Genomic DNA, 72,089 nt, shown 5'->3' with positions numbered 1-72,089 from the left:
GTTTTAACATAATTTTTTTTTCCAGTATACTTTAGACACTCCATTCTTATCTAAAACATGCATGAATACATCATCTATAAGATAACTTATGTTTTCAAAGTCAAGAATCCGTTTTTGGTAACAAATCTCTTCTTAGTCAAACCTTAATATTCTTCAAATCTTCTAATAGAAAACATTCTTGTAAATTTTTGTGGACGAATAAGTTAGATAACAAATACTTTGCAGCATAATAGGCTAAGATAGAAATTAAAACTATATTAGAGTAAAATACTATCAGAATTAAGTCAGTTTAAAATAGTTTTACCAAAGATGGGAAATAAAAAATCAAAAACTTTACAAAAAGACAACTAACAAAAAAATTGTCTCTGAAACCTTGCGAGATCAAATCCCCAATTAGGCATAATTAAAATATCCAGATACGAAGAATGAAACAGGAACCAATCCAAATTGGAAACCACTGAACCGAAACCGATATACATACTCGAATTTATCCTAGACTCCTCCATCATCCAAAGAACCATAACTGAATTACTACAGACTGAGAAACTGAAGGGAGCTCTGAAATATACAAAATACAATTATATAGTACCAATAAATATTTGTTACTAGGTATAGTTCCATGCGTTGCACTGTTTGTTGTTTATTGTTTTTAACATTTTTCTTTCTATAAATTGAATTCTAATTACTTTTTGTTCATCTTATTAGAGAATAGACATTCTCTTTTATATATTTTATTTATTTATTTTATATGTGTTTTTGTATTTTTAGAATTTGTATTTTTTTTCATTGCCTTTTGTTTTAAATATATATAACAATATTTGCTCACCTTTTTTAAATGATTAAAGAAGTAAAAACAAGTTACGTAGTTTGAAAATAATTTTATTATTTATGGTTGTTTTGTTGGATTAAAAAATGTATTAAAACTTATACTATATCTATTCTACAATTATGATTTGTTGTTTTGTGAAGTAACCAGCCTGCAATACATTCATGATAAAATTTGTGGTGTAAAATCTTTCAAATTTGATTAATATTATATTTGAAAAATATTTTTTCGAAGTAGTTCTTATTGGTAATGCTTGCCAATATTCACATCATATCACTACTATATCTACAAATCTTCGTACTATACCATTATAAATTACACATATTTACTTTTGCAATACAAAAACTAAGTCCATCTTCCCTTTAGTTAAATACCTGATAATAATTCTCTTTTAATAATAATAAAATATAATTTGCCTATATAAATAATTTTGGGAGTTGACCAAGTTTTTTTGTTTTTTTTGACAGTAAAAGATTAGCTCATATGAGCCAATTGGGTGGGAACTGTTTACATACAAAACATTATGCGAAGATATACGCACTTGGCATGGTAAAAAATCCGCACTTACATTTGCATTTCTAAAAATAAGAGATAAAGAGAAAGAAGTAAACTCCTCCCTGTCAATCTTGATATTGTTGAGGTACGTTGAGAATGATGACCAGTCTAAAGGAGAAGACACTAGCTTCACCAAGTCTGAGCAGTTTGTATAGAAAGCCATATCCTGATAGTCATGTCCGATCAAGCACCACAAAGCCCAAATGAAAGCTTCTATTTCAGCATGTAAGGGGGAGAGACTACGACGAAAATTGATGGCTCCCATAGTCGGCGATGAATCCTGAAACAACGTACAAAACCATCCTACACCTGCAAATTTATCACACTCTTCCATGATCCATCTACAAAGCATCGATAACCCGAATAAATAGTAGGAAGAGAATCTACGGTCCTTCACCAAGTCTGAGCAGTCTGTATAGAAAGCAACATACCGATAGTCATGTCCGACCATGCACCACAATGCCCAAATGAAAGCTTCTACTTCAGCATGTAAGGGGGAGAGACTACAACAAAAATTGGTGGCTCCCGTAGTCGGCGATGAATCCTGAAACAACGTACAAAACTATCCTGCACCTGCAAATTTATCACTCTCTTTCCATGATCCATCTACAAATCACCCATAACCCGAATAAATAGTGGGAAGGGAATCTGCAGCCACCTCGGCTGAGGGTTAGAAACGATCAGGGTTTAGGGAAGATCCTCAACTTCACACTCCACCTGAGCTTGATGACATATCTTCGCCTCACCTTCTGCTATCCGAACAACCTCTTCGGACCGCTCGTCCTTATTCTCAAAACTCGTGTGTTCCTCGCTTTCCAGATTTACCAAATAAGCGAAGAAAAAGCCGATATTTGAAAACCTGGTTTTTTAGGACCCAAAAAATGATCTATATTTGCATACACAAACTCCGTCGGAAAATAGTATGGAAAAAATATACTTTTATGTATTTGGAAAAAAACTACTTTTATGTATTTCGATGTCATCCATTCCTCGTATGTGTTATGAAAAGAAATTAACAAAATGATCATATTTACTACAAAAATCAATCGTTATAAAAATATGCACTATATATACGAAGAATTTAAAGGATGGTAAAGCATAACGACACATCTATATCTTTGTTCTATCCTAATCAGCAAATGAATTAATATTAATAGGTAATAAGAACATTTTGAGAGAAAGTAATATATTGTGTAAGTATGATATTAGAACACATAATTATATAGGCGATGACCTTATTTTTGTTTGGATGATTTTGTTGATAGTTTGGGATATAATTAAATATCAAATTTAGTTTAAAATAAACCATAAGCCCAAATATATGCTTTCAAAAATTTGAATATAAATGTATTTTAGAAAAGGAGAATAATATAATTATTGTAATTTGTATTTGGATTGTAATATTTATTTGCAATAGTTTTGGAAGTTAAAATTAAAAGTAGTAATAAACCTTTGGGCTGGAGGTTTGCGTTATGAATTGATTTAAATAGAGTGACAATTTAATATTTGAGCTTGATAGGACAGGTGGTATGCTTAGTTTGTGTGGTATGAGCGTGCATAAAACTCATATATCTTCTTGAAGCTCATATATAAGAATTAATAAAATAAAAAGATATGAGGAATTTTTAATTACTTTCTGAGATATACAAAAATATTTTTGTTAATTATTGGCGTATATATTAAAATCCAGGAAAAAAAAGCAGAATGTAGCTGATGAGGAAAGAAGGTTAACATTGAATCCCTTTTTGTATCTTCATTGAGAGAGTGGTACATCATCTTCCAGGGCATGATCATACTGTGGCCTACTCACCAAACTCTCATCAGATTCTTTGATAATAGGTTTGTTTTTCTGGTGGTGCTTTAAAATTAAAAATAGGGATTAGCTGATGGAAGCAGCTAAATTTAATATAATATAATCTACATATAAAATATATCTACTTTAAATATGTGACTAATCACCTAATAGAGCGGCGGTTCTTGAACTATCGGGATTCAGAAGTGGATGTGTGTCTCATATGGTAAGAGAATTTAGACATTACTACTTTTTATGGAACTCTTTGGTAATTTAGTTTGGAGACAGGAAGGTAGGTGATGTAACCCCGGATAACGGCCGTGACTCACGAACGTAGGGACTGGACTGGAACTGATGAAATCGGGTCCGTGCGGCTCCAACGATCGATAGGAACGGATGGAAGAGGTTCACGAGGAGATGCTCGACACGTTAGTCTCTTGGTACAATGAAGATAGAGGCGGAAGAGGTTCACGAGGAGATGCTCGACTCGTTAGTCTCTCGGTTTGTTGGAGATAGAAGGTGGATCGATGTAGCGACACGCAAGGGATGGATCTCCTTGTGATACGGCCAAGCTAGAAGGTTACTAATCCGGTTCGTGAAGCTTCTAGGGTTTCGTTTCAATCGCTGAAAACAAGAGATAAAGGAAACACCTTTGATTTTTATTACTAGTCTGCCTTTACATTATGGGGTCTAGGTCCTTTAAATAGGCTAGCCATTACAAGGGAACTCCCAAACCCTAAACATGTGGGTTAAAACAAAACGCAGCGTCCAGGAACAAATTTAAAAGATAGGATGGCCACGTGGCCGGGAGTGGTCCACCCTTGAGTAATGGTGAAGACCGAGAAAGAGTACTATTTGCCCTAATGACTTGGAGGTCTTCACCCTTGAGTAATGGTGAAGACCGAGAAAGGAACCTCGGTCGGCCGTTCGGCGGCTTGAATGGCTCCATGCTCGAACTCCTCTTGATCTCGCATGAATGCTTGGACAAATATGAGGCACTTCTTTTTGGCCGCCCTAGGTGCTGTCCGGCTCCTTCTGGTTGCTCCGGGCATCAANGAAGGTTACGAATCCGGTTCGTGAAGCTTCTAGGGTTTCGTTTCAATCGCTGAAAACAAGAGATAAAGGAAACACCTTTGATTTTTATTACTAGTCTGCCTTTACATTATGGGGTCTAGGTCCTTTAAATAGGCTAGCCATTACAAGGGAACTCCCAAACCCTAAACATGTGGGTTAAAACAAAACGCAGCGTCCAGGAACAAATTTAAAAGATAGGATGGCCACGTGGCCGGGAGTGGTCCACCCTTGAGTAATGGTGAAGACCGAGAAAGAGTACTATTTGCCCTAATGACTTGGAGGTCTTCACCCTTGAGTAATGGTGAAGACCGAGAAAGGAACCTCGGTCGGCCGTTCGGCGGCTTGAATGGCTCCATGCTCGAACTCCTCTTGATCTCGCATGAATGCTTGGACAAATATGAGGCACTTCTTTTTGGCCGCCCTAGGTGCTGTCCGGCTCCTTCTGGTTGCTCCGGGCATCAAATTTTGTGCATGGGTCGATGGCCATCTTGATGCGGTTGCGGCCGCGTCCGCGTCTTCTCGTCCGGTTCTGTCCTGGTACGCATCCTGGTCCTGGCCGTCGTCCCATGTTCCATCATTCCCTCCCTCTTGAAAAGGTTTTGCCCTCAAAATATCTTCCTCGGTACCTGCATCAAATGGGGCCAAGTCAGAAACATTGAACGATGTCGATGTCAAGTACTCACAATGGGCCATCTCCGCGCGAGCTCAGCTTGTCTTTCCTCTTCAATGGAAACCGTTCTGGACGTAAATGTAACCAAACCAAGTCGCCCTCCTTGTACACCATGGTCTTGCGGCCTTTGTTGGCCGTCCGCGCATAGTGTTCGATTGCCTCTCGATGTTGGCCCTTACGTCCGCATGAATCTTCTTTACGAGATCGGCCTTGCTTTCTCCGTCTTGGTTCACTACTTCACCGGGTGGTAAAGGCAGCACATCAATGGGGGTAAGAGGTTTGAAACCATATGCAACTTCGAACGGCAACTTCTTAGTAGTGCGGTGAACAACCAGATTGTACGCGAACTCCACCAAGGGCAGGCACTCAACCCAGTTTTTCTTGTTACCGCTTACAGTGGTCCGTAGTAACGCTCCAAGGGTGCGGTTGACGACGTCTGTTTGGCCGTCCGTCTGCGGGTGACACACGGTAGAGTACCAAAGCCGCGTGCCTAGCTTTCTCTACAAGGTTCGCCAGAAATGACCGAGGAACTTGGGCTCTTGGCCGGACACGATCGTGAAGGGCAGGCCATGTAGCCTTACCACTTCGCAGAAGAACAGATCGGCGATATTGGTGGCGTCGTTGGTCTTATTGCAAGGAACAAAGTGGGCCATCTTGGAGAATCGGTCCACTATGACGAAGATAGCGTCCTTTTTGTCGCATGGGGGAAGACCAAGGACAAAGTCCATTGATAGGTCAACCCATGGGCTTGAAATGATCGGCAGTGGCGTGTAGAGACCATAGGGACGCGTAGTTGACTTGGCCGCCCTGCACGGAATGCACCAACCACAAAACTTTTCCACCATGCGCTTCATCTTAGGCCAATAGAAATGCTCCTTCAGAACAGCCATTGTCTTGGCCACGCCAAAGTGACCCGTAAGCCCACCTTCGTGTGCCTCCTTCATCGATCCGCTTGGAATACATAGCCGCCTCCCTTTGAACAGAAACCCATCATGCACAAAGAACTTGGTATAGTTGCCTTTGCCGTGCTCTCGATAACACTCCGCATACTCAGGATCGGTGGCGTAAGTGTCCTTGATACTTTCAAACCCGAGGATTCGCGCGTCCATGGTGGTGATCAGCGTGTGGTGTCGTGAAAGGGCGTCAGCCACCATGTTTTCTTTTCCCTTCTTATACTTGATCACGTAAGGAAAAGTTTCTATAAAACTCCAGCCACTTGGCGTGCCTCTTCTTGAGGTTAATGTGCCCGCGCAAGTGCTTCAACGTCTCGTGATCGGTGTGAATGACGCACTCTTTGGCCAAAAGATAGTGTTGCAAAGTCTTCATGGCGCGAACTAATGCGTACAGCTCCTTGTTGTAGGTCGGGTAGTTGAGCGTCGATCTGCTGAGCTTCTCACTGAAATACACAATAGGTTTGCCTCATTGTGTCAGGACGGCACCGATGCCCGCTCTGGACGCATTGCACTCCACTTCAAAAGTCTTGCTGAAGTCCGGAAGGGCCAATAGTGGCGCTTGCGTCAGCCGCCTCTTAAGTTCGCGGAACGTTGCCTCTTGAGTTGGTCCCCACTTGAACTCGACATTCTTTTGATGGTGGCTGTGAGCGGCGCTGCTATCAAACTAAAGTCTTGCACGAACCGCCTATAGAAACTGGCTAGGCCATGGAAGCTTCGGACTTGACTGATGTTGGTCGGGGTTGGCCACTCTTCAATGGCCTTGATCTTATAATTATCCACTTTAAGCCCCTGCGCACTCACAACAAAGCCTAGAAAAACAAGTTTAGTAGCTCCGAGCACACATTTCTTCAAATTAGCATATAACTTGTTTTCCCTAAGAGTGTTCAAGACTAAGGACAAATGATCTAAATGCTCATCAAGACTCTTGCTATAAACAAGAATATCATCAAAGTATACCACCACAAATTTATTAATGTAAGCTCTAAGAACATGATTCATCAATCTCATAAAGGTGGAGGGAGCATTCGACAAACCGAATGGCATTACCAACCTTTCGTACAAACCTTGCTTGGTTTTGAACGCGGTTTTCCACTCATCTCCCTCTTTCATCCTCACTTGATGATAGCCACTTTTAAGGAATATCTTGGAGAAGATGGTGGAACCGCTAAGTTCATCAAGCATGTCGTCCAGGCGTGGGATATGATGGCGGTACTTAATGGTGATGTTGTTCACTGCTCGGCAATCTACGCACATGCGCCACGTCCCATCCTTCTTTGGAACCAACAGGACCGGCACCGCACACGGACTTAGGCTCTCTCGCAAGTATCCTTGCTTCATGAGATCGGCTACTTGACGTTCTAACTCTTTGGCCTCTTCAGGGTTCACGCGGTACGCGGGTCTATTAGGTAGTTGTGCGCTGGGTAGGAGATCGATCTGGTGATCAATGCCTCGCAATGGTGGTAGGCCGTGCGGTAACTCTTCTGGAAAGATGTCTTGATAACGCCGTAGGAGTGACTTGATCACGGCCGGAACATCATCCTGTTCATGATCTGCACTCACATCATCTTTAAACACCATCAATAACACTTGACAAGCGGAGTCACTAAGTGATCTCCTAACAACACTAGCAGTGATCAAAAAGTTCATTTTAGCGTCTGGATCCTTAGACAATTTCGATTGCATCTCACAAACTTGTGTAGGACTCAAAGGTTTCAAACAAATAACGCTTGTTATCATGCACAAAAGAATATTGGTTGGTGTGGCGCAATGAGAGGTCCTTTTGTCAAACTGCCATGGACTCCCCAAAAGGAGGTGGCTAGCTTGCATTGGCACCAGATCACACAAGACTTGGTCTTTATAAGGGCTTACACTAAACAGAACCGTGACTTGTTCATTAACTTGAATCATGGTTTTGTCATTCAACCATTTGAGCTTATAAGGTTTTGGGTGGCTTTTGGTGTTAAGAGATAGTTTCTTGACCATGTAAGAACTTGCAACATTAGTGCAAGATCCAACATCGATGATCAATCCACAAACCTTCCCACTTACAATGCAACGCATAGGGAAAATGTTGTCTCGCTGATGCGTATCGTCCGGTGATTGGCTGGTGTTGAGGACTCGTCGGATCATGAGTAGTTCTCCCTTGTCCGGCTTGGCCACAGCTTCTTCGATCTCCAAGGCGTCGTCCTGTTCATCTTGGTCAACACCATTCACAGACTCAATTTCTCCGGACGCGGTAATGGTCATGGTGCATGGGTTAGGACATTCTTGGGCATAGTGCCCTCTGCCTTGACACTTGTAACACACGATATCTCTGCTTCTTCCTTTGGTCTGCTGCGGCTTTGGTTCATTACGTGCGTCTCTGGCCAGCTCCCTTGACTTGAACCGCGAGTCAATGGCAATGGCCTTGGACTTGTCGTGGCCGTGATGACCTCCGGCCGTCGGGACGAATTAGGAGACCAACTGGGCGTCCCTTGAACGCGAGCACGGTTGGTGCTGTTGATCTTCTTCTTGATCTGTTGCTCGACTTGCATCGCGATATGTAAGAGTTCATTGAAGGAGTTGTATGGACGGCGGTTGAACGGACGGCGGCGGTTGAACGGACGGCGTCTAGGTACTGGTCGGACGGCGGTCTCCAGTATGGGCTGGTTGGAGAAGTGGTACCAGCAGCGGTCGCAGAGAGGTGCGACGGTTGTCAAGAGATCCTCCGGTGTATGGCAACGTTGGTCGGCAGCGGGTGCTCTCGTCGGCCGATCCGTGACGCGTGACTGTTTGGACGAATTCTACAAGACAATATTCAACGTGTGGGTTCTCTGTTCAACAAGATCAACACAGCACAAACTCTTTGGACAGCTAATGATTGGGACAAAAAGAAAAAGCAAAAGCAAAAAGCAAAGCACTACGAGACAATAACCTAAGACCAAACAAACGACTGACTACACGTGCTAGGACTAACGACACCACACGTAATTTTTAGGCCACCACAAACAAAGACCAAACGCAAAGGAGTTAACTTTAAAGATCTAGACTAGCAAAACTAAGAACACTCAAGAACACCAACGAACCTAGCAAGAACAAACCTTTAACACTAAGACTCAAAACTCAAAATAGAAAACAAGAAACGTAAAGAGTTGAAAGATACGACCTTGCAAGGAACTTTCAGCTCTGGTACCAGCTGATGTAACCCCGGACGACGGCCGTGATTCACGAACGTACGGACGGGACTGGAACTGATGGAATCAGGTCTGTGCGGCTCCAACGATCGATAGGAACGGATGGAAGAGGTTCACGAGGAGATGCTCGACTCGTTAGTCTCTTGGTACAATGAAGATAGAGGCGGAAGAGGTTCATGAGGAGATGCTCAACTCGTTAGTCTCTCGGTTTGTTGGAGATAGAAGGTGGATCGATGTAGCAACATGCAAGGGATGGATCTCCTTGTGATACGGCCAAGCTAGAAGGTTACTAACCCGGTTCGTGAAGCTTCTAGGGTTTCAGTTCAATCGCTGAAAACGAGAGATAAAGGAAACAACTTTGATTCTTATTACTAATCTGCCTTTGGATTATGGGGTCTAGGTCCTTTAAATAGGCTAGCCATTACAAGGGAACTCCCAAACCCTAAACACATGGGTTAAAACAAAATGCAGCGTCCAAGAACAAATTTAAAAGACAACGGTCACAAAGGTAAAACAAAGGATAAAAGCAAAAGATAGGATGGCCACGTGGCCGGGAGTGGTCCACGGCCGTGACAATGCACTAGGGTTCGTAGCCTCGTTAAAACCTCCTTGGTAAACCAATTGGGACAAACCTAAGGTAAGAAAAGAGTACTATTTCCCCTAATGACTTGGAGGTCTTCACCTTTGAGTAATGATGAAGACCAAGAGAGGAACCCCGGTCGGCCGTCCTGCGGCTTGAATGGCTCCATGCTTGAACTCCTCTTGATCTCGCACGAATGCTTGGACAAAGATGAGGCACTTCTTTTTGGCCGCCCTAGCTGCTGTCCCGCTCCTTGTGGTTGCTCCGGGCATCAAATTTGGTGCATGGGTCGATGACCGTCTTGATGTGGTCGCGGCCACGTCCGCTTCTACCTGTCCGGTTCCGTCCTGGTACGCCTCCTGGCCGTTGTCCCAGGTTCCATCAGTAGGGCTTCAGTTAAGCAATATATGCTATTTGAGAAAAAATTTAATTTTAAAATCTAGGCTAGCTGTATGTTCACGAGTTATTTATAATATGAGCTCATTAAGTGGTAAGTTGTAATATATAGATTGATTTTGAGAATGTTTGTTCTAGGGACAATAGAGATGAATCTTGAAAAAAACATAAAAAAATGTAAGATACATATCATATAGTCTCTAAAATTAAAATATATAATTAACCTTTTAAAATGTTATTTAATTTGTTTTTTCTTTAACACATACAACAACAACAACCAGCAACCAACACAAAAACACAAAAATGTATAATACTAGAATTTAACCCGCGGTACACCGCGGGATAATATTTTTATATAAAAAACTAAAAATTTATAAAATTATAATTGATTCTTAATTTTGTTTCTTTTGTTTAGTGGTTAAGATTGTATAATTGTATTTTGATTGTTAATTCTCAAATTTGACCTACCGTATCGAATTTCTTATGGTTATTAAAATTTAAGGTTTTATGCTTTTTAGACTTAACCCATGAAAGAATTAATCTTACATTATTATATTTTCAAATTTTTAGTATTTTTAAATTTAACCCGTAAGTTTATTTTTTTAGTTTTAACCGGTGAAAGAATTATATCCGTAAAAGTTATTATGCTGCGAGTTAAATTATATTATAAATACTCCAATTTATTAGATTTAACCCGTGAAATATTTTTTTTTTACAAATTTTTTCCAGCATATTAATGACCATTATATTGCTTAATAACATTTAAAACATACCTGTACGAAAAGAATGACGACGACGGCGACGATTGGATATAAGTTTTGAATGTTGGGTTCCGGTGTGTTTGGGAGATGGAGAGAGGATCTCTCACGTTCTCCATTAGGTAAGAGTGATCGGGATCAGATCGGAAGTCTGATTCTGATTTTCAATAGGTTTCCCGTTGGTATCAGATCACGGTTTTAAATGGAGAATTCCGTTGATTTCGGATCATAATGATTTGATCTGGCTGGATTTGAAGTTTCATATCTGGGGGGGATGAAAGGTTCGGGATTGCGGGTTTGTTTTTGGATCCGGATTGGGATTTGTTGATATTTATGTTGGAGCTTTTGGTCGTGTGTTTTATGGCAACGATTCAATGGTACCATTGTTTTGGAAGGTGTGGCTTCTATATTGCGTGGATCCTGTGATACAGAATTGATGGTGCCATGATCTGGGGGTGCTGTTTTCGAATCTCGTTGATTGGATTATCCCATCAATTGCGTCGAGGTATTAGGATGGACATTCGAGTATTTATTTGGGGACTGGGTTTCATTCGATCCATCTATTGTTTTCTTCGTTTTGTCTGGTGCGATTGGAGGTGTCTTGTTGTGATAAGTTTTTGGGTATTGACGTCTGCGAGTTTCTTCATGGCTCAATCAACGTTTCTCAAGGGTAAGGCCCCTTTGGTGCGCATGAAGACTGTCAAAATCTCCAACTCGGTGCTGGCTCAGAGGATTCAGCAGTTCTCTCTCACTCTTATAGGGAGATTGATGAATCCTTCGGTTCAGAGGATGGAGCCCTTGGTATCCACTTTGCCTAAGATTTGGAAGCTTGAAGACAAAGTGGTGGGTGCTGATTTGGGACAAGGTACCTTTCAATTCAATTTCGCTGAAGAGTCTGATTTGCAAGGGGTCTTACAGTATGGTCCTTACCATTTTGATAGTTGGATGATCTCCTTGGTGAAGTGGGAGCCTATCATTTCTTCCACCTATCCTTCCGCCATCAATTTCTGGGTGAGAGTTGCTGGTATTCCGATGCATCTTTGGGAGATTGCTACTTTGGAGGCTATTGGTAAGAAGATTGGTATCATTGGAGACATTGATGAAGAGACTGGTAGTGTTTGTGTTACCGTCAATGGTTTCAACCCTCTCCTTTTCAAGATGGTTTTGCCTTTTAAATCGGGTGATGAAGTGACTGTGACTCTCGAGTATGAGAAGTTAACGGGTTATTGTGATACTTGTTATTGACTCACTCATGACGAGAGAAGTTGTCTAGAGCTTCACAAGGCAGTTAGGGGTCACGTTTTTGAGAACCAAGCGGATAAACGAGGTGCTGCTCCTCGGCATCATGGGGTAGCAAAACAAGGTGGGTATCACAATGATGGTGACTGGGAGAAGCCTAGGAAGTCTGCTAAGAGAGCCTTGGATTTTCATCCTCATGAGTTCATAGCTGGGGTGGGTAGCTCTGGGTCTTACCAGTAGGATCGAGATCATGGTGTAGTCTGGGAACAAAAACATTTGTATAGTGTGGTTGCTATGAATATGGGAGGTAAGCGGGGGGCTAAGATGGGCCCAGGAGTGTACATGGGCAGGCTAATCCCCTTCCCCTTAACCGCAAGGGGACAGGGACTGCATGGCCGAAACCGTTATACAGGGCTAAATCTGGTCACAAGGATAAGTAGTTGCAAGAGGTCCTTGGAGATGATTCGGCTGTTACTGATTAGGGTGTTTCTCAACGGGATACAGACATGGAGAATTCTCCTACAAACGGAATTGGTAAGGATGTGGTAGGATTGGATTTTGATGAAGCCAATGATGATCTCCTAGAGGAGGGAGAAACTCTAGACGGTAACTTTCATGAGGAGGGTGAGGTTGAGGCTGGGCAGGGAAATGTGTCTTTCGGAGGTATGGGATTGGGCAGTAATGCGGTCACTGAGGACAAACTGCAAGGTATTCCTTCCTCCTCTTCGATTGACTTGGTTGTGAATGTTGTTAGTTCTGCCTTGCAAGAGGTTTCTCTAGGTCGCAAGACAAATGACGTCTTACAGAGGTCTACTTTTCAGACAAAGAAAGTAGTCAAAAAACCGGTTGTGTATTTAGCATCTCCCGGCAAACGTTTGCTAGCTAAAGCTTTATCTAAACCTGCAGGTGAAGGTCACAAACAGAAAGGGTCAGGGAAACAAGGGAACAAGGACATGGAAGGCAAACCTGCTGGTGGTGGTCGACCAATTAAGAAGGGGATGGTGGCTCTCCCGAAACCGCCGGCTCAAACGTGAAAATCATGAGTTGGAACTGTCAGGGCATTGGGGCTGACCTGACATCGAGCTATTTGGGAGATTTGTGGCGAAAGCATCGTCCAGATATTTTATTTTTATCAGAAACAAAAAAGTGTTTTCCTTATTTATAGAAGTTTCTGAATAAATTTGGTTATGAAAAATTGTATTCGGTTGATCCTTGCGGATCCCGGGGTGGTTTGGCTGTTTTTTATATGGATGAAATAAAACTTTCTATTTTATATGAGAGCAATCGTTTAATTGATGCTCAAGCCTATTTTGGACAATAAGTGTTTTTTTTTTATCTTTTGTTTATGGGGATCCCGTTCCTCAACATAGACATAAGGTTTGGGATAAGTTTATTGATATTGGTTCATTCCGGATTGATCCATGGTTTATGATCGACGATTTTAATGAACTCATAGGCAATCATGAGAAATCAGGAGGGGCTTTGAGACCAGCCTCTTCCTTTGTACCCTTTTCTTCTATGATCCGACATTGTGGCATGTTAGAATTTCCATGTTACAGGGAGCAACTCTCATGGCGGGGTAATAGACGGAATAATCAGGTTGTCCGGTGTAGACTAGATCGGGCATTGGGGAATGAGGATTGGCATTGTTTTTTTCCACATTCAAAGGTTGATTATTTAGAGATGATTGGTTCTGACCATTGTCCTATTTTGGCAACTTGTTTTAAAACAAATTTGAGAAGGCATCGATAGTTTCGTTTTGATAAGCGCTGGCTAGGGAAAGACGGGTTGTCTGGAGCGGTAGAGTCTGGATGGAATCATACTAAGAACTTTAGAGTCCCGGTCTTTGTGGATAAATTAAAAAACTGTCGAAATTCGATTTCTTGGTGGAGGAAGAATAATTTTGTTACTAGGCCTACGGTTATTTCCTCTCTGAAGACGGCCTTGCAGGAGGCAAAGATGGATGATTCGATTTCACAGGAGGAAATTTGTAGTATTGAAAGGAAAGTATAGGAGGCTTATAGGGATGAAGAAGTATATTGGCAGCAGAAAAGTAGGAAGTTTCGGTTACGGGTGGGTGAAAAAAATACGAAATTCTTTCATGCATCCACAAAACAACGGAGGGTAAGGAATAGGATTACGGGTCTGTTTGGGCCTGACGATACCTGGACTGAGTCGGATTCAGGTATGGAGGCTATTGCATCAAATTATTTTGCAGATCTTTTTAAACGGTCGGATGGGAGGGGTGTCTCACAGTTGCTTCAGGAAGTTCTTCCTTTAGTCTCCGATAGTATGAATAGAACTTTAACCAAGGAGATCACGGAATCAGAGATTCGCAAAGCTTTGTTTGCGATGCATCCTGAGAAGACCCCATGACCAGATGGGATGATAGCATTATTTTTCAAACGCTTTTGGTCCTCTCTTAAAGGAGATTTGGTGGCTCTGGTGAAATTTTTTTTCGTACAGATCGTTTTGATCCTCGGTTGAATGAAACAAATATTTGCCTCATCCCTAAAACGGAAAGGCTCGAACGGATGACAGAATTTAGGCCCATTAGCCTTTGTAATGTGTGTTATAAGATCATCTCTAAAATATTGTGTGCCGGCTTAAGCGGTTTCTCCCATCTCTTGTTTCCAAAACACAATCGGCGTTTGTTTCTGGTCGTTTAATTACAAACAATATTCTAGTAGCCCAGGAAATGTTTCATGGCTTAAACACCAATCCACGGTGTAAATCGGAGTTTTTGGCTTTCAAGACGGATATTAGTAAGGCTTATGATCGTGTTGAGTGGGATCTTTTGGAAGTGGTAATGGTCAAACTGGGTTTCGATAGAAAATGGATTTCTTGGTTTGTGTGGTGTGTATCCTCCGTTTCGTATCAGGTTCTTATAAATGGTCAGGCTAGAGGATATATTAAGCCACAGCGAGGGTTACGTCAGGGGGATCCTTTATCTCCTTATCTGTTTATTTTATGCATGGAGGTTTTGATTGCTAATTTCAAAAAGGCGGAACGCAAACAGAGGATCACGGGTATCAAGCTCGCTCGGGATAGCCCCACCATCTCACATTTGTTGTTTGCTGATGATAGTTTGTTCTTCTGTAAGGCAGAGGCAGCTGAATGTACTGCGGTTATGGGAATCATAAGTGATTACGAGAAAGCATTGGGACAGGAGGTTAATTTGGAGAAGTCATCCATCATGTTTGGTAAAAAGGTGCCCGCGGAATTAAGGGTTCAATTACAATCTGTAATGGGAATTTCCAAGGAAGGTAGTATGGGTTCGTATTTGGGTATTCCTAAAAATCTTCAGGGTTCGAGATCTAGGGTTTTTAGTTACGTTAATGAGCGTTTGGATGATCGTGTAAATGGTTGGTCTGCAAAGTATTTATCAAAAGGTGGAAAGGAAGTTATGATTAAATCGGTCACTGGGTCGCTTGGGATAAGTTATGTATGGATAAATGTGAAGGCGGATTGGGTTTCCGTGCTCTGGAACAATTCAATGATGCAATGTTGGCTAAACAGTATTGGAGGTTAATTCATTATCCATCGTCTCTGATGGCTTGGGTCTTGCGAGGTAGATATTTTTGGAATAAACACCCTCTACACGCTAAGAAGCCTTATTCCCCTTCGTTTGCTTGGCGGAGTATTTTTGCAACTAAAGGATTGGTGGAATATGGATCGCGATGGGCGATAGGTTCTGGATGTGACGTCTCGGTCTGGCGAGATCCGTGGATTCCGGACAGTCAGCCGAGACCTGTAAATGGCCGAGGAAGGTATTTACATCCAAATCTAATGGTCAATCATTTGATTAATCCAATTACGAAGGAGTGGCATTTGCCGATCCTGGAAGAGTTCATGGATCCGGCGGATATCCAAATCATACTATCGATGGAAATCAGTAAATCTTTTAAACCATATAAATTGATTTGACATTATTCAAGATCAGGAAGGTATTCGGTTAACTCGGGATATCGGTTGGCACATGATTTAATTAAAGAGGTTGAGTACGGACCGACATGCACGATTCTTAAGGCTCAGGCTTGGAAACTTGAGGTTCCCCCTAAGATTCAGCATATTTTCTGGCAAATCGCCTCTGGTTCCCTCCCCGTGATGGATCGTCTGGCTCATCGGGGGGTCTGATGTGATACTCTTTGTCAAAGATGTGGTATGGAAGCGGAGACTATCAATCATGCACTTTTTGAGTATGCCCGTTCGCGTCGGATCTGGGTTTTATCCCTGGTGGATTCCTGTAGTGATGGATTTCCCCATAGTTCTATATTTACGAATTTAGATTTCCTGTTTTGGAGGGCGCCGATTGCTTCGGATTTAAGGTTGAGCTTACCGTGGCTTGTTTGGTCAATTTCGAAAGACATGAATAAAAAAGTTTTTCAGGGTTGTGAGGCAGCGCCAGTAGAGGTTATTAATCAGGCGGCTTCTGAAAAGTTGTTATGGGAGGAGGCCAAATCTTTCAATGCGGTTCCTCTGGATCCTTTATCTTTGGAGTCTTGGGATCCTGTCCCCCGGTGTTAGGTTGATGGATCTTGGAAGGCATCAGATCCTTTGGAAGGTTTAGGTTGGTGGTTATGCAGCAGTGAGGATTCAACGTTACTGCTAAGAGCACTGAGTCAGCGATGCAGTCCTTCACCCTTACACTCGGAGCTGCAAGCGTTGATTTGGGCAATGAAATCTATATTGGAGTCTGGTGTTGACTGTCAGATCTTCGAGTCAGATTGTGCTGATTTAGTGGCGATGGTGCAATGTCCTGATGAATGGCCAGCTTTCTCCAATTTACCGGATGAATTCTGTTTGCTTCGTTCATCCTTTCCTTCCTTCAATCTCTCGAGGATTCCACGTACGACCAATGTACAGGCAGATTGTCTTGCCCGCTCTTCAAGATCTTTAATTTATGCAATTTCTTTTGTAAACTCTTTTCCTCCGATTTGGGCTACCAACCTTTAATGTTTGGTTGACAAAAAAAAAAAAAACAAAAAAAATAACCATTAAAGATTTTAATTGTTCATCTCAATTAGTATATTTATTATTGAATATTAGAGTTTTTAAAGGAAAAAGTATTTTTGGCATCTGTTATTAAGTGTAATAAATTTAGATATATTAGGAAACTATAAACCAAATTTGTAGAGATATTAGGAATCTAATTGATTTTTTTTTTTTTGCAATTTGTATGAGATTAACTTTGTAAATAAGAGGTGGACGCGACTTTTTTCTCTCAGGCCCGGCTCCCTATGCAAGCCCAAAGAAGAATAAAGCTTTTGAAAAACCGCATCTCACCAACCTTTTAGTACCAAAAGGAGTAAGAACCAATGGTCCTTCACCAAAAATGTTTCAAACCAACGGACTGTCAATGCTTCCGAGACTTCTTCCGACGACTCCTGCCGGCCTGAGACTCAAAACCCCATAGCGACTGTGTTCTAAAGCTTGCTCCGACCTCCATCCTTAACCAGGTAACGCCTCTCTTCACCACCTTACCCCTTCGCTTGCTCCTTACTTGAACCCTTTTTGTTAGTTTAAGCGGAACAAGAGTGAAGAATTGTGAGTTTAGTATGGTAAGAGTAAATCGTTGAGAGAGAATAGGGAAGATATAAGGTTGGACAAAGAGAATGAAGAAAAGAGATTCTATTAGAATAGTTGTTTTACAATGTCGGGTAGAAGCCTTAAATAGTAAATGATAGTAGGGCTACACCCTTTACAAGCTTGATAACGACACAAAGAGAGAGAGGGGACGATTCCCTATGGTGATAGTGACATCTCGGGGTTTCCCTTAAGGAAACATGTGACTCATACGGCTACAAGATGTCTTCTTGATCCTTCTCTTCTCATGGGCCTTTGTAGAGGAGACACTTGGCCTCTTATTCAAGTCTTGGTGATCGGGCTCATGTACTTGTACGGACGGTCCAACTCATAACCGTTCGGACGGTTGTACGGACAAGACCGATCATACTCCCCCTCAAGCTTAGCCAAGTGAAACGGTTAAGCTTGGAATCCGTAAAGGATCACCTCATTAAAAACCTCAACATAGAAAACCACGTGGGACAAAACCATGTTAAGGAAAAGAATATGATCCCTACGGATAAGAGGAGTTTCTCATGGGTGTGTAGGATCTACTAGTCCAAGCTTGCTGGAGATGTATTCGCAAATTTGACGACTAGTGGCCTTTGTGAAGATGTCCGCCAATTGGTCTTTGCTGGGCGTGTAACAAGGTAAGACTACACCTTCCTCGATCTTTTCTCGCACTTTATGACAATCTACCTCGATATGTTTAGTTCTTTCATGGAAGACCGAGTTGGTTGCTATGTGTATCGCCGCCTTATTGTCACAATGCATAGTGATTGGTTGATCAGACTCCACTCCAAGATCCATGAGGAGGCCTTTGAGCCATGTGAGCTCGTTGGTTAGCTTCTTCATCACCCTATATTCCGACTCGGCATTTGATTGAGATACAACTTTCTGTTTCTTCGACTTCCAGGTTACTAGGTTCCCTCCAACGAACGTACAATATCCTGTCGTGGACCTCCTATCGATTGTATCACCAGCATAGTCCGCGTCACAGTAGCCGACAAGTTCCGTGTTGTTGTTCTTTCCCATCCAAATGCCTTGCCCTGGACTACCCTTGAGATAACATAGGATCCACTCGAGTGTTTGCAAGTCAAAGTTTGTTGGAGCCTTCATGTGTTGACTGACTTGGTTCAACGCATAGCATATGTCCGGCCTCGTGATCGTGAGATAGATAAGCTGGCCCACCAGCCTCCGATAGCGTCCCACATCTTCATATGGCTCGTGCGACTTGTTAACTGGAGCACCGGGTGTTGGCTTCTCCCCCTTTCGCTTGACCTGGTAACCTTCCTCAACTGGCGTCGACAGCAGTTTGGCTCCCATCTTTCCTGTCTCATGTAAAAGGTCAAGTGTATACCTCCTTCGGGAAAGAAACAATCCCTCCGGAGAGCGAGAGATTTCTATACCAAGGAAGTATTTAAGTTCACCCAAATCTTTAATATCAAAGGTAGAGTTAAGAAGAGCCTTAGTGGCACAAATAACCTCCTTATCATCACCGGTGATAATAATGTCATCGACATAGACGAGAACGACGACTCGGCCACCGTTGGTGTGGAGAGTGAACAGCGTATGATCAGCCTCAGAGCGCTTGAAACCATTCGTGCGTAGGGTAGAGCTGAGCTTGTGGTACCACGCCCTTGGAGATTGCTTGAGACCGTAGATCGCCTTGTGGAGCCGGAGAACTTTACCCGGAGCAAGAATGTGCTCTAAACCCGGTGGAGGATGCATGTAGACTTCCTCGGTCAGCTCCCCCTGAAGAAAGGCATTCTTGACGTCCATTTGACAGAGCACCCAAGAGAGGTTAGTGGCCAAGGACAAGACGACCCGGACTGTGTGGAGTTTGGCCACCAGAGCAAAGGTGTCCGTGTAGTCAAGCCCATAGGTTTGAGTGAAGCCGCGTGTGACCAAGCGGGCTTTGTAACGCTCGATGTCTCCAGTGCTAAGGTATTTAATAGTGAACACCCACTTGGAGCTGACAGCCTTTTTACCTTTAGGGAGATCAGCCTCGTCCCACGTTCGATTCCGGATCATAGCCGCCGCTTCATCGTCCACCGCATCAAGCCACTCCTTATATTGCTTAGCTTCCTCGTAGGTTTGAGGAACAAAGTGCTCATCAAGCTTACCGAGGAAGGCAGCGTGATCCGAGGAGATAAGCTCAAGCGAACATACGGCTTGAATAGGGTGGGAGATAGCCTGATTGTTGTAGTAAACTCGTTGATTCTTTAACCTTTCACTACGCCGCGGTTGTTTTAAACGTTCACTGCCCCGAAGTGGTGGTGGAGATGGTGTGGGCTAGCCTGTCTCAGCTGTACTATCGTCAGGTGATAGATCAGGTGATGTAGTCAAGGCTCCTTCGGATTGTGTCTCTCTTGGCTCTTGAATAGTTTCCTCCGAACGGGAAGGAGAAGCATCAGGAGTTTCTGGAGGTTCCGGTAATATTGTAGGTCCATCGAATGGTGGTTTTGGTAGAGACGCCTCGGGATATGGTGGTTTGGTGACACCAAGATGATCGAGGAGGAACCGAAGGTTTGTTGCACGATCAGTAGTTTAATGTGAGAGGTCTTTGAGGCTTTTCCAATCCTTCGTCTCATAGTAGCCTTGATCCTCCATGAATTTGACGTCTCGAGACACATACATACGGCTGTTGCCCGGATCATAGCACTTGTAGCCCTTTTGTGTAGTGGAATAGCCAATAAACACACTCTTGGTACTCTTTGCATCGAGTTTGCTCCTCTGTTCTCCTGGAATTAAGACAAAACACACACAGCCAAATACTCGTAAATGGTCTAATGAAGGTTTAGTCTTAGTAAGAACTTCAAATGGAGTTTAGTCGCTTAGGATTTTTGTTGGCGTCTTATTGATAAGGTAGCAGGCTGTCATGACCGCGTCTCCCCAAAACCTCTTTGGTACATTCATATGGAACATCATCAACCTAGCCACTTCCATAAGATGCCTATTCTTCCTTTCCGCCACACCGTTTTGTTAAGGAGTGTATGGATAGCTCGTTTGTTGAAGAATGCCGTGCCTAGATAAATGTTCTTTGAGCTTCTGACTTGTGTATTCTCCTCCATTATAGAACCTAAGTACTTTGATCTTGGCATTAAAATGATTAGTAACATAAGTTTGGAAATTTATGAATGCATCATACACGCGATCTTTAGAGGGCAACAACGTTAACCAAGTATATTTTGACTTCTCATCAATAAATGTCACAAAATATTTGTTGTTATCTCTAGACAAGCATGGTGATGTCCAAACATCCGAATGAACTAAGTCAAAACAGTTTTCATAAATAGTAGAGGATTTAGGAAACACAGTTCTACAATGTTTTCCAAGAATACACGACTCACAACTAGAACTATTAAAAGAAACATTAGGCAAGAACAACTCAAGGGCACGAGAGTGGGGATGGCCTAGTCTAGCATGCCACAGTGCATTATTATTATTAGACGAGAGACAAGAGGTAAAAGAGATTGAATTAGAGGGACTTTGTGAAGTATTCTCTAAGACATAAAGATCTCCGGTTCCATTCCCTTCCCCAAGTATCTTTCCGGTCTTAATATCCTGAAAATGAACGCTATTAGGACCAAAAACAGTATAGCAATTCAAATCATTGTTGCTTTCTTTACCGATAGGAGATTAGAGGTAAAGGTTGGCATGTAAAACGCTTTAGAGTTTTGTTCAAACAATTTCAAGTTACCAACCCCTTTCACAGGAATTCTATCTCCATTAGCAATAACAACATTACCTAGAGCCGGTTGAATATTGTCTAATAGACTCAGTTGCTAATCATATGGTGAGAAGCCCCCGAGTCAATGACAAGCATTTTACTAGGTTTAGAAGCAAAGAAGGTGGTACCGGAATCTTTGAGTGCAACAATGGACTTAATGAGAGCCTCCAAGTCCGACATCCTCATAAAGTCTCCGTAGGATGCGTGATAGCCATCGTCTCTCCCTGGTTCACCGTTCCGGGTGCTTGACCACTTGTACCTTCATGCAATATGTTCGCCTTAAACTTAGCCGGCTTGAGATGTGGGTGAAGGATCCAACACTTGTCCTTCACGTGACCTTTCTTCTTACAGTGGTCACATACCACAGTCTTCCTCTCATCTGGTCTGTATACTCCCTTGTTAGCGGTAATCAGCTCACCCTTTCCACTAAAGAGACCGAGGAACCCTTGTTCTTTTTGAACTTGAGCACATACGTCATCGAGAGTGGGAAGCTTGTCACCGCGGAGTATGTGCTTAATGAGATCGTTAAAAGCAGGGTTGAGGGTGAGAAGCAAGCCAAGGAATTTGTCTTGCTCCTTCCTTTCGTTCAGAATTGCCGGATCGATGGTACTCGGCCTGAGCATCTCGAGTTCGGCCCATAAGGACCGAAACTTCCCAAAGTGCTTGGTAAACTCCAAGTCTTCTTGATGAAGACTGTTAATAGCCATTTTAACTTCAAACACACGGGTTAGGTTTGTAACATTCCTGTACACATTAGCTAGCGTGTCCCATAGTTCCTTCGCCGTCTCACAATACAAGTAGGCTTCTAAGATGGGCGCGTCTAGCGAGTTTTGGAGGATAGCAAGCACGGTCTGATCTTCTTGGAACCATTTGATTTCCTTTTCGAGCTCAGCCTCCTTGTCTTCTTCCTTTTCTTCTTTGCCGTATTCTTTGTTGGCTTTCTTAGGGAGTTGGTTTGTTTCAACATGAATCCAGAGTCCCCGGCCACTAATAGCGGTCTTCGTTGTTCTTTTCCACGAGAGATAGTTAGCGCCTTTGAGGACCACCCGAGTAACTATCGGCTTTGCGGCTTCCCTGGCGAGACAGAGAATATAGTTTTCTAGAGAGTAAAGGAACAGAGTAAGGAGAGAGTGATTTTAGAGAGTGGTGAATCGAAAAACTTGCTCTGATACCATGTTAGTTTAAGCGGTACAAGAGTGAAGAATTGTGAGTTTAGTATGGTAAGAGTAAATCGTTGAGAGAGAATAGGGAAGATATAAGGTTGGACAAAGTGAATGAAGAAAAGAGATTCTATTAGAATAGTTATTTTACAATGTCGGCTAGAAGCCTTAAATAGAAAATGATACTAGGGCTACACCCTTTACAAGCTTGATAATGACACAAAGAGAGAGAGGGGACGATTCCCTATGGTGATAGTGACATCTCGGGGTTTCCCTTAAGGAAACATGTGACTCATACGGCTACAAGATGTCTTCTTGATCCTTCTCTTCTCATGGGCCTTTGTAGAGGAGACACTTGGCCTCTTATTCAAGTCTTGGTGATCGGGCTCATGGACTTGTACGGACGGTCCAACTCATAATCGTACAGACAGTTGTACGGACTAGACCGATCACCCTCGACGTTCTCTTTCTCAATACTTTTAAGCTTGTAAACCCTTGCAAAACCTACCCTCACTGCTTCCACCCTCAAAGACTGTTCTGCTACTACATAGTTTCCCCAGTAAACCTAACCATGGAAAAGTGCCTTTCTTACCTGCAAAAAGGAAAGGTTTAGAAAGAGGTTATTCTCCCCCTCCCAAGAAAAGAATCTAAGCGCCAGAGATGGATAACTCAGATCCAATTGAGGAAGACTTGCCCACCCTCATGGGACGCCTAACAAACCCTTCGATCCAAAGAATCTACGCCTTGTTTCCTTTCCTTGCAAACCGATGGACCCTTAAACGTAAAGCCACGGGGGCGGACCTGGGCAGAGGATGTTTCCAGTTTAAGTTTGAATATGAGGAGGACCTCCATAAAGTCTTGGATAACAGACCGTACCCTTTCGACAATGGATGATCATCCTGCATAAATGGGAACCAGTCATCTTAGAAACCTTCCCCTCTATGATACCTTTTTGGGTAGAAGTTCAAGGTTTACCAAAACATTTCTGGAAGACCGAGATGCTCCAAACCATTGGAGATGAGCTAGGTGAATTCCTGGATTTCGATATTACCTATTCCTATGCCAAAGTAAAGATCTTTCTGGATGGCCTCCAACACCGGACAAAAGACAAAGTAATCGAATTCTCAAATGGAAGTGAAGTAGTAGTTCATCAGGAGTATAAAAATTTGAAGAATCACTGTAACTATTGTTACAGACTTAGGGGGTGGTATTGGTTTGAGATTTAAAGAGAATTTTAATGACTTTAAAATGAAGGATTTTAAGAGATTGTTTGGAAGTTCTTTAAAATCTGACAGATTTGTTTTTCCTAATCTTGTAAAATCTTTTATAAAATCTTGCAAACTTTCTCAAAATATATTGCACAATATTCTCTTGATTAATCAACTCTTTTGTCAAAAAATGAAAGTAAAAAATAAATAAAGACAAAGAGAGAAAGAGATTGGGAGGAGGAGATGGTGGGAGGTTTTGCTCTGTTTCCCACTTGTTCTTACGTAAGTGATGATACAAAAAAGGGAGATATCATGATCGGCGTGACGTAAACAAACTTGCACACACACATAGAAGAAAGAGATATAGAGAGAGATGAATATTATATACATTGACCTCTCTGTCTCATGAGGATGCACATGTTCCACTCTCTATTTCAGAAGTTTTTGTTTTGTGTATTTTGTTCATTGCTCTCTTCTCGTCTCTGCTCTCTATTACACATGATCCTCTCTCTATTTCACATGCACATGGTAGGAGATTTTTCTGGTGACCGGAGTTGTGAAACGTAACTCTGTCTATTTTTTTTGCTGGGTATATGAGTTTGATTGAGATGGGTGGAGATATGATAGAAGATGATTGGGAATTTGCAAACGTGGATCTTCTTATCTGCTTCCCAAAAAGTCATGGACTATGATTCTCACAATCTCTCTATTTGATGCCAGTGTTTACATGATTTTTTTATGAAGAAAATAATATAGAATCCTAAACCAATAACATAATAGTTGAATTCATCAACAATCCACGATTCTTTTGTTTTGTTTGAATAACATAAAACTTTTAATGACTTGATCAAACTCTTAATCCAATAACACTAGATTTATGAAGATTTTGGATAACTTTTTACAAATCCACAACTAATAACACAAAATTTTAAAAGAGTCTTGAAAAATCTTGATTGAATAACAACATATTTTACATAACTTTTAAAGTCATTAAAATTCTCCTTAAATCCCAAACCAATAACCCCCCCTTACTCATGAGGAGAAGCCGTGCCCAGGCCTACAACATCAGAATCCTGATAGGATTACATCTCAACCACCAAGATCCGTACAGCAAAAACCTATCTCAAGAGACTACTATACACCGAAGGATAACTTCAGAGTCCCGTCCATGGATAGACTGGGCCTTAATCTAAGAGATCTTCCCAAAGAAGGAAGAACCACAAGTCTTACCAGTAGGACAAGTAGATAACATCACTACTCCCCAAAACCTATCTATTCCAGACCAAGTAATCAGGAGGGGCATACTCTAGGAAAAAGACCGAGAGAGGATAGAGATGGTAGAGAAAAAAGACAGTACTCAGCAAAGACGTATAACCGCAAAGGAGCAATACCTACCAGATCCCCTCCAAGGTCCTATGGACCCTACCGACGAGATTCATCAAGTCACCGGAATAGACATTACGACGGTCCTCAAACCTTAAAACTCCAGTGGAGGGAAAAAACTACACCAAGAGAACTACTCTGGTCAGAATCTTCTGAAACCTCAAGAGAAAGAAGACCACCTCTGGAAAGAACCTCAAACCAAGAAAGAATGCTACCCCTACCACTATCCATTCCCACCAATGAGGAAGTTATGAGGGAACTGCGGGAAGTTACTATTCAATACACCTCTTGCGCGGACCCAACTGAAAGTCTTGCTCAGAAACAGAGAGTCCTACAAGGAGAAGCAAAAGGCTTAATGGCTGAAACAGTGGCTAATATAATTCAGACAGCTGAACAAATAGCAGAACAAGTAGAAAGAACTTCACCTACTGTTCCCCCCAAGGACCTAGGCCCGACTGAAGAGCTACAACCATCAGAAGCTATGCAAACAACCTCACTTTTAACGGCAAATGATCCAAGAAAGAAGCGAGGTCGCCCCCCACTCAAAAAGGCTGATAACATAAGCCCCCTTAGACTTGCAGGAACAAAAAGTTGTAAGCGTAATCTAACGTTGGTCCAGAACTCGCCTAAGAGAAGAACTGGCTCAAACAAAGCCGATCAGATTAAAGAAGTTTCTCTTCCCACACTAAATCAGAACAAAGGAGTCCAAGGAGGAACCTACATAGCGGATGCAGGCCCTTCTGTCCCAACAAACCCACCCATAAACACCATAATTCCGAGAATTGTAAAGAAGAAAGGAGATTTTCACAATCCCCCTCCCCCTCTTCCTTAAGATTTCTCAACTGGAACTGTTGTGGGATGGGGAACCCCATGACAGTCCGGCGTTTAAATGAGATCAACAGGGCTATATCTCCATCTATCATGTTCCTCAAAGAGACAAAGAACCAGGATTCTATTGTCCTCCAGACTGTACAAGACCTTGGTTTCACGGATCTTAAACTAATACCTCCACTAAGCCCTGGAAGTGAAGGTCTCGAACTCCTATGGAAACCGGATATAAAAATACAAGTCCTATATGTGCCACAACTTCATTGATATCCAGATCGAGGCTGAAAGAAGATCCTTCTTTGCTACCTTTGTACATGTCGACCCTGAGAAAACAAAACGCAAAGAGATTTGGGATCAGCTAGCCAATGTGGGAAAAGAGTGGAAGGAACCATGGATCCTAACAGGGAAGTTTAACGAAATAATTGTCTCATATGAGAAATCTGGTGGCCCAACAAGACCAGAAGGCTCGTTTATAGACCTGCGTACATTCATGTCTGAATGTGATTTGTATGATCTTAGACACTCGGGTAACTTCCTGTCGTGGAGGGGAGAACGACATGAACACCTAGTTTTATGCAGACTAGACAGAGCTATGTCAAACTCTGAATGGGCTCTTGCTCACCCCACTGGACGAAGTGAATATCTCAAATTCGAAGCATCGGACCACAAACCTGTCATCACCTATTTTGACCTGAAGAAGAAAAAGAGGAAATGCCTCTTTAGATATGATCGTCGATTGAGGAAGAACCCGGAGATCAAACAACTGGTGTTCCAGACCTGGAAACCTACAATAAAGGAAAAATTCGATCTTAAGCTTGGAAGATGCAAAGATGCCAATTATCAAATGGAGCAGACAAAAACACATGAATAGCCAAGCAAAAATAAACATGTGTAAGGAGAACCTAGAGAAGGTCATGAGCGACCCAGATAGCACAACTGTCCTCACTGCCTCTATCACTGGTGATTTTCAAAAGGCCTACAATGAGGAGGAAGAGTTCTGGAAACAGAGCAGGTAGACAATTGTGGCTCAACCTGGGCGATAAGAATAGTGGCTTCTTCCATGCGGTTACCAAAGGAAGGACAACTATTAATAAATTTTCGGTTTTAGAGAACAAAAATGGTGAAGTCTTTTATGAGGAAAAAAAAGATAGTGAAAGCAATCACATATTACTAGCAAACCCTGTTCACTATCAAACCAGGAGATAGAAGCCATGTTATTGATGAGGCAATCCAACCTTGTGTTACTGAAGCTATGAACTCCCAACTGATTGCAAAACAACCTAAGAAGGAAATTCAGAACGCTTGTTTCTCCATCCATGCTAACAAAGCCCCGGGACCAGATGGATTCTTGGCTAGCTTTTTCCAATCCAATTGGAAAACAGTGGAATCACAAATTGTATCTGAGATACAAGAATTCTTCTCCTCAGGAAGCCTACCTGAAAAAATCAATACCACCCATGTCAGACTGATCCCAAAAATTAAGAGCCCCCAAACCATGAAGGATTATAGACCGATTGCCCTTTGTCCAGTGTATTATAAAATCATCTCCAAAATGCTTACCAAGATATTAATACCACATCTTCACTCACTTGTGTTAGAGAACCAATCCGCTTTCGTTCCCCAAAGATTCATTGCTGATAACGTCTTGATTACACATGAAGCACTGCATTACCTACATACTTCAAAAGCAAAGAAAAGGTGTTACATGGCAGTTAAGACAGATATGAGCAAAGCCTATGACAGAGTGGAATGGGATTTCATTAAAATGGTGATGGAGAGAATGGGGTTCCATCAGATCTGGATTAATTGGATTATGCAATGTCTAACAACAGTATCTTACTCTTACCTGGTGAATGGAACAGCTCAAGGACAAGTCCTACCATAGCGTGGAATTAGGCAAGGAGACCATTTATCACCCTTTATCTTTATCCTATGTAGCAAAGTCCACTCGGGTCTATGCAACAAAGCTCAGGTAGAAGGGAAGATGGAAGGAATCAATCTTGGGAAAAACAGCCCTTGGCTAAACTACCTCTTGTTCGTTGATGATACCATGTTCTTCTGCAAGGCAGACAAAGAAGAATGCGCCAATCTGCTAGAAATCCTCAAGAAATATGAAGAGGCATGTGGTCAGATGATCAATCCTCATAAATCAGCCATTACTTTCTCGGCAAAAACAAGCAAAGTCATCAAGGAGCAAATCAAAGCCCAACTGAAGATACATAAAGAGGGGGGAAAAGGAAAATACTTGGGACTCCTAGAACTGTTTGAAAGAAAGAAGAAGGATTTATTCACTAGTATTGTGGATAAAATCAGACAAAAAGCACGTAGCTGTTCTTCAAAATTCCTATCCTCTCCAGGGAAGATGGTGATGCTAAAATCTGTCCTGGCTGCAATGCCAACCTACACCATGTCTCGCTTTAAGTTACTGGGTTCCCTTTGTAAACTCATCCAAGTGGTGTTAACAAGATTCTGGTGGGACTCATCACCAGAGAAGCAAATAATGTGTTGGATATCGTGGGATACTCTAACCAGAACAAAAGGTGAAGGAGGCTTAGGCTTAGGGATATTGAAAGCTACAATGATGCATTACTAGCAAAATTAAGCTGGAGGCTACTTACTTCACCAAACTGCCTGATGTCCCGTATCCTTCTAGGCAGGTATTGCCATTCAAAACCTTTCCTAAGCAGCTCACCTCGACTTAATACCTCCCATGGATGGAGGGGTATTTGCATTGGCAAAGAGCTTCTAAAAAGCAGCTAGAAAAAGTAATTGGATCTGGTAGTCAAACCTCAATTTGGAGCAAGCCCTGGATCTATTTGGATTCCCCTTTGACCCCAATGGGACCGCCAACTGAAAGCACCCGAGACGATACTGTAGCGACCTTGATCTCACCAACCACAAAAGACTGGGACAGAGACAAAATCAAACGTCTGCTACCAGGATTGGAACAAGATATACTGGAAATTAAAGTGAGTGTTAAAGGGGCAGAAGATACCTTTGTATGGCTACCAACAAAGAATGGTGTTTATTCTTCCAAGTCAGGTTATTTTGAGAGTATCAAGAGAGAAAATCCACACAACTCTCTACCCCCACCTGCAGTCAGAGATTTCAATTGGTTAAGTGAAATTTGGAACCTTCAAACATCTCCAAAGAATAAACTACTCTTATGGAAAGCAATGAAAGGAGCCTTACCTACGGGGGAGAATCTGAGGAAACGAAATATAAGGGTTGATACCATCTGCCCCCTCTGCGACGAACCGGAATCAAGTGACCACCTATTCATCAAGTGTCATTTCGCCCAGCAGATTTGGAGAATGGCCCGGTTCCAACCCCAACCGGATCTCAGTACCATACAAAGCTTAAGAACGCTTAAGCTGCTAAGCCTTGGACCTGCCTTCCCCCTGTGGCTTAGGCACAGGACCCTTGTACCCGTGGATTTTGTGGTCACTATGGATCACACGAAATCACAAAAGATTCAGGAATATATCATACTCCCCGATGGAGACCTTTACTTATGCAATTAAGATGGGGAGAGAGTGGTGTGAAGCCCAAGAAGCACCAAAAACACCAACACCACGGGTAATTAGAGAAACCCCTCAATCTATGGGAAGAGATGTAGTGGTATACCAAGTGGATGCTGCTTGGAGTAAGGAGACAAGCAAGCGGGATGTGGATGGATCTTCAGCAACAACTTCATTGGTCAACACTGTACTGGATCGGGACAAAGCAGCTTCGCCCGATCGCCACTCGTTGCGGAAGCGATAGCGATGCTCCAAGCACTCCAGGATGCAACATCTCTGGGCTTTCTCAAACTCTCAGTCGCTTCAGACTGCAAGCAATTAATTGAAGCCATAAATTTGGAGACTCTGCCTAAGGAACTCCATGGGATCATCTTTGATATCCTTAACTATCTTCTACTTTCTAGTCTATTAGGTTTTCTTTTATTTCCATGAATTGTAATCGAGAAGCAGATGCTCTGGCAAAGCGTGTGTTATCAAACTTTGTACCAAGTCCGATTTAACCCGGTTTCTAATGAATTTCATGTTTGAACAAAAAAAATACCAAATGTATTTCAAAAATGTTAATATAGATACTTAAAGCTGATATTATTTTTGTTTCTTAAATAAAACAAAAAAATGTTTCTTAGTTTTAAAAGGAAAAGAGCAAATAATTCATAATAATTTATGAATTTTGGTCGATTTACCATATGTCACTTATTTATTTTTGTATAATTTTCTAGGATTAAGATTGAAAATTAAAATTTATACAGTATAAGCAAAACTAAAAAGGTTAAACACAATATTTACATTTTATCTCTTCTTTGTCTCTTTCCCTTTTTTTTTTCACTTACCTACAAAGAAAACATCAAACCAATTTAGAGTACAATCATGCAAGGGACTTGTGTTGGTAAAAAATAAAAAGTCAACATACCATAAAAGAAACTTATGTGTTCAAAAGTCAACGTACCTTAAAAAAATTGTTTGTTTAATATTAACCTTTGTCTCACGTACCTTTCTTCAGCTAATGTAAAATAGGAAAAAAAAAAAAAAAAGAGTTAATAATGAGTTTAGTGTAAAAAGTAGCAATGATCTAAATTGCAGACAAAATAATATAGAGTAAAACGATTTGTCCATTGAAGGTACAAGGTTTGTTTGAAAGGTAAAGTTTTGTGACAACCCATCCCGCGGACCCCACTATCCCACTGTTAGCCGCTCCAACGGACTCCAAGTTGGCTCTGCAGGGCATCGATCCTAAACTCTCATTGTGGAAAGAAACTATTCATCCAAATCCACCAGTAGGTTATTGGTGCGTCAGGTGTTCCTTGAACCCTGGTCCCCACCCTTTAACAACCTTCCCATAGGACAAGCTGTCATCAATTGATATGTGAAACGACCCAACCCGTTTTTTTAATAATAAATAATAAATATATAAATAATAATAACAATAATAATAAACTACAACTAGTGGTCTCATACCCACTAGCCACCTAACCACAATCAGAAACAACAACGGAAATAACAATACCAATAAATATCCAATAATCCAATAACCAATAAAATAATAACCGGTATTAATTCCAATCATAAACTAATGATCCAAACAACATAAACCAGAGAACCAGCAATCCTAAACAACATTCTAGGACTCAACTCTAGCAACCTAACAGAAGCCAAACAACCAAGCGAACCACTAGAACATCCTCCTCTTCATTGCCTTGATTCCACGGATCACAATTTGCCTTTACCTGCACCACAAACACAAGTTGCAATGCATGAGTATTTTATAAACACTCAGTAAGGCAATCCTCCCATCTACTGGGCTATACAGACAAGCAATAGAGACATCTCTAACCATCAACCAACAATCAACAATCAACAATAACAAACCAGGACACTGCATCGACCGACACCAAGCATGCATCGACCGATGCAAGATATGCATCGACCGATGCAAGGTTAACTTGCATCGACTGATGCTCCCATTGCATCGACCGACGCATACTCGACATAGCACGAAAACCCTAGGTTTTACACGCCGTCCTCGCACTTGTATCGACCGACGCACAAAGTGCATCTACCGATGCAATGCCGAGCATCGTGTTTCCCCGAAGCTTCTCACCGGATCTTCTTTCCTACAACCACAAAACTTGATTCCAAGCCACAAGAAAGCTTCCTAATGTCCCAAATATCGATCTAACGAGCCTAACAACACATAACAAGCAAATCAGAGAGACCTCTAGCTTAGATAAGCCATGGTCATGCACTTACCTTTGCCAAGAAGATTCTGAACCTTAAATAAGCAAAACAACGCTCCTAGGAAGCTCCTACAACGATCCCTGTTACAGATCTCTACAGGAACAGCTTCCAATCTCCCAAAATCCTCTAGAAAGCTCAAGAACACTCACAAAACTCTCTCTCTCTTTCTTTTTCTCAAAAACGGCCAAAACACGTCGAATGAGACAACAATCAAGTTAAAGGTTTTCCAAACCCAAAACACAGCGTTTAACTTAACTCGTCCGCAGAAAAACCAACCTTGCATCGATCGATGCACATAGTGCATCGACCGATGCAATTCCTAAACCGGGATTTCAGTTCGCAGATGTTACAAGTTTCTTATGAGTTGGTATAATTTTGGTCTTAAGGTTATTTATAGAGTGACTTATTAAGGATAGAATTAGGTTTGATAGCAAATCTTGTAAAAATTGGTGCGCAAGCTTAATATCTTGGAAAATACAATTATGATTTAGAATCGAGATAAGGAATATACTCCTACATTGCCGTCTATATCCTACTATATTAATTGAGAAGTACAAAAAATAAACTAACCTTAAAAAGTGTAAAAATTTACATTTAAATGCCATTAGAAATTGTTAAATAAAGACTAAATTCGTTGAGGGTATTAAAGATAATTAATAATTAATCATCTAATTATCTTATTTTAAATCAGATAAAATCGCGGGTTACGTGGATACTCAATCAATTTAAATTAAATGCATTGCTGAAATAATAAATAAGACAGTTTCACTAACAGCTTAGATTTTGTATAATGGTATCAAATCTATTTACTAAATCTTTATCCTTCTAACAAGAAAAAACTCATAAGATACATCGATTATTTCCTTAACTGAAAATAAGATTATACTCATAATATTCTCATCACTAAAAATACGAATATACTCATAAAACAAAACAAATACCGTATCTTTTAAAAAACTACTCTACACATTATCACTAGAATACGATCCTAACCACAAAGGTTTAAACAAATTTATTTATTGTTACAGCCCCAATGTTTTATTGACAAAGGTTTTCAATAAACATTAAACATTTTTAAATTAAAAAAATTATTATATAAGCAAACAGAATTTATAATCACAAGAATAATTATAAATAACATAATAACAAAATTAGTGATTACAAATTTACATATAAAAAAGTTCTGCCCACAGTTTACCGCGGCTTAGTACCTAGTGTATTACTAACTAGATTAGGACCCGCGGTACACCACGGACAAAATTATTTATAACTAAAATATTTAAATTATAAGTTGTATTTGTTGGTTAAATATGTTATAATTATATAATAATTGTTAAATAAAATTTATTTTTTACATAATATTGATTTATTTAATTTAATTAGATATGTCTATTCTCTGATACCGATAGTGTTAACAAAATAATGAAATGATGTTTTATCCCCATAACACCGAATTAAAGATATTTTTTAATTTATATAAATATCTTTAAAATCCGTCCTGCTATATAACCCCGTCCCGAGATATTTTAACTCATGCTATATCATCTTAATTTTTAATATTTATTGTGTATCTACGGTATAATAATTATCATATTTAACTTTTTAAAAGTTTTAAATATTTTTCATATTTAACCTTTTAAAAATCTTTAAAATAAAGAACCGGAATAAACCAAATAAAAGTTTTAAAGTTTGAATGCCTGATAAATCAAGATTTCTACTCATTTGTATTCAGAATCATTTTGGTCTCTTTTATAGTATGACTCTGAACCATTGCCAAATTTTTTAAACGATTTGGGATATTGTACCCTTATTTTTTTATTCATCTATTGAGTAATATATGTCTGTTTTTAAAATTTTGTATTACATCATATGCAGGAAAAAATCACAATTTTTGTTAACTAAATGTATTATAGAATAATTCAAGATAATTCAAATAAAAAAATGAAAGGAATCATATATTTATGTTTGAATGAGGTAGAAAAATTTTCTTATTTTTTTAAATATTACCTATAATTAATTTTGAAGTTTTGGTAACTAATATTAAAGTCAATGCATTAAATGTATAAACTTTCTAAAATTTATTTTTGAGCAAAAACTGCTGCAAAAATATTAGTATAGATTCCTTAATCATTAGCAATAGTTGAGATTCGGTATATAGTTATTATTATAATCAAAGAAACGTTTACCAAATAAGGTTTGCGAAATTAACTAACAAGAGTAATGTTAACTATACAAATTGTTTCATGCTTAACTGTATACTGTATAATCAATATCAAATTACCAAAATCTCGATATGATCATTTTTTTTTGGAAAACATCTCGACATGATCATAAATGCGATTTTATAGACATATTATTTTAGGAATCTATTTTGACTAGCCATATTTAAATTATGGTGATTTTGTGTAATTTTTTGGAGATCAATTTTATAAATAAATAGAAATAAAAGGGTAGAACCCAAAATGTATTTCAAAAATGTATATATAGATTTAAGATAAAGTGAAAGAGAATGAGAGAATGAAAAAAATGAGTATTTATAGGATGGAAAGTGTAAAAACCCGTCCCGTGGATCCTACTATCCCCCCCGCTAGCCGCCCCCATGGACCCCATGCTAGACCTTCAGGGCATCGATCCTAACCCCTCACCGTGGAAAAGAACTATTCATCCAAATCAACCAGTAGGTTATTGGTGCGCCATGCGTTTCTCGGACCCTGGTCCCCACCCTTTAACAACCTTCCCACAGGACAAGGAGTCACCAATTGATCTGCACGATTTGGGAGCCAGAGGCGAGGATGAAGGCAAGGTTTAAGAAGTGGTATGAGAAGCAAGCCACGACTTGAGCTTGTCTAGCCTGGTCCCATCTATAATCTGTGGTTGGAGTGGGAATGGAGTATTGCAGCCCATCTCACTTGTTTACTTGGTCGCTTAGGGGTGGTTGGTTGTGCGACTAAGTAACAAGATGAGGTGGTGTTCGGGGTACGAAATTTCCGTGAGGTGGTGTTTGAGGGAAAGTTTCCTGAAATAGAAGTTTCTAAAAGTGAAAAGTTTCTAAAAGTGGAAAGTTATAAAAATGGAAAGTTTTATGTGAGTTAGAATTTGTCCATTTTTAGTGGTTGTGAGCCTTGGAGGGGCTTGTGTGGCCTTATTGGCGGACTTTTGAGTCATTGTGCCGTGTGTGGAGGACTTTTGAGTCATTGTACCGTGTGTGGCGGTCTTTTGAAACATTGTGTGGCCTTTGTGGCGAGTTGTTTAGCCAATTGTGTGGCCATTGTGGCGGGCTGTTTAGCCAATTGTGTGGCCTTTGTGGCGGGCTGTTTAGCTAATGTGTCTGTTTAGGCGATCCTTTGGGATGAGTGGTCTTCGTGACGGTCCTTCGGGGGACAACTGGTCTTCGTACGGTCCTTCGGGACAAGTGATCTTTGTGACAGTCCTTCGGGATCAGTGGTCTTCGTGACGGTCTTTTGGGAAAACCCTGAACTTGAGTTTTTGTCTCATTAGTCGTGTTTAGCCGCTTTTGAGAGAAACAAAAGAGAGAAAATGTGTTCTTAAGTGTTCTTGAGCGTTCTTGAGGAGTTGGGAGATTGGAAGCTGTTTCCTGTAGAGATCTGTAGCTGGGATCGTTGTAGGAGCTTCCTAGAAGTGTTTTCTTGCTTGTTTGAGGTTCAGAATCCTCTTGGCAAAGGTAAGTGTATGTACATGGCTTATCTAAGCTGGAGATCTCTCTGATTTGCTTGTTATGTGTTGCTAGGCTTGTTAGAATGTTATTTGGGACGTTAGGAAGTTTTCTTGTGGCTTGGGATCGATTTTTTGTGGTTGTAGGAACGAAGATCCGGCAAGAAACTTCGAGGAAAACGATGCTCGGCATGTGCATCGGTCGATGCACTTTGTGCGTCGGTCGATGCAAGTGCGAGGATAGCGTGTAAAACCTAGGGTTTTCGTGCTATGTCGAGCATGTGTCGGTCGATGCAATGGGAGTATCGATCGATGCAATGGGAGTATCGATTGATGCAGGTGAACCTTGCATTGGTCGATGCATATCATGTGTCGGTCGACGCAACCCCAACTGGTGTTGGTCGATGCATGCTTGGTGTCGGTCGATGCAGAGTCCTCGTTTGTTATTGTTGATTATTGATTGTTGGTCGATGCTTAGAGATGTCTATATTGCTTGTGTGTATAGCCCAGTAGATGGGAGGATTGCCTTACTGAGTGTTTATAAAAATACTCATGCATTGCAATTTGTGTTTGTGGTGCAGGTAAAGACAAAGTGTGAGTGTGATCGTGGAATCATGGCAATGAAGAGAAGGATGTTCTAGGGACTCGATTGGTTGTTGTCTGGTATTGCTAGGTTGCTAGAGTTGGGTCATTAGAAATATTGCTAGGTTGCTGGTTCTATGATTCCTGTTGGCTGAATTTTGGTCATTGTTTATGTTATAATTATTGGTTTATTATTGGATATTTATTGGATATTGGTATTGGTTATTTCTGCTATTGAATGTGATTGTGGTTAGGTGGCTAGTGGGTATAGAACCACTAGTTGTAGTTTATTTATTATTATTATTATTTATTATTTTATGTTATATATAAAAGAAAAAATGGGTCAGGTCGTTTCAGTTTGGTATCAGAGCAACAACTTGTTACAATTGGTGACAGCTTGTCCTGTGGGAAGATTATTAAAGGGTGGGGACCAGGGTTTGAGGAACGCCTGGCGCACCAATAGTTTCTTTCCACGGTGAGGGGTTAGGATCGATGCCCTGCAGTGCCAGCTCGGGATCCATGGGGGCAAGCTAGCAGTGGAATAGTGGGGTGCACGGGACGGGTTGTTATAAGTATGCAGAGCGGAATGGTGGAGGCACTTTCAGCTCTATGTACGATTCTCGGGAAACTGTTCTAAGAGCTTCATGAGGAACAAATGGTTTTCTTTTTGTTCTCACTCGCTCGCTCACCATTCCAGAGAAGGTCTATAGACATACATGAAGCTTAGGTGAAACCTTTTTTTTTTTTGTAAGTGCATTATGTTTCTAAGTGAGTGGCTCATGTTCAGATGTTCTCTTCTTGTACATATTTTAACAACACATTATTCTAAATTGTTCCATAACTGATACACAAATCCTTCTTATCTTCACCTAATATCTATTTTTCTAATTAAGTCATGACTTACAGTTTAGATTTTAAATAACAAAATTAGTCAACCTTCTTCTTCTTTATGTTTGACATATTTTTATTTGCTTATTCAACTTATAAATTATTACTTATTACTTATATCATTCCGAAGAACTATATTAAATTAAGACATAATCAATGAACATTCAAGTTAGATTGAATGGCTAAAACTTATAAGATTTTATTATTATTATTTTTTTTGTATGATCGATGGTTCAGTACCCTTCGGACCCTATATCCACCGAGAGAAAGTCCACACCATGTAATATATCCACCCAGATGATAGTCTTTTCTTCTGCAAAGCGGATAAGGCACAAGCACTTTGTATAGTGACAAAAAGGCAACATGCGAAATTGATGTTGACATATAATTTTTTGATTATTACTAGGTTTGGATCCGCACATAGGTGCGGGGTTATGTTTGCGAAAATTTTTACGTAAACTTCTACTCTGCATGGGTAATATTTATAAGAAAAAAATAAGATATAATTCAGTTAAGTGATATTAAGTGTATATTATTCTAAACGAATCCAAACATTTCCAACAGTTTGTTTATTTAGGGGTATTAAATCAACTTTGGATTCGATTTCAGTTTCATTTATTTCACATATTTAACCTAGATGTATATATTTTGGAACATGATGCTCGTCTTGTCCTTTATGCGTGATAACTCTCTAATTTATATGTTTTTAACATTCTTTTTCGTCCATATTTTGCATTGTTCATACCCTTAGCTTAGCATTTTTACGTCATTAATTGTAGGAATTAACTTTTAGGCCATTTAGGGTGTTGCATTTTTGCATTTGCATGTTTTGGATGAAAACATGTACTTGAGAGCCTACAATAGGGAAAAACAAGGACAAACCCGAGCATGTACCCGAAGGAGCCATCGAGCTAGAAGAACAAGTCCGAACCCCAACACGATCCAGGAGGATCCAAGAGCCGGAAGAACAACCCGAGGAAAAACCCGACTTCATCCTCGTGTACCCCATCGAGTAGATCATCGGGCAGGTCTAGGAAGCTAGGTCAAAGGAGTTTCCATATATAAACCCCTCCTCTCTTTCCTCGCAAACGAGCACGCCGCAGACTCTCAAACTAGAGAGCAAGATCTTCTGTGAGGGAACTGAGCGAGTCAAACACTTTTCCCTTCTGTTTTAGATTTTATTTCATAACTTTTTATCATTTTCTTTAGATTTCTATCTTGTATTCTTTCTACTCTACTCTTGAAACAACCTGACCCGTTTTTTATAATAAATACAATACATAATTAAGCATCCCATACTACTTAATTAAACAACCCAAACCACAACTCATCATTAAACCAGCAATAACCTTTAAGCACAGCGGAAACATACCAATAATACAAAACCAATACACATCAATACAATAATACTCCTAACCATCCTGTCCAACAACCTATTATAAATCTATCCAAGGTTCCAACATAAACAATATAACCAACAACACACAAACAAGACTCTAGATCATCCTCCTCCTCATCGCCATGATTCCACGCTACATATTACCTGCACCACAAACAAAATGAGATGCGTGAGTATTACCAGAAATACCCAGTGAGAAAATCCTCCAATATACGAGCTACACACACAAGCAAATCAAGAGTACAACCACAAATAAAACATAACAAACCAGCCATTTAACAGAATATCCAATAACACATTGATCACACCTACACAACTTCACACAAAACAAGTTATACAACCCATTCGCTTAGATAAGCTCATGGTAACGCACTCACCTTATCAAACTGATTATAACAACGAATACAACCAGTTGAGACTCTACTAACGTCTGAAAAGCCCAGCAACGCCCTACAACAAGTCACACAACCAAAAATGACTTATAGCAAAACTGGACATAAACATCAGAAAAGAACAGTCTCAAAGACGAAACCCTAAAATAAAAACTAACCGTTAGCTATCAAATCCCTCCGGTGAAAAGCTATCCCTAGACAGCACAACGCTTCCCACAAAATTTCAGAAAGATCGGATCTCAGATGAAACCGCAATCGATCCCGAAACACCCGCTGGTCTCAATCCGCGACTGAGAAGAAACGCCCCACGAAACTGCCGATATCTCCTAGAATATTAACTCAAATTCACTTCTGTAAAAAGGAGAGTGTATCAAAATCTCTTAGATACAACCCTTCAAAAAAAGCAATACCATTCGAAACGATTTGAGCAGTCGGATCCTCTTTCTCCCAAACCCTGACGATTTTGTTCCTTTTGCTTTGAACACCAAAAATCAAGTTTACTCTCCCTTCTCTTCTTCTCACACGTGAATGAGAACATCTTCTCTTTGTTTTCTTTCAGTCATTCACGAAAATAACAGGAAGGATGCGTCCTCTTATTAACAAAAAAGGTTTTTGGTTTAATTATAATAAACCATGATTTAATTAGATTAAACGAAGATTTATTTAAACCAGAATTAATTAATCTATCATTCAATTTAATTAATAAACGACCAGCTTAGTAAACCAACCACAAATTAAACCGACTTCACTCCATTTCTCGATATAAACTTCCATATTTCATATTTTTCGGGATACGGGCGTTACAACTCTATCGTTTAATACAATGCAATTTTCATTCGTATATGTTGTTATGTTTCTTGTTATGATGTCCGAGTAATGTTTCTAGGGATGGGATAGATGATTTTGTGTTCTTGATCGGTTAGGATGTCTTAGTTGATTGTATTTGTTTAATAGATATCCTTCTTGATTGGTGTTCTTAATGCTGTTAACAAACTGAGAGGGTGAGATTAGATCTAAGGTGTTTTACCACCAAGAGGTGTAGATGAGATTCTTGAATCAACCAATGCTAGAGGTTTACTCACTTAGCCTAAGAGATTAGATGAGTAAGGGGTTTACTGACAATAATGAATCAGACCTTAATGCCCGCTTGGTCATGTTTCTCCAACGAGAGTTGGGTAGGGGAGTGATTCAAGGTTGATTGTTTCTATCACGAGAGTGTTTTAACAAGATTTTAGAGATTCATTGTCTAGGAAATATTTGCTTGAGGCATGTAAGACATCTGTACTGGTTAGGAACACTTAGGATTCGATTATCCCATCCTTAGAAGCTTTCGTATCTTAATTGCTTGCATTTTCATACCTTACTCGATCCCTTACCCGATCAGGTACACGATAACATGTATCGAGTAACCCCTCGAGTTGTTCATACCATCTTTGCTTACTCGATCACCCCACCTGATCATGTACTCGAATGCTTGCATCGAGTGCTTAGGTCGTGTGGTTTCTTTGTTTATATTCTTTTATGTTATTTATTTTAGGACTGTTAGATCAAAACCCTTAATTGCTTGGCTTGAATTGCATTGTTCTGATTGCATCCTTCCTGCTAGCATAAACAACCATTTGGATTGATAACCCTTTGTACTACAACTGCATAGGGAATTGATACCCTGGTGAAAACTTGTTTATCAATTTGGCGCCGTTGCCATTTGGTTGTGTTTATTTTGCTACGTTTAGGATTTCAGCACTTGCTAGATCAAGTTCTTTTATTTATATTGGTTCAGAATATGACTTGTTTGCTTTCGTTCTTGTTTGTTTTGAATCTCAGGTACAACCCGAGCACCCACCCGACCCGTCACGCGATCACCTGGATCAGGTTGACCCTCGTGTACACACTCGGTCACCTACCTGTGCATGCAAACGCGATCCAGAGTAGCCAGAACATGAGTCCTTTCATCGACAACATCGACAGACCAAGGCTACTCAGACAACAACAAGTTCAACCGGAACCAACAATCATTGAGGAGACAATGAACAATCAAAACGGTCCACCAGCTCCTCAAGCAAGGACCAACATAGGAGCAGGAGATGCTCCATTTACTCATACTCAAACGAATGGCATTATGCCACCTGGTGTCCAGAACAACAACTTTGAGATCAAGAGTAGTCTCATCCAGATGATACAGAGTAACAAGTTTCATGGATTGCCAATGGAGGACCCATTGGATCATCTGGATGAATTTTATTGGCTATGTAATCTCACCAAGATAAATGGAGTTAGTGAGGTTGGATTCAAACTCCGGCTTTTCCCATTCTCTTTGGGAGACAAAGCACACATCTGGGAGAAATCACTCCCCAAGGAGTCCATCGCCACTTCAGAAGCGTGCACGAAGGCATTCCTAGCCAAATTCTTCTCCAACTCCAAAACCGCAAGGCGGAGGAATGACATTTCCGGCTTTATTCAGAAGAAAAATGAGACGTTTAGTGTAGCTTGGGAACGTTTCAAGGGATACACTACCCGATGTCCTCATCATGGCTTCAGCAATGCTTCATTGTTGAGTACACTTTACAGAGGAGTGGTCCCCAAGATATGGATGTTCCTGGAAACTGCAAGCAATGGTAACTTCCTCAACAAGGATGTCGATAAAGGTTGGGACCTAGTGGAGAACTTGGCTCAGACTGATGGGAACTACAATGAGGAGTATGATCGCACTGTGCGATCTACAAGAGAGGAAGATGCCAAGTACAAGAGGGACATGAAAGCCGTCAATGACAAGCTCGATAAACTACTCAACCANTGTACACACTCGGTCACCTACCTGTGCATGCAAACGCGATCCAGAGTAGCCAGAACATGAGTCCTTTCATCGACAACATCGACAGACCAAGGCTACTCAGACAACAACAAGTTCAACCGGAACCAACAATCATTGAGGAGACAATGAACAATCAAAACGGTCCACCAGCTCCTCAAGCAAGGACCAACATAGGAGCAGGAGATGCTCCATTTACTCATACTCAAACGAATGGCATTATGCCACCTGGTGTCCAGAACAACAACTTTGAGATCAAGAGTAGTCTCATCCAGATGATACAGAGTAACAAGTTTCATGGATTGCCAATGGAGGACCCATTGGATCATCTGGATGAATTTTATTGGCTATGTAATCTCACCAAGATAAATGGAGTTAGTGAGGTTGGATTCAAACTCCGGCTTTTCCCATTCTCTTTGGGAGACAAAGCACACATCTGGGAGAAATCACTCCCCAAGGAGTCCATCGCCACTTCAGAAGCGTGCACGAAGGCATTCCTAGCCAAATTCTTCTCCAACTCCAAAACCGCAAGGCGGAGGAATGACATTTCCGGCTTTATTCAGAAGAAAAATGAGACGTTTAGTGTAGCTTGGGAACGTTTCAAGGGATACACTACCCGATGTCCTCATCATGGCTTCAGCAATGCTTCATTGTTGAGTACACTTTACAGAGGAGTGGTCCCCAAGATATGGATGTTCCTGGAAACTGCAAGCAATGGTAACTTCCTCAACAAGGATGTCGATAAAGGTTGGGACCTAGTGGAGAACTTGGCTCAGACTGATGGGAACTACAATGAGGAGTATGATCGCACTGTGCGATCTACAAGAGAGGAAGATGCCAAGTACAAGAGGGACATGAAAGCCGTCAATGACAAGCTCGATAAACTACTCAACCAGCAGCAGCATGTTCATGCAATATCAGAGGAAGAGCAGTTTTTACAACAAGATGGGGAGACTGTGCAAATAGAGGATGTAAACTACATCAACAACCAGGGAGGTTATAACAAAGGGTACAACAACTACAAGCCAAATCCGAATTTGTCTTACCAAAACCCGAATGTTGCCAATCCTCGGGACCAAACCTACCCATCTGCAGTTCAAGGGAACCAGGTCCAACAGAAGCATTTTGTTCAGTACAATCAAGGCTATGCCCCTAAACAACAGTACTCTGGAAACTACAACCCACCACCTGGATTTCAACAACATCAAGGCCCGCAGAATCAATCACAAGAAGCAGAGTTACGCGGCCTACTTCAGCAAATGATTCAGAATCATGCTTCAGCTGCTATGGACACTGCAAAACGATTTGCGGAGATGATCAACAAGATCGAATCAGGATACCATGATTTGAACGCCAAGTACGAATCGCTCAATACTAAACTTAGATACCTAGAAGGCCACCACAATAACCAACCAGCTCCAAAGATTAACCAACTCCTAGGTAAAGCTGTTCAAAACCCTAAGGATTATGCCACTGCCCAGGCCATCTTCCTTGATGATGACTATGAGGATTACCTCACTGAGGACAGTGATGTTCAAGATGGGGAGGATATGGATCACTCAATGATAAACGAGGCCAAGTACTACATATCCGAGTATGAACCCGAGCCTTCACCCGAGGAGACTGATTGAGTTGATGATCGAGCACTAGTTCGAGAATCACAAATCGAAGAACCACCCAAGGCTGAACCCGATGACCTACCCGATGATGGTGATCGGATGATACGTCGTGTAGATGTTGAGATGAGAAATCAACCTCAACTACCTGTGGCAAAGGAAGGGGAGCTAGAGGAAAGGTTCAATGCTGCACTTGACATCCAACTGGAGGCGCTTGCAGAGCGTATGGCCAAGCGTAAAGCTCCACCTCCTAAGCTTTGGCCACCACATAAACTTCAAGAGGAATCTGCCAAGGAGGCAGCTCGGCTGGAGAATGAGGTTAAGGAGGCTGTCAAGGAGATTAGATTTGAGATTCTCAGGAGTGGAGTGTGCTTAGATCCTGAGCTGCGAATCGAGGAAAAGTTGGAGGACCCAGGCTCTTTCACTTTGCCATGCTCGATAGGACTCCAGATTTTCAAGAATTGCTTGTGCGACCTTGGAGCTTCAGTTAGCATTATGCCACTGTCAATTGCCAACAAGTTGGGTTTCAGCAATTATAAACCAAGTAGTGTGTTGATCAACAGGTCAATTAATAACCTAATGTGTACTCCACCATGATCTAGTGGTATCGTTGTAACACTTCAGTATCGAATCCACATAGACCAAACAATTGCACTATGAAATTATCAAGATCAAATATAGCTAAGACAAAAGAGAAAGTTTGTGTAACAAGTAACTATCAAAATGGAAAGTAAATAAGTGTTTTAAATAAAAGGAGAAAACATTGGGTGCATGGAATCATTAGGGATTATGATCAAAAATTTAGATGATTAGATAGGGATGCATTAAACACAATTCTTGAACTCAAATCTCAAATGTAAAACTAACCTACTGTCGCAGCGTTAGTTATCTATGCAAGGAATTTATTAAACTCTAAACCGTCGTTTGAATCTAGCAATCCTAGCAAGCAATAACAAGTTCAGGTTTGATTAGTTCACAAGGTGCCTCAACTTCAACTTTCGTTGGCTATGGTCCACCTTGCTCACCTATGTTCTTTTCAAGCAACTCATCAGCACTTTTGGTGCCCCGATTAATTAAACCTAAGATCTTAATCTAGGTGATCAATCTAGCTTAAGCATTAAGAACAACAATAAATGAAGAACAATAAGATCAATCCCTAATCTAACAAACCTAGCATCAATTAATCATATAAACCCTTCTGAAACCCTAAACCCAATTGAGAAACTACTCAGTCAAAGATGAATAAGACATAATTGAATTGCAAAAGAAATAGAAAACAGGGTTTAGAAATCTTCTCCAGAGTGTCAAGAAAGATTAAAGATGTTCTCCCTTTGCTCTCAATACAAAATAGTTTCAGAAAATAAAGGTTATGTCTCTGAAGGCCGTGCCTCTAACTTAAATATCAAAATAAAACCCTAGAAGTTGATTTAAAACAAAAAAAATGAAAACTTGAGTCGGGTATGGGGACTGGTCGATCCCGAATGCGGATCAGCCGATCCTTGATGCTTTATCTGTGTTTTCTCCATCTGCTTGCTATTTCGATCAGTCTTCACCAAATTTGCTTCAGATGCTTGTCTTCATCCCCAAAACACTCAGTTTCCTTCCAAAGTAGCCTAGAACCTTTACAGACTCACAAAAGACTAAAAAGACTCTTAAAAGCACACTTAGACTTAATAAAAGACTCAAAACAAGTGTAAAGACTATGGTTAAAATCTTATAAAATGCAGACACATCAATTCCCCCACTTGAATCTTTGCTTGTCCTCAAGCAAGAACAGACAGAAACTCAAGAACAAAGAAAAGGTTTGAAAGTGGAAACTCACATATTATTGGGAACCTCTTCTTTGCACTTTTCATCAAATCAAATTAAGAACTACTTTTTGTACTCTGCCCATGATTAGGATCAACACTCCCTACTCTGAACTTCACAACCTTAAAAAACCTTCAGCATTCCCATTGTTGTCTCTCTAAATCAGATTAGTTAAAATGTGCTGTCTCGCCGAGGGAATATCGATCACTGAACTTATTGACTCCTTCAACCTTTTAATGCCCAAGACTTCCTACATATGCTTCATTTCCTCTCTCTTTTCTCACATCCAAAGGATTGATTTCTCCCTAATTTTCTAGGGTATCATTGTATTTTTTTTATCAATCCTTTGCTCTTTTCTTGCGGACAGGTTTCCATAAATTCCGAAGGATGCACGTGTTTACGCACAACCCTCGGCTCACTTCTTTATTACCTATATCCTCTTCTTCTTCTTTCCTTTTTTTTTTTACTTTTCTCCCTTTTTTATTGAGTATTGAAGGGAAGAGAGAGGGGAAGCATACTTTATGAGTAGATGCATGTCTTGTAAGGCTTAAGGGAGGAGTCTTGTTCGATGTATACCAAGTCCCTAGGCAAGAAGTAAAATCTGGTTAAGTCATTTCAAATCTAGAGACAACATCGGATCAGCTTAATGTTCTCCTTGGTGAGGATCTTTTGGGGCATGTTGAGCCTCCTCATGTTCATTCCAAGCTTCATTCAAAAATCAAAAGTACTAAAGCAATCATAAGAGTGTTTGTTCAAAGCAAAAAATTCCTAGAAATGATCATAGTTTCCCAAATTTTTTTTTTAGACTCGACAAAAAGAAAAACCAAAAGAAAACGACATTAGTAACTTAGAGACATCCCTCCTCCGGACTTACTTCACACCGTCCCAGTGTGAAAGCAAAACCAAGAAAAGAACGAATCCCACAAAGAAAATAAGAAAAAAATGAAAAGAAAAAGTAAGGACAAGAAACAAAAGCCGGTGATCTCGCATCTGGTGTTGGAGTGGTGTTGGCAAGGGTGGGGACCGATCGGTCTCAGGGTGGGATCGACCGATCTGAAACATTATTGAACTTAGAGATACCCGCAGAAAACCACCAGGATCGATCGATCTTTAAGTAGGACTGATCAATCCTAAGCTCATGGAACAAAACAATTTCATATCTTCTGCGTTTGGAACCTGTTCCTGAAAACACTTAACACCGGACGTGATTTCACCGTAATAAATCCTAAAAAAAAAACCAAAATCCTAAGACAAATAAAAAGAAAAGGGTAAGCCAGCACAAACCCCATGGGTTGCCTCCCATAAGCTCTTGTTTAAGGTCTATAGCTTGACCGTGGTTTCAGTTGTCAAGTGATGGGAGGATGAGAACTCATATCAGAACAAGCTCTCCAATTCGTCAGCTTAAGCTCCAGAACCTTTTTCAACATACCATCCACTGCTTCTTGGCCTTTCTCTTTAAACTCTGGAGTGAGGATGGCTTTAACTTTAGAGAAAGGCCGAGATATTCCTTTACACTTCACCTTGTACTCAATGGTGTCTCTAACATATTCTGGGGTACCAAGGTTATGTGAAGAGCTGGTATTACTCTTTCTATCTTCGGCTTGTCTCTCTTCTTAACCTTCTTAGAACTCTTCTTAGAAGAATGAATGTCTCCGTCCAGGACTTCGTTGACCTCATTCTTATCACCACTCTCTCCCATTATCATGACATCCACCTCCTTCTCATGTTCTACAACTAGACAAGAGCCATGTTGTAAAAGACCTTATCATCAATGTTAGAGAAAGTTATCCTCTTATTAGGCAAGTCAACAACTGCTCCCATTGTTGCTAGGAAAGGTCTCCCAAGAATCAAAGGCATAACAGAACCCTCACTCATTTCCACAACATGAAAATTTGTAGCAACCAAGCAATTCCCAACTCGAACATCTAAATTGTTAATGAAGCCTTGTGGAGTCGTGGTGACAGCATTTGTAAACGTGAGAGTGACCTTAGAGGCCTTCATATCATCAATCCCCAACCTCTCTGCAATAGCCTTAGACATCACGTTCACACTAGATCCAATATCACAAAGGGAATTCTCAAAGTTCACTCCTAGGATGGAGCATGGAACAACAAATCTTCCTGGATCTTCTAACTTGGGTAGCCTTTTCAAATATGGAGCATGAATGTTCTTCTCTCGAGCCAAAAACGCTTTAACTTCCACCAAATCCTTTTCTTCAACCACAACATCATTGTAAACCTTCTTAAACAAAGAGATGTGCTTTACTGCCTCTGTAAAGGGAATGTCAGCGATGAACTCACTTATAGCTTCTTTGTACCGACCATACTTCTTTTCATCCAGAGGTTTCTTCTCATGTCTTCTTGGAAAAGGAATTTGTGGCCTATAGGGCTTTGGTTCCACAAGAACTGATTCCTTGGAATCTGCATAAGGAAAAATTGAGCTGGGTTTTCCCATACCTGCAATAGGGACCGACTGGTCTCGACGTGGAGCGGTCGATCTGGGACTTTTTGAAATTGGTTATGCGTCAATGACAGGATCGATCGATCTATAAAGGGGATCGGTCGATCCAACTTTTCTGGGGATCAAACTCGAATTATCAGAATGGATGGGACCGGCTGGTCTAGTCTCAGGATTGAACGATCTCGTCTCTGCGGAAGCCAAACATGAGTTGATCACAGCATAACTCAGCCCATCTTCGATCCCACCATGGAGTGTTATAGCATTGCATGACTCTTTGTTCTTAGAGCTAGAAGAAATAGCAGAGACTCTGTTATCAATGGAATCAACACGTGAACGCAACCTCTCAAATTTCCTAGTCAAATCATTGTAAATGCTATCAATCTTGACATTAATCTCAGCAGAACTTTTTTTATGGCCCTCGAAGAGTGGTTGCATCATCAATTCGAGTTTGTTATCTTGTGGAGTTGTAGATGGGGCTTGGTATCCTTAGACATTTGAGCTACTAAATCCAGCACCTTTGTTCTGAAATCCTTGCGAGAAGTTACCTTGTTGATTATGTGGAGGATACACTTGATCTTGAGGATTCTCAACGTTGGTGCTTCTGTAGGAGAGATGAGGATGATTTCTATAATTCTGATTAAACCCAAGATTCTGATAGTTCCCTTGTCCTCCTTCATAGTTCAGCTCCTCTATCCCCTCAAAACCTGAATTTACTCCAACTTGCTGATATGCACCCGTCTGCCCGTCACACATGTTGACAGCTTGCTGATCTCTCTTCAAAAGAAGGTCTACCTTCGCAGTGAGACTCTTAATAACATCTGTATTCACGGAGCTAACGACACGCACAGAACGATCATACTCATGGCTATGATCGCTGTTACTCGCTGCAAGGTTTTCGATCAAGAGGTTTGCTTCAGCGGCAGTGTCAGTAGAAAAATCTCCTCTGCTGGCAGTATCGAGTGCCATCTGGTACTTCTGGTCAATTCCTCCATAGAAGATGTTCATAAGATTCTCTTGTGAAAAGCCATGATGAGGACAGTCCCTCATATACTCCTTGAATCTCTCCCACGCTTCACAAAAAGATTCTGTACCACCTTGTGAGAAGGTAGTGATCTTGCTCCTTAACATAGCTGATCATGACTTAGTGTAGAAGTGGTTTAAAAACGCTGCTCTACACTGCTCCCAAGTGGTAAGTGATCCTCGGTCCAAGAGATTTAGCCATCTCAAAGCCTTATCTCCTAAAGAGAATTGGAACAAAGTCAACATGAGGTAATCATATGGAACTCCATTAGACCTTGTTGTACTAGCTAATCTCTCAAAAGTTTCAATATGGTCTAGAGGGCTCTCTGATGCTAATCCATTAAACACACGGTTCTGGACCAAATTGATCAGGCTATGCTTGATCTCATAATCTTGTCTCGCAGGAGCAAGAGGTTGAATCGCAGACCGATTCGCAAATAGCCTGTTGTGAGCATCTTTGTCTCTCAAGGTGGCTCGCCTTGCTGCTGGGTTCAGCTCAGCCGCATTCTGCTCTTGTGGAGCCTGACATTATGGAACAGGGGGAGGTGGCGGAACAATAACCTCTTGAGGGTTAGGCTGACAACCAACTGGATTCTATCCATCCTCCATCTTATCAGCTTTAGCTTTCGCTTTTCTGTTTTCTCGGTCAAGTAGGGCTAACTCTTCGTTTGCATGCACCTAAAACACAAGAGAAAGAACAACGTTTTGGGTTATTGTTCCGCCAACCTAGAACAGGGGGAGGTGGCAGAACAATAACCCAAAACGTTGCCTTTGAGATTCTAGATTTAAATTTAGTCTAAGATTTATTTTATTTTTATTTACTAACTAGTTCTTTTGTTCTTTCTCTTGTTTGCATGCACCTAAAACACAAGAGAAAGAACAAAAGAACTAGTTAGTAAATAAAAATAAAATAAATCTTAGACTAAATTAAATCTAGAATCTCAAAGGCAACGTTTTGGTCCCCAGCAACGGCGCCAAATTGATCAACAGGTCAATTAATAACCTAATATGTACTCCACCACGATCTAGTGGTATCGTTTCGAATCCACAGAGACCAAACGATTGCACTATGAAATTATCAAGATCAAATATAGGTAAGACAAAAGAGAAAGTTTGTGTAACAAGAAACTATCAAAACGGAAAGGAAATAAGTGTTTTAAATCAAAGGAGAAAACATTGGGTGCAGGGAATCATTAGGGATTATGATCACAAATTTAGATGATTAGATAGGGATGCATTAAACACAATTCTTGAACTCAAATCTCGAATGTAAAACTAACCTACTGTCGCAGCGTTAGTTATCTATGCAAGGAATTAATTAAACTCTAAACCATCGTTTGAATCTAGCAATCCTAGCAAGCAATAACAAGTTCATTTTTGATTAGTTCACAAGGTGCCTCAACTTCAACTTTCGTTGGCTAAGGTCCACCTTGCTCACCTATGTTCTTTTCAAGCAACTCAACAACACTTTTGGTGCCCCGATTAATTAAACCTAAGATCCTAATCTAGGTGATCAACCTAGCTTAAGCATTAAGAACAACAATAGATGATGAACAATAAGATCAATCCCTAATCTAACAAACCTAGCATCAATTAATCATATAAACCTTTCTGAAACCCTAAACCCAATTGAGAAACTACTCAGACATGGAGAAGCAGAAACAGCAAATCAAAGATGAATAAGACATAGTTGAATTGCAAAAGAAATAGAAAACAGGGTTTAGAAATCTTCCCCAAAGTGTCAAGAAAGATTAGAGATCTTCTCCTTTTGCTCTCAATACAAAATAGTCTCAGAAAATAAAGCTTATGTCTCTAGAGGCCGTGCCTCTAACTTAAATATCAAAATAAAACCTTAAAAGTCGATTAAAAACAAAAAAGGAAAACTTGAGTCGGGTACGGGGACTGGTCGATCCCGAATTCGGATCAGCCAATCCTAGATGCTTTATCTGTGTTTTCTCCATCTGCTTGCTATTTCGATCAGTCTTCACCAAATTGGCTACAGATGCTTGTCTTAATCCCCAAAACACTCAGTTTCCTTCCAAAGTAGCCTAGAACCTGTACAGACTCACAAAAGACTAAAAAGACTCTAAAAGCACACTTGGACTTAATAAAAGACTCAATTCAATTGTAAAAATTATGGTTAAAATCCTATAAAATGCAGACACATCATCTGTATCTGGTTCTAGCTGATAGAACGGTCAGACATCCTATTGGGATCCTAGAAACTTGCCACTCAGGATTGGAAGAGTGGAAGTACCTACTGATTTCATGATCCTTGATATAGATAAGAACCAGACGATCCACTGATCCTAGGAAGAACATTCTTAGAAACAGTAGGAGCTGTGATTATGATGAAGCAGGGCAAGATCAGAATAGAGCATGGTGAGCACTTCAAGATGGAGTTTGATGTGAAATAGGGGATTAAGAGGCCAACCATTGATGGCAAGCTTTTTCTACTAAGACAAAGCAGAGGAAGGTCAAACATCTCGAAGAAGTCAACACCACATTTTCTGTGGAGCCTGGACAAGACTTGGGAAATGAATTGAACCACCTTGCTACAATGGAGAGGATTCTAAAACCTCTCCCTCCTAGATCCCATGCTTAAAGAGGATGAAGAGTCAAGCTTAGTGACTTAAAACAAGATCACTTGGAAGGAAGTCCCAAAGGTATATTTTATTCTATTTTAATTTTGATTTATTTGATTTAGCTTATTTTATATTTTTGCATGTTTTATTAAAAAGATAAATATAAAAAAATAATTGGGGAACCCGAGGCTCAACCCGACACCGTACTCGATGCGCCTGATCGTGTCTCTACTCGGGTGGCGAGTGGAGTCCGAATTCCACAAGAAAGCCCACTCTCGGTGAAGCCCAAAACCCTAGCCCTGCTCTATTTAAGGGTTTCGAACCCTTCTTCCTCAGCAGCACCGATAAGTTTCTTTCAACGCTAGAGCTTTTAGTTTTCATACTTTCTATTCTCTCTCAAACTCGAGTTTTATTCGATTTTCTTTGGGAACTAACCCTATTAACCTCGAACCTTAGCTTTTTCTTCTCAAGGATTCGATAATGGAGCCACACACGAAAACCTACCAAAGGAAAGGAAGAAGATCAACCTCCGCCGCTGCTACAACCGGAGATGATGCCGTCGAACCTCGAGAATCCCAAGGAAGAGGAAATGTTCCGTATTCGCAACCGCTGGCTGGATGTTTTGCTTCACCAACCCGATGTTCAACCCGATCCACCACCCGATCTGGTGCTCGAGTAACCGATCGAGTAGACCACCGAGTTCGCTCACCAAGTCCAATGGCGAGTGCTGTTCGCCGATCTCCTCGACGTTGGGACCTGTCTGCGTTCGAGAGAACTGTTACCGACCCCATGGAGGTCGATTCTGATGCTGGTGGAGAAGAGCAAGGGGAGATCCAAACCTCGCGGCTAAGGAGCAGAGCTGCGGTTGCAAGAGGGAAGAGGCCAGCTTCAGAGAAGGCTGAAAGAGTAGCTGAGAGAGCAGCTGAGGAAGAGGATCTAGACAGAGAGGAGGAGAACAGTGAGCGAGAATAGGAGCAGAGAGAAAGAACTCGCCAAGCCTCGCGGAGGCTGAAGCAGAAGGAGGTGGAGACTCCGGCAAAACTCTTCAAGGTTTTCCGGAAGATGAGCTTCGGTTGTACCCGATACCCTCACCGTGAGACAATGAAGCAGTTGGGCATCGTTAGAGATGTCGAGTTCCTGTTTGACATGTGCCACCTGGGCCACATGATGCGAGCCCACCTTGAAGCCTATGAGGAGGAGACGGTCCACTTTCTCTCAACTTTGTGTTTGCACTACTTTGCGGACCACCCGACCCTACTACCCGATGGGGGGATCGGGTTCATCACCTTCTCTGTTAGAAACAAGGAGTACCGGCTCACTTTCTCGGAGATGGAGAAGTTGTATGGCTTCAAAGCTGGTAGTGGAGAAGGAATGGAGGTTAGCAAGGAGGAAATGAGGTCCCTATGGCTGACAATAGGAGACAAGCTCCCCTACAAGTCCACAAGATCCAAATCTGCTCAAATAAGGAGCCCTGTCTTGAGGTATTTTCACAAGTCCCTCGCATGCACTCTTTTTGCTAGAAAGGAGACTGGGAATGTCAATGATCATGAGCTCCAGCTGCTAGATATTGCGTTGTGTGGAGTTTTGGACAATGCTAGGGATGGTACACCGCTAGTTGGAGATGTTGCGGATACTAGCATGGTGTTTGTGCTGCTCCATCAGTTCCTCTACCTTAAGTCATGGGCGATGAAGAAAAGAGAAGGAGGCGGAGAGAACTCCATTGGAGGATTGGTCACACCGATCTTGGTGGCTTGCGATGTACCCTTGAAGGGAGTGGTACACGATCCGAGATGGCTGGACGTAGACTACCTCGTGCTGGCAAGATATTTGGCCCATGAGAGGCCTAACGGCATGACGCTGTTCAAGTTCGTCCATCCAACCGCCGGAGCCGCCCAAATGATCTTACCCATGTAATGTGCACCAAGGTTCGGCTAGGAGACAATATCGACTTTGCACCACCTTTGGAGGAGCTGTACAATCTGGAGGAGGAATCCAAAGCTAAGAAGAGAGAGGCAACCGGGCAAAGACAGGGAGATAGCTCGGAAGATTTTGATTTTGACGAGTATGTGTGCTCTTAAAAGAAACCGGTTGGAGTGAGGGAAGCCCACAAGAGGATCGGATGGCTGAAGAGGATGAACAAGTTTTTGGTGAGGAAGGTAAAGGATCTTACTGGTTTGGTGAAGAATATGGGAGGTCAGATCAAGGAGCTGCAAGACAAGGCAAGCTGTGCCTCAGCTCCTACCTCGACACACGCACCAAATTGGATGGGGAGAAGCGGACCGCTAGGAGGAACTCGAGGACTGCCACCTCCAGAACCTTAACGAGCATCATCATACGAGCCCCAAGCTGAGGAGAATGTAACACGACCAGAAGCATCGCGGAGAAGCCATTCAGACGCCTATCCGATGCTTAACGCGATGGAATACTCGATGCCTTACCCGATGCACCAATCGAGCACACAGTCGGGTGATTACTCAGGACTCTTCCCTCCGCCTTACCAGATGCCATACACGATGACATATACGATGCACCCTGCGAGTGGCTATACAGGTGATCATTGTGGACCTCTTCCACCATACCCATCGTACTACCCGATGCCCTAACCGATGAGCTACACGATACCCCCCTCGATCAACCCCTCGGATGCTGGTCCGAGTAAGTCGTCCATGCATATCACCGAGCTCTCTGACGAGCAAACAACGGCACCTGCTTAAGCCGGAGACGACCCTGGCTACACGTTGGCGAGTATGGAGGCTGCTGCAACCTCCTTTTTCACCAACCCATGAGGTACCAATTTCATCTGATCCTTGTATATAACATTGCATTTAGTTTTCTTTTATTTTGTTTGATTCTTGAATTCTTTTTCCAGCTTTTATTTACACAGGAACTGTATAATTTAATTTTGGGGGAGGGTCCTAGAATATTCTTAACATTTTTTTTATTTTCTTATTTTCTTATTTCAAATTTTTGCATGCTAGTTTTATTCATTTAAGTCTGCATCTATGTGCATTGAAAAACCCAAAAAAATTTCAAAAATTTCAAAAAAAAAAAAAAGAAAAGAAAAAAAGAGAGTGTTCATGTAGTTGCATTTACATATTAGGATTGAGTCTAGTTTGTTTCATATAGGATTGTTGCATATGCATCTTAGAGGACAATGATTAAAGCTACCTTGTTTAAAATCAAACCTTAGGATTGAAGCTATAGCCCTTAATAGTTCGTTGTTGCTAGATCATCTTTGGAAAAAAATGAAAAATCTTTGCTTAGAACCTTGTATCTTTTGAATGCTTTCTCCAATTGTTTGAACATTGGAACATCGCTATATTATTGGATTTAATTTGAACTTTAATTGTCTTGTTTATGGAACTTGAATACTGGCTCATGGTAACTCTAAATTCGGGTTAGCACTCCATTTTTACCAATCTTTTTCATTTAACCCGATTCATTTTTCCTACCCATGAACACAAACCTTTCTTTCAAACCTTGTTGTGAATTGTTGAGTGAGGCCTTTTTTCATTGTGCTATAGGTTGTGAAACCTTGAGAGTATTGAGAACGACAAAGAACTGCCTCTTGATTTAGCTAAGTTAGAATTTGAACTAGCGAATAGATTCGGTTTCGAAAGATAGGTGGTTAGTATGTTTATTTGGGGTTGGGTTGAGAAATAAAAAAATGTCCCTAAGGTTAGAATCAATTAGCTCTAAATCTCTAAAAAAAATAAAAAAAAAAAGAGAAAATACTTTGCTATAGTCTCCAAGAAAGAAAGAAAAAATATACATATATTAGGAGTTTAGCAAAGAAAAAAAAAAGAGCTAGAAGTTTAAAGTTTAAATCTTAGGGAGTAAAAAAAAAAAGTTAAAATCAAGGATGTGGGTAGTTTAATTCTAGGGTTTTTGGTAAAATAATAAAAAAAAGTGAATGAGAAAAGGGTAGATCATCAAGAGTTAAGCTTTGTATGCCCAAATTGTTCTCAGTCTTAGATAGTTTTCACAACTGTATAGCATTCCTTCTTTTGAGAGAAAACCACCCAAAGAATTTGTTTGAAACCACCTTACTAAAAAGCCTTACCCTTGAAACCAATTGAGCTTGATTCACCTTCCATTTGCAAGATTCGCCAAACACTTAATTGAATGTGAAAGAAATGTTCTTTATCCTTAGTTGGAGGTTGAACTAGATCGATGCATGGTAATAAGCATAGAAAAATATTTGTAATTGTTGAAACAACCCGACCTTTTTTTTTAATAATTAAATACCATATATAATTAAGCCAACCAACCCACACATTACTAACCAACCAATAATAACCAACAACCAATAACATGCACAGCGGAAACATATAATGTTAATCATCTTAATATACAATAACCATACAATAACATTCATAACCATTCTATCCATCAATCTAGCATAGTTCTAACCAAGGTTCCAACATAAAGATTATGACAAATCCAACAACACACAACTGAGGCCCTAGATCATTCTCCTCCTCATCGCCATGATTCCACGTCACATACCTGCACACCACAAACAACAATTGAGATGCATAAGTATTATCATAAATACTTAGTGAGCCCTTCCTCCCATCTACTAGGTTATACACACAAGCATTTGAGACTCTCATGTTTAAGCAAACAAACAAACACAAAACAATACATCAAACCAGGAAAATCAGTCTCGGTTGAGACTAGGGTCGACCGATGCCTCATCCGTGTCGATCGAGGCTAGAAAACATGGTGTTGACCGACACCACATTGATGTCGATCGACACTATTTCTGCAGACGCGAACTGCACGAACACGAACGTCGATACTCCGTTTCCAATCAACTCGAAACCGTCCCAAACTTACCCAAACATCTCGGGAACCTATGGGAAACACAAAAAAAACGAACCCAAGCAAGCAAAACAACACAACAACAAGGAAAACACCCAAACAAAAGAGATCTCATGCTTAGATCAACCATGGTCAAGCACTCACCTCTTTTACAGGAAGATTGGATTGAGAAACGGTGGAAACAAACAGCCTAGGAAGCTTCTCCTTCGTTCCCAGCAGCAGCTCTCCCTTCTCCAGCCACAAATCTCTCCAAAAACGCCAAGAACAGACCCAAAAACTCATAGAACACTCTCCAACCCTTTCTCTCCTTTTTCTCTCTTAACGGCGACCAAAACCACGGAAACCCTCGACTTGGGTCGTCCTCTGCCTTAAATACACGGTTTAGGGATTTCTAATTGAACCAAACAAAACCAACCAGCAATTAAAACCAACACGACCAACCCGGAAAACATGGTGTCGATCGATACACCAAGGATGTCAATCGACACTCAGACCAAAAATCTGATACTTGGTTCGCAGATGTTACAAGTATGTTGATTGATCTTAGCACAATTAAACTATCTTTAAGGACTATAGCTTGAATCCTTCGCTTAGCGTAAAAAGGTTAGGAGTCCCCGTTTTTAAACCGCACTCTCCTACTTCCTTGCTAGAGGACTAGCAAGATTTAAGTTTGGGGGTCTGATAACTCTCTAATTTACATGTTTTTAGCATCCTTTTTTGTCCATATTTTGCATTGTTCATATCCTCAACTTAGCATTTTTAGGTCATTAATTGTAAGAATTCACTTTTAGGCCATTTAGGGTGTTGCATTGTTGCATTTGCATATTTTGGAAGAAAACATGTGCTTAAGAGCCTAAAATGGGGAAAAACAAGGACAAACCCGAGCATGTACCCGAAGGAGCCATCAAGCTAGAAGAACAAGTCTGAACCCCAACACGATCGAGGAGGATCCAAGAGCCGGAAGAACAACCCGAAGATCTACCCGAGGAATAACCCGACTTCATCCTCGTGTACCCCATCGAGTAGACCATCGGGCAGGTCTGGGAAGCTAGGTCAAAGGGGTTTCCATATATAAACCCCTCCTCTCCTTCCTCGCAAACGAGCACGCCGCAGACCCTCAAAGCAGAGAGCGAGAGCTTCTGTGAGAGAACTGAGCGACTCAAACACTTTCCCCTTCTGTTTTAGATTTTATTTCATAACTTTTTATCATTTTTTTTAGATTTCTATCTTGTATTCTTTCTACTCTACTCTATCGTTTAATACAATGCAATTTTCATTCGTATATGCTGTTATGTTTCTTGTTATGATGTCCGAGTAGTGTAGTAAAGTTTCTAGGGATGGGATAGATGATTTTGTGTTCTTGATCGGTTAGGATGTCTTAGTTGATTGTATTTGTTTAATAGATTTCCTTCTAGATTGGTGTTCTTAATGCTGTCAACAAACCGAGAGGGTGATATTAGATCTAAGGTGTTTTACCACCGAGAGGTGTAGATGAGATGCTTGAATCAACCAATGCTAGAGGTTTACTCACATAGCCTAAGAGATTAGATGAGTAAGGGGATTACTGACAATAATGAATCGGATCTTAATGCCTGCTTGGTCATGTTTCTCCAACGAGAGTTGGGTAGGGGAGTGATCAAGGTTGATTGTTTCTATCAAGAGAGTGTTTAACAAGATTTTAGAGATTCATTGTCTAGGAAATATTTGCTTGAGGCATGTAAGACATTTGTACTGGTTAGGAACACTTAGGATTCGATTACCCCATCCTTAGAAGCTTTCGTATCTTAATTTCTTGCATTTTCATACCTTACCCGATCCCTTACCCGATCAGGTACACGATAACCTGTATCGAGTAACCACTCGAGTTGTTCATACCATCTTTGCTTACTCCATCACTCCACGAGATCCTGTACTCGAATGCTTGCATCGAGTTCTTAGGTCGTGTGGTTTCTTTGTTTATATTGTTTCTATCAAGAGAGTGTTTTAACAAGATTTTAGAGATTCATTGTCTAGGAAATATTTGCTTGAGGCATGTAAGACATCTGTACTGGTTAGGAACACTTAGGATTCGATTACCCCATCCTTAGAAGATTTCATATCTTAATTTCTTGCATTTTCATACCTTACTCGATCCCTTACCCGATCAGGTACACGATAACCTGTATCGAGTAACCACTCGAGTTGTTCATACCATCTTTGCTTACTCGATCACTCCACGCAATCATGTACTCGAATGCTTGCATCGAGTGCTTAGGTCGTGTGGTTTCTTTGTTTATATTCTTTTATGTTATTTATTTTAGGACTGTTAGATCAAAACCCTTAATTGCTTGGCTTGACTTGCATTGTTCTGATTGCATCCTTCCTGCTAGCATAAACAACCATTTGGATTGATAACCCTTTGTACTACAACTGCATAGGGAATTGATACCCTGGTGAAAACCTGTTTATCAATACGTCAAATTATTTTTATCCCATAACCGTTCTCTTTTAAATAATTACATGTTAGACTATAGTTATTATGATAGATTTAGACGGAATATCCATATTCCTGTTTATAAATTTAATTTTTATTAATTCAATAAAAATTATCCAAAGAAATAAAATAATTATGTAAAATTCTCTAAAATACTCAAAATTCTCAAAAACTCATTGCAAAATGGATCCTTATATATCCGTCAAACCATTATCCAAATTAGTGAAAATTTGAGGAAGGAATACGGGTATTGGTTGGTTGATTCAAGCATCTCATCTACACCTCTCGGTGGTAAAACACCTTAGATCTAATCTCACCCTCTCGGTTTGTTGACAGCATTAAGAACACAAATAGAGAAGGAAATCTATTAAACAAATACAATCAACGAAGACATCCTAACTGATCAAGAACACAAAATCATCTATCCCATCCCTAGAATCCATTAGAGATTAGATGAGTAAGGGGTTTACTGACAATAATGAATCGGATCTTAATGTCTGCTTGGTCATGTTTCTCCAACGAGAGTTGGGTAGGGGAGTGATCAAGGTTGATTGTTTCTATCAAGAGAGTGTTTTAACAAGATTTTAGAGATTCATTGTCTAGGAAATATTTGCTTGAGGCATGTAAGACATCTGTACTGGTTAAGAACACTTAGGATTCGATTACCCCATCCTTAGAAGCTTTCATATCTTAATTTCTTGCATTTTCATACCTTACTCGATCCCTTACCCGATCAGGTACACGATAACCTGTATCGAGTAACCACTCGAGTTGTTCATACCATCTTTGCTTACTCGATCACTCCACGCGATCCTGTACTCGAATGCTTGCATCGAGTGCTTAGGTCGTGTGGTTTCTTTGTTTATATTCTTTTATGTTATTTATTTTAGGACTGTTAGATCAAAACCCTTAATTGCTTGGCTTGACTTGCATTGTTCTGATTGCATCCTTCCTGCTAGCATAAACAACCATTTGGATTGATAACTCTTTGTACTACAACTGCACAGGGAATGGATACCCTGGTGAAAACCTGTTTATCAATACCTCAAATTATTTTTATCCTATAACCGTTCTCTTTTAAATAATTACATGTTAGACTATAGTTATTATGATAGATTTTGACGGAATACCCGTATTCCTGTTTATAAATTTAATTTTTATTAAATCAAGAAAAATTATCCAAAGAAATAAAATAATTCTGTAAAATTCTCTAAAATACTCAAAATTCTCAAAAACTCATTGCAAAATGGATCCTTATATATCAGTCAAACCATTATCCAAATTAGTGAAAATTTGAAGAAGTAATACCTACCCAAAATTTTAGATTCTATACCGTTATCTCTAAAGTCAAGTCCTCTTTGTTTTTTCTTTTGTAGAAAAATGTTTGCATAATGTTTTTCATTATCCATATTATCCGTTTTTTCCCTAACACTAAAAATAGACTGGATTTTAAAGAAGAATATTGTTTCGTTACTAACTATATTAGGGTAATCAAAATTTAGTTATGGCTTCTGAAAGTATATGGACTTAGTAAATTGAACCACTTAAAAAACAGGTAAAATCTTAAAACATCAAATTATACACATGTGAAATATATTTAGTAGTATAGTTTTTAGAGGCATTGACGTTTATTTGCAAAACGGAGAAGAGAAGATAAATGTAAATCATAACAATAGAGTTTTGATTAAGCTTTTCTTTGTTGTCCAGTACACGATACTTTACGTATTGATATATTATACAGATATTCAATAATTTAGTTTTATTTCTTGTTTTAGATGTTAAAAATAATTATTTGCATAGACTGTATAAAAATAAACAATATCTATGTGTTTTCCTTCATTTGATTACATAGAAGGGTTATTATAAGTTTAAAGTAAAGTATATTTATATTAAAGTTGCCACGTATATAATCTCTCAGCACTAAGATATAAGACTAAGAAACTAAGCCTGCGAATTTGGGTCGGGTCGGATATTTCGGGTCGGGTAATTCGAATAGTCGGGTAGTTCAGAATCTGAGAAGTGTTACCAAAAATAACCGATTTAAATAACGGGTCGGGTTGGTTTGGGTATCGGGTTTTTCGGTTATTATTTTTGGTTACAGAAACTAACCGAAGTTTTTAGTTTTTTGGTTAGTTTGGTTATTTAAGTTAAATCGGGTCAAAATTTTTGGTTATTTTCGGGTAATTTGGGTAATTTCGGTTATTTACGGGTAGTTTGGGTAATTTGGGTAATTTGGATCAGTTAATTTCGGGTAATTTCGGGTAATTTCGGGTAATACGGGTAATTCGGTTAAATTCGGGTAACCGATCGATTAGAGTGAACTGAACCGACCGAACCGATAACCAATTACATATTATAACTTCTTCCGATCGGTTTTCTTCTCTTAACCGAAACCAAACCGAAAACCAAAAATTTCTGTTCGAGTCGGTTCGGAATTCTCGGTTCAGGTAATATTCCCAGGCCGATAAAAAACTATGGACAAAAAACACTTTTGATTTAAAACTCCACGTATGCTTTCACGAAACCAGAGGTTGGGCATAAAAACACAATCCTCTGCTTCTTCCATCCTACTTTAATCTTTTTCCCACAATAAAGCAAATCACTCCTTAGTTTTCTACTATCTAATATGCCCTTCTTTAATCTCTTTCTCATTATGTTTCTGTCACATCCGCGAACCAAGTATTGAGATTTGGGGGTGGGTGTCGAGTGTCGATCGACCCCAGCTTTTTCTGGTTCGACCGAGTTGGATTAAAATATCGATTTGGGTTGGTTTGATTTAATTGGGATTCTCAAACCGAGTATTTAAGGGAAAAAGTCAACCTAGTCGTAGTCTTATTTGTTTGGTCACCGTTTCCAGAGAGAGAGGGAGAAAAGAAGCGCTTGAGTGTTCTTGAGAGTTTGGGGGTTTTCTTAGCTTGTTTGGTGGGATCTGTTGCTGTCGAGGGGAGTGTGATTGTTGTAGACAAAGGAGAAGCTTTCCAAGGAGTGGATTCAGCGTTTTTGGGTCAGATCTTCCTGTAAAAGAGGTGAGTGAATGACCATAGCTGATCTAAGCCTGAGATCTCTTTTGTTTTGCTTGTTCTATGTTGTTGTGGTATTTTTATTGCTTGTGTTTGTTGTGTTACGGTTCCCACAGGTTCCTGAAGATTTTGGGTGAGTTTGGGACGGATTGGAGATGGTTAGGAACGGAGATTCGACGTTCGGCTTCGAGTAGATCGCGTCTGCGGAGTCGGTGATGTTCGACACCAAGGAGGTGTGTCGATCGACACTAATGGTCAGTGTCGATCGACACCAGCAGTCAGTGTCGGTCCACACCAACCTTATTTGACACTTGTTTCCTGGTTTGATGTGTTTGTTTGTGTCGCTTAACATTGGAATCTCAGTTGCTTGTGTGTATAGCCCAATAGATGGGAGGATTGTCTCACTGAGTGTTTATGACAATACTCATGCATCTCAATTTGTGTTTGTGTTGCATATAAAGGCAAAGTCTGATCGTGGAATCAAAGCGATGAGGAGAAGGATGTTCTAGAGGCTTGATTGATTGTTGTCTAGCTATTGTTAGGTTGCTGGAATTGAGTTGATAGAACATTGTAGGATGTTGGAGTTTGGTTATTGTCTTTGTTGGTTTATTGGATTATTTGTTGTTGGAATCTTTATTGGTTTAATGGAATTATTTAGATTATCCGCTATTGTTGATTGTAGCTAGGTAATTAGTGGATATGAAACGACTAGAAATTATTGTTATTATTATTATTAAAAAAAAAACAGGAAGTGTTGTTTCATCTTCTGGCTACCTTTTTAACTTTATAAGGAAATCATTGTAACAACCCGTCCCGTGTATCCCGCTAGCCTTACTGCTAGCCGCCCCAACAGACCCCAAGCTGGCCCTGCAGGGCATCGATCCTAGCCCATCACTATGGATATCCCAATCCACCAGTAGGTTATTGGTGCACCAGGCGTTCCTCGAACCATGGTCCTCACCCTTTAACAACCTTCCCACAGGACAAGTTGCCACCAATTGAGCTGCAGGACCAACTTGGGATCCGTTGGGGCGGCTAGCAGTGAGGCTAGTGGGCTAGCAGTGAGGCTAGCGGGGTCCTTGGGACGGGTTGTCATAATCATTGACATGCTAATTCTTGTGCTCACCTCCTATGTTTCATAGTCTTCATTTTTAACATAACAATTAAATCCCCAAACTTAGCAATCTAGTCCTTCATATGGAGACATAAAGAAGTTGACTTAGAAAATGTAGAAGTATTACGCTTTATATAAGACTTTTGATAGATTAAACGAAAGTTTTTTATAGATATACTTATGATAGTTCTTAAAATAGCAGACCTATAAACTACAACCATCAACCTTGGCACTAAAAATTGAAATTCACTTGTTGCCTCATCAAAGCTTAATATATAATGTCTTTTTTTTTTATAAAGAGAAACGGTCACGCCTTTAACCTGTTATCAGAATACATGAAAATTGAAATCTTTAAAGAGAATTTTTTTTCGAGTCTTACCGGTTACATGCTCTGCATTTCATAATCATACAGGCTGTTTCTTGTTTTCAAGAAGTTGTTTCCTTCAAAATCTGCATTTGGCCTATACTACAATTCCATATATAAAATTTTCAGGCTTCCCTGGTTTAGACTTCTCCTGCTTAGGCTTCTCCAACTATGTTAACTTGAAATCTTACACAAAATATAGAGTAGTTATCAGTTTATATAAGTAAGATTTAATAAAGAATAAGTAATTATAAACCAAAGGATGAAAGAAATGTTAACATAACACACACTGAACAAGAAAATATTAATTACAAAAAAAGTGATACACAACTAAGAAAAAAAAAGGTAAACAACGATGATTGTATCATATTGCGTATACGGTGGATTATTTATATTGCTTGAAGTCGGCTACTTAAGTTTTTTTAGGATAGATAAGAAAGAATCTAGAATATATTGATTGTGAACTGAAGCAACCTTTCCCGTTTTTTGTTTTTGTTTTTAAAGTATAATAAATCTCTAGTGGTTTCATACCCACTACAAACCTAACATCAATCAACAATAGCGGATAACTAAAAAAGACCATTAAACCAATAAGAAAACAACAATGAATAATCCAATAAACCAACAAAGTCAATAACCAATTCCAACATCCTACAATGTTCTATCGACTCCACTCTAGCAACCTAACAATAGCTAGACCATAATCAATCAGGCCTCCAGAATATCATCCTCCTCATCGTCTTGATTCCACGATCATACTTTACCTTTACCTGCACTATAAACACAAAATGAGATGCATGAGTATTGTCATAAACATTCAGTGAGGCAATCCTCCCATCTATTGGGCTATACACACAAGCAACTGAGATTTTAATGTTAAGCAAACTCAAATAAACACAACAAACCAAAAACACAAGTGTCAGCCGCTTGCTGACAAGTTGGTGTCGACCGACGCTGACTGTTGGTGTCGACCGACACTGCCTCTCAATGTCGATCCACACACCTCCTTAGTGTCGACCGACACCCACCTGGTGTCAACCGACACCCACCTGGTGTCGATCGATACCGATTCCGCAGACACGTTCTGCTCGAAGCCGAAAGTAGAATCTCCGCTTCTATCCATCCCCAATCTGTCCAAAACTCAACCAAAAGCCACAAGAATCTATATGAACCATGAAGCAACCAAAACAAGCAAGAAAACACCAAAAACAACATGAAACAAGCAAAACAAAGGAGATCTCATGCTTATATCAGCCATGGTCATGCACTCACCTCTTTTGCATCTGACCCAAAAATAATGAATCCAACTCCTTAGAAAGCTTCTCCTTTGTTCCTAGCAATAGCACTCCCTTTCACAACAACCGATCTCACCGAAACAGCCAAAAAAACCTAAAAACTCTCAAAGACACTCTCTTTTACTCCTTCTCACTCTCATGAAACGACAAAAGCTAAGGAGGCGACAAAAATAGGTTTTCCTTCACCCAAAACGTCAACTTACACCTTAAATATGTCGGTTAAGGATTCCACTTGAACCAAACCGACTAAATCGACAATTTAAAACAACCAGGTATAACCGAAATTTGTTGGTGTCGATCGACACTCCCCCTGGTGTCGATCGACACCCACCTCCAAAAAAGACTATTTGGTTTGCAGATGTTACATGAAGTTTCAAATGACACATTTTTTCTCTTAAAAAAACATAAGATAACAAATGATACATACATCTTTTTAAGATTGAGAAGTATGATAACTCTCTAATTTATATGTTTTTAGCATCCCTTTTTGTCCATATTTTGCATTGTTCATACCTCTAACTTAGCATTTTTAGGTCATTAACTGTAGGAAATCACTTTTAGACCATTTAGGATGTTGCATTTCTGCATTTGCATTTTTTGGATGAAAACAGGTGCTAAAGGGCGACTCAACATTTTTCCCTTTTGTTTTTACATTTTCTTTCATAGTTTTTATAGTTTTTATAGTTTTTATAGTTTTTCTTAGATTTCTGTCTTGTACTCCTTCTACTCTATCTTTACCGTTTAATACAATGTCATTTTCCTTCATTTTCGTTGCTTTGTTATTCGTTGCTATGTCCGAGTAGTGTAGTAAAGTTTCTAGGGATGGGATAGATGATTTTGTCTTCTTGATCGGTTAGGATGCCTTAGTTTGATTGTAAATGATTGATAGATTTCCTTCTAGGTTGGTGTTCTTAATGCTGTCAACAGACCGGGAGGTTGAGATTAGATCTAGGCGTTTTAGCAACCGAGAGGTGTAGATAAGATGCATGATTTAGCCAATGCTAGAGGTTTATTTGACTCTGAGTAAGAGATTAGATGAGTTTAAGTTTCTGACAATAATGAATCGATCTTAATGCCTGCTTGATCATATTGCTAGTGCGAGAGTGTGGTAAGTGATCAAAGTTTGATTGTTGGTAGTGCGAGAGTGTGGTGACAAAGTTTTAGAGATTCATTGTCTAGGAAATAATTGCTTGAGGTATGTAAGGCATCTGTACTGGTCTAGAATACTTAGGATTCAATTACCCCATCCTTAGAAGCTTTTGTATTTTAATTGTTTACATTCTCTTTACCTACTCGACCACTTACCCGACCAGGTACACGATAACTTGTATCGAGTAATAGCTCGAGCTGTTCATATCTCACTTGCTTACTCGATCACCCCACTCGATCCTGTACTCGATTGCTTGCATCGAGTGTTTAGGTCGTGTGGTGTCTTCGTTTATATTCTTTTCTTTTATTTATTTTAGGACTGTTAGAACCAAAACCCTATCTGCTTGGCTTGACTTGTATTGTTCTGATCATATCCTCCCTGCTAGCAATAGACAACCATTTGGATTGATAACCCTTTGTACTACAACTGCATAGGGAATTGATACCCTGGGTGAAAACCTGTCTATCAATTTGGCGTCGTTGGCATTTGGTTGATTTCATTTAGCTATGTTTAGGATTTCAGCACTTGCTCGATCAAGTTCTTTTTGTTTATATTGGTTCACAATCTGACTTGTTTGCTTTCACTTTTGTTTGTTTTGAATCTCAGGTACAACCCGAGTACCCACCCGACCCGTCACTCGATCACCTGGATCAGGTTGTTCCTCGTGTACACACTTGGATACCTACCTGTGCATGCAAACACGATCCAGAGGTAGCCAGAACCTAAGTCCTTTCATCGACAACATCGAAAACATCGACATACCTAGGCTACTCAGACAACAACAAGTTCACAAGGAACCAGCAATCATTGAGGAGACGATGAATAATCAGAACGGTCCACCANTTTAGGTCGTGTGGTGTCTTCGTTTATATTCTTTTCTTTTATTTATTTTAGGACTGTTAGAACCAAAACCCTATCTGCTTGGCTTGACTTGTATTGTTCTGATCATATCCTCCCTGCTAGCAATAGACAACCATTTGGATTGATAACCCTTTGTACTACAACTGCATAGGGAATTGATACCCTGGGTGAAAACCTGTCTATCAATTTGGCGTCGTTGGCATTTGGTTGATTTCATTTAGCTATGTTTAGGATTTCAGCACTTGCTCGATCAAGTTCTTTTTGTTTATATTGGTTCACAATCTGACTTGTTTGCTTTCACTTTTGTTTGTTTTGAATCTCAGGTACAACCCGAGTACCCACCCGACCCGTCACTCGATCACCTGGATCAGGTTGTTCCTCGTGTACACACTTGGATACCTACCTGTGCATGCAAACACGATCCAGAGGTAGCCAGAACCTAAGTCCTTTCATCGACAACATCGAAAACATCGACATACCTAGGCTACTCAGACAACAACAAGTTCACAAGGAACCAGCAATCATTGAGGAGACGATGAATAATCAGAACGGTCCACCAGCTCCTCAAGCAAGGACCAATATAGGAGCAGGAGATGCTCCATCTACTCATACGCAAAGGAATGGCATTGTGCCACCAGCTGTGCAGAACAACAATTTTGAGATCAATAGTAGTCTCATCCAGATGATACAGAGTAATAAGTTTCATGGACTGCCAATGGAGGACCCATTGGATCATAGGCTCTGTAGCCTCACAAAGATCAATGGAGTTAGTGAGGATGGCTTCAAACTCAGGCTTTTCCCATTCTCTTTGGGAGACAAAGCACACATCTGGGAGAAATCGCTCCCTAAGGAGTCCATCACCACTTGGGAAGCGTGCAAGAAGGCATTACTGGCCAAATTCTTCTCAAACTCCAGAACCGCAAGGCTGAAAATGACATTTCCGGCTTTGTTCAGAAGAACAACAAAACGTTCAATGAAGCTTGGGAACGTTTCAAGGGATACACTACTTGATGTCCACATCACGGCTTCAGTAATGCTTCATTGCTAAGCACACCTTACAGAGGAGTTGTCCCCAAGATAAGGATGTTGCTCGACACCGCAAGTAATGGTAACTTCCTCAACAAGGATGTTGATGAAGGTTGGGACCTAGTTGAGAACTTGGCTCAATCTGATGGCAACTACAATGAAGAATATGATCGATCTGTGTGATCTGCAGGAGAGGAAGATGCCAAGTACAAGAGGGACATGAAAGCCTCAATGACAAGCTTGATAAACTACTCAACCACCAGCAGCAGCATGTTCATGCTATATCAGAGGAAGAGCAGTTTATACAACAAGATTGGAAGACTATACAAATAGAGGATGTTAACTAAATCAACAACCAGGGAGGTTACAACAGAGGGTACAACAACTACAAGCCGAATCCGAATCTGTCTTATCGAAACCCAAATGTTGCCAATCCTAAAGACCAAACTTACCCATCTGCAGTACAAGGGAACCAGGTCCAACATAAGCCTTTTGTCCAGTACAACCAAGGCTATGCACCTAAGCAGCAGTACTCTGACACCTACAACCAATCCCCTGGATTCCAACAACCACAAGGTCCGCAGAACCAATCACACGAAGCTGAGTTATGAGGCCTACTTCAGCAAATGATTCAAAATCAGGCTTCCGCATCTATGGACATCGCGAAACGGTTCGCAGAGATGAGCAATAAGATCGACTCAGAATACAATGATCTCAATGCCAAGTACGAATCGCTCAACACTAAGGTTAGATACCTTGAAGGCCACCACAAAACCAACTCCCAGGTAAGGCTGTTCAAAACCCCAAGGATTATGCAACTGCCCAAGCCATCTTCCTTGATGATGACTATGAGGATTACCTCACTAGGGACAGTGATGATCAAGATGGGGAGGATGTGGAACACCCAATGAGAAATTAAGCCAAGTAATATATATCCGAGTATGAACCCGAGCCTTCACCCGAGGAGACTGGTCGAGTTGATGATCGAGCATTGGTTCGAGAATCACAAACTGAAGAACAACCCGAAGTGGCACCCGATCACCTACCCGATGATGGGGATCGGATGATGCATCGAGTAGATGTTGAAACAAGAGATCAAACTCAACCACCTGCACCAAGAGGAGAGGAATTAGAGGAAAGGTTCAATGCTGCACTTGACATCCAGTTGGAGGTGCTTGCAGAGCGAATGGCTAAGCGTAAAGCTCCACCACCTAAGCTTTTGCCCCCACACGAACATCAGGAGGAAGCTGCTAAGGAAGCAGCTCGATTGGAGAATGAGGTTAAGGAAGCTGTCAAGGAGATTGGTTTTGAGATTCTCAGGAGTGGAGCGTGTTTGGATCCAGAGCTACAGATTGAGGAAAAACTAGAATATCCTGGCTCTTTCACTTTGCCGTGTTCAATAGGACTTCGGATCTTCAAGAATTGTTTGTGCGACCTTGGAGCTTCAGTTAGCATCATGCCGCTATCAGTTGCCAACAAGATGGGATTCACTGATTTTAAACAAAGTAATCTTTATTTGGTTCTGGCTGATAGAACAGTGAGGCATCCGATTAGGATCCTAGAAAATCTGTCTCTCAGGATTAGAAGAGTGGAAGTGCCTACTGACTTCATGATCCTTGATATGGACAAGGAACCAGACGATCCACTGATTCTAGGAAGACCATTCTTGGCAATAGTTGGTGCTTTGATCGAGGTGAAACAAGGTAAGATCAGAATAGAGCATGGTGAGCATATCAAAATGGAGTTTGATGTGAAGAAAGGGATTAAGAGGCCAACCATTGATGGTCAAGCTTTTTCTACTAAAACCAAACAGAGGAAGGTGCAACATCTTGAAGAGTTCAACAGCGCATTTGCCTTAGTACCTGGACAAAACCTGGAAAATATGTTGAACCAGCCTGCTATTGTGGAGAGGATTCCAAAACCTCTTCCACCTGGATCCCATGCTTGAGGAGCATGAAGAGTCAAGCTTAGTGACTTTAAACAAGCTCACTTGGGAGGAAGTCCCAAAGGTATCTTTTAATTTTAGTTTTAGTTTATTTGTTTTATTTAATCCTTCTCTTTTTGCAAATTTTATTTAAAAAAAAATGGAAAAATTCAAAAGAGGAAAATTGGGAAATCCGAGGGTCAACCCGACACTGTACTCGACGCGGCTGATCGTGTCTCTGCTCGGATGGCGAGAGAAGTCCGAATTCCACAAGGAATCCCACTCTCGGCGAAGCCCACCAACCGAACCCTACTCTATTTAAGGGTATCAAACCACTTCTCCCTCATTATCACCGGTAAGTTGTCTCTAAACCCTAAAGTTCTTTTAGCTTCCATACTTTCTATTCTCTCTCGATCTCAAGCTTTCATTTGATTTCTTTAGGACTAACCCTATTAACCTCGAGACTTAGCCTTTTTCTTCTCAAGGATTCAAACATGAAGCCAATCGCTAAAACCTACCAAAGGAAGGGAAGGTGGTCAACCTCCACCGCTGCTACAACCGGAGGTGATGCCGGCGAAGCTCGAGAGTCTCAAGGGAGAGCAAACGTTCCACATTCCCAACCGCTGGCTGGACGTTTTGCCTCCCCAACCCGATGCTTAACCCGATCCACCACCCGACCTGATGCTCGAGTAGGCCCCCGAGTTCGCTCACTGAGTCTGATGGCGAGTGCTGTTCGCCGTTCTCCTTGATGTAGGGACCTGTCTACGTCCGAAAGAACCCTTACCGACCCTATGGAGGTCAATTCTGATATTGGAGGAGAAGAGCAAGGGGAGGTCCAAACCTCTCGATCAAGGAGCAGAGCTGCAGTTGCGAGAGCGAAGAGACCGGCTTCAGATAAGGCTGAGAGGGTAGTTGAAAGAGCAGTTGAGGAAGAGGATCAACAGGAAGAGGAGGAGGACAGAGAGAGAGAAGAGGAGCAGAGAGAGAGAAGAGGAGCAGAGAGAGAGGACATGCCAAGCCTCACGGAGGCTGAAGCAAAAAGAAGTAGACACTCCGGTGAGACTATTCAAAGTTTTCTGGAAGATGAGCTTTGTTGGTACCCGATACCCTCACCGTGAGACCATGAAGCAGTTGGACATCGCTAGAGATGTTGAGTTCTTGTTCGACATGTGCCACCTGGGCCAGATGATGCGATCCCACCTTTAAGCATATGAGGAGGAGACGGTCCACTTCCTTTCGACCTTGAAGTTGCATTATTTTGAGGACCACCCGACCCTACTACCCGATGGGGGGATCAGGTTCATCACCTTCTCCGTGCGGAATAAATACTACCGACTAAGTTTCAAGGAGATGGAGAAGCTATATGGCTTCAAAGCTGGTAGTGGAGAAGGAATGGAGGTTATCAAGGAGGAAATGAGGTCTCTATGGCTGACAATAGGAGACAAGCTCCCCTACAAGTCCACAAGCTGCAAATCCGCTCAAATAAGGAGCCCTGTCTTGAGGTATTTTCACAAGTCCCTTGCAAGCACTCTTTTTGCTATGATGTTCATATATTTTACCCTGTTTTCCCCTAGTATATTCACATATTTTGCATCTTTTGCTATCCATTTTGACCATTATTGCATAGCTTTAGGACCAATCATGCATTAGAGTTTAGTTGCATTGCATTTGCATCTTTTCATGCATAATCAGGTGATTTTGGAGCTTAAGGAGCATGGAAGCAATGCTGAGGAGAAGGGAAGCAATCATGAAGGGAAAGTAAGAGAGTTAAGGCTGAAGAACCAAGGTCCAGAGTCCCACTCGACCGCCCACTCGACCAGACACTTGACCGTGTGCAGAGAGAGACTCGACCGAGTGGAAGCTGCATGAGAGAAGCCAACTCGACCGGTCACTCGACCGAGCACTGGTCGAGTTGACCGAGCCGTTGACCACTTTGACTTTTTGTATTTTTAGGGCTTCCACTACTTTTTCTATTTAAAGACCTTGTACCCAGCAGCCACGAGGAGTCTTAGCTCATTAGATAGTCAAAAACCTAGTTTTTACCCTTTTGGAAATTATTCCTTTTGCACTTTTATTTTTCTTAGATCTTGTACTCTTTTATGAGAGAAAACACTAGATTCTTCAATATTGTTGGTTTCATAACTTTCAGAATATTGAGAATTTGAGTTTGATTCTTTCTCCAATTTTGTAGATCTTTGCTTTATCTTTCATTTGATGCAAGTTTCAGTATTTTATGGGTTTATGACTTTGATGTTCATCATGTGTTCTTGTGAGTAGTAGCTTAGGATCTTGAGGATGGGTTAGGCTGGGCTGTGTTTGAGGTTTGTTTGCTTTGGTCAAGCTTGATTGTGGTAGAATCTCTTCTAGGCTAGATGTTCTTAATGCTGATCCTATAACTGAGAGGGTAGGGTTTGATTTCAATAATCTTAGTATCACACCAATGTTTAAGAAGCATAGATAAGGCTAGATCTAGAGCTTACTATTAGGCTTGCTAAGAGATTAGAGGCCTTGTTTGGTATGAGACATATTGCTTAATGCCTGCTTATGTAGATTCTTTACTTTGTGAGAACAAGTCTAGAGATGCATAGGTTTGATTGTTTCTTGGCATGAGAGTGGATTAAACCTTTCTTAGAAATAAATGTCTAGAGATTAGCTCAAGGTTTGTTTGAGATTTGTTGACCAAGTTAGATGACCTCATTCATTAGTCCAGCCCATGAATCCCTCCTCAAGGCCTTCCTTGTTTATTGATTTTTAAGTCTTAATCCTGCTATTTGATCGTTGCTTGATTCGCTTGTGTATTGCTCTGTTTTTCTTGTATTGCTTTGTTTCACGGATTTGTCCAGCTCGACCCTGCACTCGATCTACACTCGATCGAGTGCTTGCTCGAGTTCATCCCCGGAATCTTGTTTATGATTTGTAGTTGTCCTGTCTTATCTCTTGTTTCATTCTAGTTGCATTACTGTTAGATTCTCTTAGTGTCCTGTTCATTACTTGTCTTGCATTAGCTCAATAGCATAGTTTCTATTTCTGTTCTAGCTTCATATTAGTCATAATCATTCTGTTCCATTTACATTTAGCATCTAGTTCTAGTAGCTTTACCTTCTGCTCTTTACATTTCATAAATAGGATTGTTAGTGACAAACATTCTTTGCAT

At 40.7% G+C, this 72,089-nt stretch overlaps 2 protein-coding genes across 2 annotated transcripts; both read right to left on the bottom strand.

Annotated features, from left to right (window-relative positions):
- Positions 6,776-8,117, bottom strand: LOC109126390. Its single transcript, XM_019229907.1, has 2 exons — positions 6,935-8,117; positions 6,776-6,798 (listed from the first exon to the last, which is right to left on the bottom strand). The coding sequence occupies exons 1-2, from the start codon at positions 8,115-8,117 to the stop codon at positions 6,776-6,778; spliced, it is 1,206 nt and encodes a 401-aa protein (XP_019085452.1).
- On the bottom strand, positions 46,551-47,270 carry LOC104715156. The gene has a single exon (XM_010432594.1). It carries the CDS (start codon positions 47,268-47,270, stop codon positions 46,551-46,553), a length of 720 nt encoding a protein of 239 aa, XP_010430896.1.

The sequence above is a fragment of the Camelina sativa genome, chromosome 9 (assembly GCF_000633955.1).
Source record: "Camelina sativa cultivar DH55 chromosome 9, Cs, whole genome shotgun sequence".
Lineage (NCBI taxonomy): Eukaryota > Viridiplantae > Streptophyta > Magnoliopsida > Brassicales > Brassicaceae > Camelina > Camelina sativa.
Note: the sequence above shows the minus strand (reverse complement) of the source record. Positions and strands in the feature narration are given on the sequence as shown.

What these genes read in the sequence shown, in the direction of transcription:
- LOC109126390 (XM_019229907.1), bottom strand. Translation starts at nt 8,117, where the DNA reads ATGACCATTACCGCGTCCGGAGAAATTGAGTCTGTGAATGGTGTTGAC. An exon ending in CGCGTTCAAAACCAAGCAAG is followed by an intron (nt 6,799 to 6,934) that starts GTTTGTACGAAA and finishes TCTTGTTTATAG; the next exon opens with CAAGAGTCTTGATGAGCATT.
- LOC104715156 (XM_010432594.1), bottom strand. Translation starts at nt 47,270, where the DNA reads ATGGGAAAACCCAGCTCAATTTTTCCTTATGCAGATTCCAAGGAATCA.